This window comes from Aulonocara sp. 'chitande type north' Nkhata Bay, linkage group LG10, assembly GCF_057382095.1.
Source record: "Aulonocara sp. 'chitande type north' Nkhata Bay isolate Kocher_YH1m ecotype deep benthic linkage group LG10, A_spYH_male_GT1.1, whole genome shotgun sequence".
In the NCBI taxonomy this organism is placed as follows: domain Eukaryota; kingdom Metazoa; phylum Chordata; class Actinopteri; order Cichliformes; family Cichlidae; genus Aulonocara; species Aulonocara sp. 'chitande type north' Nkhata Bay.
Window position 1 is genome coordinate 12,304,267 of NC_141353.1, and position 69,987 is coordinate 12,374,253.

A 69,987-nucleotide genomic window follows, 5' to 3' on the forward strand; every position below is an offset into this window, starting at 1 on the left:
GGTTGGAGGACAGAAGAGGAATACAAAAGAGAAAAATAAAACATCCATGCAACTAAAGGCACAGATAACAGGAACAGAACCATTACACCAGGCCATCTGAAAACCAAAAGCACAGACTAAACCTAAAGAACTTCAGAGCAGGAGCACAGAGCAGCATTAAATTACACCAGAGGGAACTTGTATAAGATAAGGGGGGGACAAGACATGTAAACCCTAAGAAATAACACAAAGACAAATATCAAGAACACAGAACCATAATACAGATGTCAAAATAAAAATTAGCAAGTTAGAGAAAATGTAAACATCCTAAAACTCAAAGCCATGGGAACCATGACCTAAACACAGTAATGTTTTTCTTTATTTTAATTTTATTTCTTCTGGAGGGGGTTAAGTGGCAGGTGATTTCAAAAGAAACGAAGAACAAGAAACAAAGATGCACTGCTTGTATCTGCTGTCTTAATTCTTTGTTCACTAGGAACAGTTTAAAGCTTAGGTGAGAGAATAAGAACGTAGGTGGGCTTGTAAATCCACAGTTCTGCCTTGGTGCTCAGCTTTCTCTTTGCCAGAGCAGATCAGCACAGCGTCCACATTACTGCACCAGTTCATCTTTCAAATTCCTGAATTACTCTTGTTACTCTTGTTCCCAAGACCCACAGATATTTCACCTTCTACACTTTGGAGGGACAGCAACTCATCCATAGCCCAGAGTGGGCACTCCACCCTTTTTCAGCTGAGAACCATGGCCTCAGACTTAAAGGTGCTAATTCTGATTCCTGCCGCTTCAGCTTGTGCTGCACACTATTGAGGTATGAGTTGGAGGATATCACTCAATCAAGCCAGAAATGTGCAGACTACTTCCTTGCACCATCCTCTGATCTTTGGCTGTGTCTCCAAATTCTGTCCTCATAAAAATTATGAGCAGAACTGGTGACAAAGTGCAGCTTTGGTGAAGTTCAAAAACAAGTCTGACTTATTACCAGATGCTCTGAGCACAGTCTGAATAGTACATGGTCTGAATAGCATTTAACAAAAGGCTCAATGCCAAATACCCCATACTCTGAAAGCATCTTCCATTGGACACTGCATATGAATATTCCAATACACAAAACACATCATGTAGATGGGAAAACTCCCACATATCATGAAGTCTCCTCAAGAGGGTAAAGAATCTGCAATATTCCCAGACCAGGATCTATCCAATAAGAGGAAAAATGAGAACCAGTAGCAGACATGCAAATTTCTCCTTCTGTTTGTGACAGTGTTGATGAATTGCCTGTTGCTGTGGAAATACCTTCTTAGACAAGGGTAGATTGGAAGAAAAAGTAAACACATTATGACTCACCACCACGCGTTTATAGCGTTATTATTTTCCACAAGCATTAATTATAGTTTCTGAGACATGTTTCCAAAAGCTCTATCACCAAGATTTCAAATAAATACTGTCATGTTCTGGGGGTCTGTAAATAATCAAACCACTGCATTCCTGTTGTCACCCAGGGACCTCCTGCAAATGACTTGTTTTCATTCCCTTCCATCAGCTATCAAAGCACAGAAAGACAGAAAACACAGCAGATGCACACTTTGACTGTTCTCCTGTAGAGAAAGTCAAATGTTACAAAAAAAACCCCAGCAGAACGACTTCTCATCACATTTTTGCACCAACATTTGACAGATAATTAACACGTTTCACAAGTACAATAGAAAAAGATACAAAAACTGACTGTCGTGCATTAAATGAATCAACAACACTGTGCGTGCATGCCAAGTTCTTGCATGTGGAAATACATGCGAGTTTCTGTTCAGTAAAGGAGAAAACAATGAACTGTAGAGCATCTGTGTGGACATTTGATTAAGTATTGTGGAGCTGTAATGAAATCTTCCAATGCACATGCACACTATTTGAATTACCTCAAGTCAATTTTACTGTAACAGTCTTTAATAGTATGTTCTCTGTCTCTGCCTGATGCTCATCGTCTCTGTATTATACCACTTTGTGCTGAGAGCTGCAGCACGGGTGACAAATTGAAATATTGAAATTCATCTTGATGAATTGAAAGACATGCGGTGCGTACACCCAGTAGGATTCTGTCAGATTGGTTTCTGTGTGTCGCTCGGTGGGTGTGTCATGTGGGATGCGATCGCTCGAAGAAGCCTGAAAACACACGGAGGGAAGCTGTCCTCTGCCCCATGTGAAGCGTGACTCTCAGGCCTTGAGTTGCAATATGCAGGTGAAGTCAGTCATGATGCAACAGTGACACCCAGTGCAAGGAAAATACTGGAGGAAACACATCAAGTATTTACTGATCATTGTGGATTATGGAAATTATTGATAATGTTAAAGTTATCTCATGTTTTAAATCATATAGTAATTTAAACATCCAATGCTTGAGCACTTTAAGCATGAGGGGGGGTGACTAGATTTTATAATGAAAATAAAAAGTGGGCCATACCTTTTATCACCATAATGAATCATTGTAGGGTTATTTTAAAGGGCCGGCTAGCAGAGGGGTTACTTATGTTGGGCCGACTAGGTGTTTAATGATATTCAAACAGTAGATCACTGACACTGTGGACAAAGTTAGAAATCGATGTGATCACTTCTAAAACACTTAAAGAAAAGAGAGGACTGCAATATAGCTCTCATTTGCTGTTCCTTTGCATCATGTGTAAAAACAAATACCTTTGAATAGCCAGAGTGCTTATGCTGAAGGCAGATATAATATGATTTAAACTGGGATCAGACTCATAATAATCCAAATACACATGCTGGTTCAATGGGAGAATAAAGGAGGAAATAGTGATATAGAATAGAACGGGAATGAAGTTTTTGACTGTCCCTGACTCAGGAACACACTGTACTCCCACATCTGCATTATATACTAAACTATTCTATATAGTTCACTATACTGCCAAACTGTTAATATTTCATTTCTCAAAAGCAACAAGTATTGAAGTATTGCAATGACCTCATAATTCATCAGCACAAAATCACTTTATTTAGTACTGTTAACTCAAGTGAGGCACATTTTCCCTGACAAGTGCAAAGACTGAATATAAATGTGTAAGATGAGAAATGTTATGCTGGTTATTTTAGTTATGGAGCCTTTAGCCCAGGGGTGGCCAATCTCAGTCCACGAGGGCCGGTGTCCCTGCAGGTTTTAGATGTGTCCTCGAACCAACACAGCTGATTTAAATGGCTAAATTAGCTCCTCAACATGTCCTGAAGTTCTCCAGAGGCCTGGTAACAAACTAATCATGTGATTCAGGTGTGTTGACCCAAGGTGAGATCTAAAACCTGCAGGACACCGGCCCTCGTGGACTGAGATTGCCCACCCCTGCTTTAGACCATGATTGCTGTTGGTGTGTGATATGGTTTTATACAGTTTAGCCTGTATGACATTACAACCACAGATGCATAAGTGCGCTAAACTTGTATTCTCTATGAGGGTCAGTAGGACAAGACGCAGATATCTGTATAACCAGCAACAGGACAGCTGATTGTACGTATACTAAAATGCCTTCCCTGCAATGTGTTAATTGCAATTAGCAATTTTCCTGCTGACATTATGAGCTTATTCGCTAGTCTCAAGTAACATTGAACATAACACATATTCATTTCGTAAATCATGGTACATTTTAAATGTATAAAACCAGGATATGCTCTACTGTGCAACTGACAAGTCACTAGCCTTTGATTGTGCATGCTAGCCTTTCACTATTTCACACCTGCCATGTGGTTGTGATGTCTCTCACTGCCATCATTTACATACAGTCTGTGGTACTTATTAAGTAAATCTGTTCACCGTTTATCTTCCACATGGCTGTGAAATGACAAACTCAGAGGCATCACCAATATTATTTTTGTGGATGCAGATTTATTGTATTTCATGTGTTTTTAGAGTAAAAAAGTCTACAGGAACATAAAAAAAAACTACAATTAGAAAAAAATGATGGCAGTATACTTTTTCAACGGTGGAAAACACCAGAGTGCGCTCTAGCTGACAAGGATTCAAGGTGACCACACTCACGGTGCAGTTTTTCAGCCCGCTGCTAACCTGCTGGGAATATTTAATGTTCAAAAGATCATAAGATTGTAAGTAGAGTATCCCTCATGTTATTTACCATTCATGTTGAAGAGTGAGGAGACTGTGTTGGTAGCTTCCTATTCATTCCAAAAACAAATAAGCTGTAACAACAGAACAGATGAGGACTTAAGTACTTCACTTTCTGCTTCCTCTCTTTACTCTAAGAACAGATGCGTCCCTGTCACAGAATCACAAAGATAAAGACTATAAGGTAAGGATGTTGTTGCTGTTTTTGTCTTCTTCTTCTAGGGGAAAAGAGGTGAACGTCATTTCATTGGAGGCTGTCCAGAGAGCTAACAAAGTGTTCCATGTCTGGATTTGTTTCTCAAGGGCAAAGCATCCAGCGCCGGCCAGCAGGCAGCCTGCTCTGCCGCTTTTATGCCGAAGATTTCATTTGGGAGCTAACACTATTTTGCAGCTGTCGTTCTCTGCACACTGCCACCGCAGAGAGGCTGGGAAAAAAACATAAAATGGAAAAGTTAAAAGGAAATGAATAACACCCTCAGGCACTCCCCACACAACTGGCTTCTGATTTCTATTTGTTTCTCAATCCGAGCCTCTGCTGAGCCGCCCAGCACACTGACCGACAACAGACATTAAAAACAAATGAAAGAAAGCATCATGGCATCTCATTCTTTCATCAAGGTGTGTGTGTGTGTGTGTGTGTGTGTGTGTGTGTGTGTGTGTGTGTGTGTGTGTGTGTGTGTGTGTGTGTGTGTGTGTGTGTGTGTGTGTGTGTGTGTGTGAGGTGGTCTGGGTTGTGTAGCGCATACGCCTGTGTACAGAAGTGTTTTCAATGCACAATTTCACCCGTCATGAATAATGAACTCCAGACAACTTAAATCTCTCCTCAACTTAATTCCCAGTGCTGGCAGCACGTTTGCTTGTCTTGTTGCAGGATGAGTTCATGCTTGGAAAGATATGATACATAATTCACCCCATGTAACCACCGAACTCCAACATGGCATCCCTGTGGAGGGGTGACGGGAGAGGTGTTGCTGTATGGAATCATAGTTCCTCATTTTTGATCATTTATTTATGTGACGTGTGAAAACCACAGCGCACAAAAAACCCCTCATAAATATTTCATCATATCAGTCACTTTGGACAAAAGGTATTAGGATTCTGGAAACCGTGCATAACTTTTGCATTGACTTACCCTGCGTGCTGTTGTGGTTATTGGAGACTAGTCTGAACTGATTCACATGCAGTTTAGTTCAAACATTATTTAAATCACCAAACCAAGCAGAGTCCACTCACTGCTGTTACTGATGAGCCTGGTATGCTGCGTAATCCTGCACCACCACCTTTCCACATGTTAGTCTTCACGATCATAAATACTGATTAGAAGTTTATTTCTGGGAGCTAGGGGAAGAAATTCTGTCATGCTCGTGGGGAATCTGAAAACTCTATCAGGAATGGGGGGAAAAAAACCCCAAAAAGAAAGACAAACTAAGGCAAACTTCCTGGTTCAATAAAAAAAAGCTCATTTTTGTATCTTAGCATTTCCTTAATCTCAATCCTACTTGCACATTGACATCAGTAAGATGAATTTTTTATTTCATTTATTTTTTACTTTTTATTTGTATTTTTTGATGACCCTCGCAGTAACATGCGCATTTCCCCAGCGTGGGATTAAAAGTCTTTGTCTGTTGGTTTATTTACCCATAGTCTAAATCTAATGTATGTATGGAAGTGTGTATGTTGGAATGAATGTAAGACTGTACGTGTGGCTCATGTGTTTTAAAATCCACCCCAACAATATGGGGGGGGGGGACATTGAAGCTCAAGATTTAACAGTGAGGTAATGGAGCAGATAAAAAATGGCCTGGTTAAATGTGTTTTGTTTTACTGAGTGGTAGAAGCAAATAGCAGTGCCTCACAAATCCTGAAAGAAGTCCACTGCCTGTGCAAACCATTGGTGCAAACACAGTCAGTGGACCAAACCACTGTGAGGTACATGAGAGGGGTGCGGTGCCACCCCAGCTGCACTTTTAGCTCCACCCCTGCAAAGATGTAGCTTTTTATATGTTTTTTTTAAACAGATCTACATTTATATACTATGACTTTGACATAGTGGAAGAAGTATCGTCCCCAGCATCCATTTCCAGAATGTTTAACAGTAACAGAAACAGGATCAGCTGATTCAGTTCTGGTTCACAGGGACCCCAGACAGGTCACCAGTCTGCTGCAAGGCCAACACACAGAAACAGACAAGCATTCCCACTCATATAATAATTATAAGTGATGATATTGCTAAATCCACTTGTTTGTCATGCAAATGAAAGTCACCGGTTGTTACCTGTTACCTCTAATGAGGGATTTATGGTCTACTGTTTGTGTCTGTTTGACTAAGCAAACAGAGGAATTGTGGGAATTCAACAAATCTCCAGAGTCCTGACACCCAACAGCTACTGCATGTAGATCTGGCCAAGGCACTACCGCACCAGGACACTGAGAAAGCTCAGAAGAACCAGAGGATCTTCTTCGGGTCACCAGGCGAAATCTTATCAAATATTTTGTACTCCTGAAGCGACTCTAATGATCGCTGCTTAATTAACTGACTGTGTGGATAAATTCAATTCACCGAACTTTCTTCAGTGTATTTAAAACGTAATCATTAAAACAACTCCTTGCTTAGATGGTACTTCTGTTTTGACTCTTTACATTCATGCACTGCTCAGAGGACCAGCTTCTCCAGAGACTGTGATCTGCTCTCCACGCTCTGCATCATCCTTCTGGGTCATTAAAGCCCTCACGTCTCCTCCTCAAATGAAACAGCTTAGCCTCTTTTATGTACTGCTGACCTGGGCTGTAGAACACCTCGCTGGCCTCCTACTTGCAAATGGACAGGTGAATTCCTGAGAGCTAAAATGAGAGCTGCTGATACTGGGAGGTGCTGAAAGGTCTTTGCGGGGCAGTAAATGGTAAACAATGTATTTATCAGCTTATCTAAGAAATGCAAATTTGATTATAACATGTTTAGATGCATTGATGCTGTCTGGGTGTTTGCCACCACCTGGAATAGGCTCCTGTAACCTGTCATAAGATGCATCAGCAGTAAGGTTTATTGATGGATGGATAATGTCATTGATTAGTGTCAAAAATGAATATTGTCTGATATTGTAAAAAATCAAAGATGAATGTTGGTTTCCATCACAAAAACTCAGTATGACTATATTGATAGACTTAAACTAGATGCCTACTTGTTCTAAACTGTAAATAAAATCCAAACATGTATTTCTTGTCTCTCTCTCTCTCTCTGTGTGTGTGTGTGTGTGTGTGTGTGTGTGTGTGTGTGTGTGTGTGTGTGTGTGTGTGTGTACACTGTAAAAAAAGAACATTCAGGTTGTAACCTCAGCTGAGAGAGAATGAAGAGAAAAAAAAGGAGATAAAGCCTGTTGCTGTTTGCTGAAGTCAGTGCTTTTGTGTATGTGTGCTGTGGGACCAAGACAGCCTCCAACCTGAGATTGAGGGCACTTGTCTGCTGAAATTGGGGCCAGCAAATGGCATTTTATTTGAAAATGTACTCAGAACTGCTCAGACCTTATGTGGGCTTTGGAGGGACGGTGACAGGCAAATACACAAACTCACATCACGGACAGGAACATAAAAGCCAATTAGGAACAGCAGAGACCAAGGCTCTGGGCTTCGACAAAACACTGCGACCTTTCGAAAGTACAAATTCCCAATGAGGAAACACTTTGATGTCTCCTCCTGAGCGTCATTTCCAACGCATTCAATTCAATTTATTTTGGAGAATAACAGACATTAATGACGAGCGTGTCTGAGAAATCCAAAAGAAAAAGGCAAGCAATAAATAGATGAACACATGAAAGACACCGCATTCCTTGGGAGCTTTAGATAAGAAAGCAAAGGCAGCGGAGGAGTGGATTCAAGTAGCAAATTGAGGTTGAACAGTTAACAACGAGGCCGAGCTTTATAAAGACACCTGTTGCTACCTGTGAAATCTCATTGTAAACACTGAATATTTTTCCTCCATTCTTCAGACGAGGCTTCCCAGCCAAGCAACTCACTTTCAGCTTATGGATTCCTGCAGCTCTGATAGTGTCTGCGAGTCAGACTCTCACAGAGCTGGCATCGAAGTGAAGGGATGGAAACCAGCAATGCTGGCAGATTTGCTTCAGGGGAGGAGCCGTAGCAACTGCTGTCACCCAAACATGCTTACCACATACAGAGGAGGAAGGCTGTGACAGGGTGACACTTGGGGTCTGTTTTCACCTGGGCATGCACTGCAGGAACTATGAGATTTTCTTGAGGTGCTGTAGGATGCTTTTTCCACACATGCAGCCATTTTGTGGCAGCAGTGGGATGAAAGGCACAGCTGAGGGAGTGTCACTGCTACATCAGAGGCAAATTGCAGTGTTCATGTCAGACGTTGCTGTGGTGTGTGCAAAGCTGTTAAAAGTAAAAAATCCTCTTTTTTTTTTTCTTACATCTGCTCACAAACTTCCAGGAATGTGCAACTTTTAAATTGGCTGCACAGCTGGTTTTCAGCTCTAGATGGCTACAGCACCAACAGATTATTTCTAACAGATGCTGTGGCACAACACTGCCCCCAACAAACACTGTGAAATCTAAAGCAATATATTTGATGTAGAGCTAACTGTTTCATTATAAAGTAATAATTAGAATATTTAATTTATCCTGTTCAGGGTTGTGGGGTTGGTGAGAGCTAAGTACGCTCTGATCAGGTGACCAGCCCAGGGTTAAAACACACACACACACACACACACACACACACACACATTTACACTTAAATTTAGAGTCAGCAGTTAATGTAACATGCATGTCTTTGGACTGTGGGAGGAAACCAAACTTCTCAAAGAGAACCCACTCAGGACCAGAGACAACATGCAAACCCCACACTGAAAGGCAATTTCTATAAAATAATAGAAAATAATTCTATAGAAATGATCATATGTGCATCGCTGACAAGCTTCTGATATTTTGTTTTTAAATGTTATTGTGGCATCCTGCAAAACTGCATTTGTATGTCTCCCAGCAGCAAACCTTTAATTCTAAAACAGAGTTTTTATTTATTATGAGGTTGCAGGTGTGGACGAAAAGAAGGTCAATCAAAAACGCACAAAACTTAGTTTGAAATGCGTGTTCAGCTCAGCACAGTTACAGCCGAAACCAATACGAGCACTGGAGTTGGTACTAGCCCTCAAACTGATGTTGATTTGAATTAGCATTTTAATACAGAATATACATTAAAATATATTATTTGGGATGCATATTTGTCATAAGAACGAGACACAAAAATACTTTTATTTACATAAAATATTTGGGGTTAATCAGGTATTTTAGTAATTTAAACCCTACTGGAATATATCATCAATATGTTTGATGTTATATTGAAACTTCTGACTGTATCAGCCCACATTTCACTGAACTCTTTGACTTTATAAGCAGATGTTGAAGAAGTGGGAATTCTTAATGTGTAATGGCAGGAACTGAAATGTACTCCCCTTCAGTTATATAATACACACTTGTATAAATTCAGCCCTTTCTTTCTACAAAATAAAAAGCTTGTTTTTCCTGATAATACACTTGATTACTTTAGGCAGATTATGAAACATAATAAAAAATAAATAATTTAAGTCTTTTCTTATTTCTGCACGCTAATTGTATTTTTCATAAAAAATATTGTTGTAAAAATAAGGCTCAGAAATTCTCATGTATTTATTTACAGAAAAAAATGATACATACACATAAAAATGGTTACAGTGAGATTGAAATGGTGTCAGATGTCTGCTCTACAGACTGTGGATGATGGTTCGGTTCTTCAGGGACTGGACGTACTCTTTGGCCTGGTCAAAGCTAGTCTTCTTCTCAATTTTGGGTGGTGCGCCCTCCACCAGCTTGACGAAGTAGTGGCAATAAACTTTGTCCATTATGCCAAACATACCCCTGCCGTGGTAACGGATCCGTTTCAGGTACTTCCCTTTGCCAGAATACGACTCGGCTGCAGGAGCAAAGAAAGGATGGGAACAGAGTGAAGTTGAAAGAGGGCAAAAGATTTGGAGGAAGAGAAAGAGAAGGGATAAGTTTTAATTTGGAAGAGTGTCCCGCGACGAAAACAGGCCAAAGTAATGAAGGCTGTGCCGGTGGACTTCAGGCTTCTCTGTAATAATGTTTGCAACTCCACATGAATTACTCTGCACAGCATCTCAACTTAAACAAGGCAACAAGCTACCTGCTTTCCATTACTAAAGGTCATTTGCTCACTTTTAAAGGCATCTTCTTGCCTTTGGTGAGAGTGTGTGAATTGATTTGACATTTTCAAGTAGTTTCAGAAAAAAAAAAATAAATCTTTGAAAAATGTCCCAAAAATAATAATAAAATATTTAAACAATATTGCATCTTTAACTTAAAAGCATGCATATTTAGTGCATGTTTTTATTCTTGACAACTTAATGTTAAGACACAAGAGCCTCATAGAGGTTAGCACACTGCATTTACACAGCAGACCATCTACCTAGAGGCTCTGCTCTGGTACTAATGTGCAGATGTTCACACTCACCTACAAACAGGTTGGATTTGTACTCTACATTGTGATTCTTCACTGCCATCTCCTGAGCTTCAAGAAGGACCTGAAACACACAGGCAAACATTTATTCATAAACTTCAAGCTCATAAAGGATGATGTTAGAATGGTGTGTGAACACAGCTCAAACATCTGTAGCATAAGCAGTGAAACCAGGAACGCTTTAATCCAACAGGAATTTGATTAATCTTCACTCTGAGATTGTGTGCACACAAACACACGGTAACAACCAGTTAAAAGGGTGACCATGCAGCTCCAAACCTCTTTCATTATTTTTGCTCCTTTCTTGTCATTAAACTCCAGCTGTGCAATGGCCTCATCGATGCTCATCCCTCTGATCTGGGAAAAAAAAATTAAAAAGAGGCTGGACTAAATAATCAAATCAAAGTTTCTGAACAGCTGTTAGGACGGCAAGATGCTGGACTGCTTTTTAACTCTGGCATTGAGCTTAAGCCTACAAACCAGAGCAAGTCTATGAGAACATGTGCCACAAACACAGTGGAATGTGTGCACATACACAGTCTAGCGTTTTGAGATAGAACATATTTAAAAGAATCCAATTGTCTTGGACTAATGTGAAGTATGAAGAACAAACTGAATATATGATGATCATGACACAAGAAAAGTGATTTTTCAAAATTACAGTGTTTTAAATAAAGAAGCTGAAATAGCTCCTTGAGCATTTCTGATCAGATGACAACTTTAAAATATGATGCTAACTCTAAGTTCACGTCATTACTTATGGCTGTACACTACAGATCAGGATGGAGCTGTTGAATGATTTGAATATATAGTATGTCTTACCATTTTGGCCAAATACCACATTTTGTCTTTGCTGTACTTAATCTGCCTCCTACTGTGGTGAATCTCCTGTGGGAAGAAAAGACTTCTATCAGCTCCTGTTCAGGACATCTTTTCACTCTGCATCACACACTGGCAGAAAGACTCACTGCTGGTCTGCGAGGCTCATCAGGCAGCTGAGGTGGATACACTTTTAGGTTCCTCCTCTCCCAGGTTTTGGATTCCAGGGATGCGCTGGTGTGGAGACATGAGATCTGCTGGGAGCCACCTAGAATCTGTAACCTGGGAACGTGGAGAAAATGTTTCTGAGGTGGGTTCAGTCCAGTAGTGTGAGGCAGGTGTACACCACATCTGTCCATCTGTTATTTTCCACTTATTTAAAGTCAAGTCATTGTGGCAGCAGGCCAAGCAGGGTAGTCCTGACATCATTCTCCTCAGGAAGAGAGATGAGGAGGATAGGAGGGGGAAGGAACACTCCACTTATCACTTACTCCCCTGGAGGAACTGGAAAGTGATGCTTTGTAATAAAGACTTTCTGGTGTTGTTAATATTGTTTCCACTATTGAGCCGGTAAGAGATGGATCCTGTCTTTGGTGCTTTGGGGTTTTCTTTTATTAAACCTATGTATGCTATTTACTTTTCTCCCCCCCTTTCCTTCCCTTTGGTAACTGCACTCAACTTCACTCAGATCAAATCCCAGTCAGACAATTATGGGAGGCTTAAGAATGGATTTTTTTTTTTTTTTTAAATAAAATAGCCTGCAGTTCATTAGCCTTCACAGTAATTTTTTAACCTCTCCCCGTCTAAGTGCATTATTCCGACATGCTTCAGAAAGACAATAATAGTCCCTGTTCCTAAGAAACCCCAGCCCAGCTGCTTAAATGACTTTTGCCCCATAGCACTGATGTCTGTGGTCATGAAAGGTGCTGAGAAACTGATCATAACTTCCATCACTTCTTCCCTGGCTGCCACTCTGGACCCTCTAAAATATGCGCAGATCTGATGTCAAAGAATGACAAATCTGACTGCCAGGATGAGATTAACCACCTGTTGACTGCTGTAAGGAGAACAATCTCAAGATTAATGCCGGTAAGACCAATGAGATGATAGTGGACATTAGAGCAGGGTGATATAACCAAAAATATTTATCACGATATACATCTGAAAATACTTTACAACTCAACAACTTTATTAGTGCAAAAAAACCCCAAAAAACAAACCCATCAATGTATTTTTACTTAAACTAGCAGCTTTTTTTTTATGTGCATCAAAGTTCTATAAAAATGTAACAGTGCAAATGCAAATTCCTTGCTGACAGTTTAACCAAAAGGCATTTCCAGTGGAAACTGGCCGACACATCCTCAGCATAACCATGTATAATATGCACAAAACTTAAAAAGAGGTTATACACACACAATACGGTAATATTATGTTGAAGCACAGTACGTATCACTCCGCCAGGCTCCTGACTACGATAGCCGTAATGCTCCGACACTCCATCAAGCGGTTCAGCTTTGTAGCTTAGCAAAGTCGTACTAAATATTTGACAGATTTTCGAGCACCGTGTACATAAAATAGTTTCGAGGTCAGTAAACACAACTACAAGTCATACATAAGGCACACGGGATTATACAGGGCACTGTTGATTTTCAGAAAAATCAAAGGATTGATTGTAAGTGTGCCGTATTTTCCAAAAAACACTGTAACGACAACGGCCCGCTAGCATGCTCTACCAAAAATAGTGCTTTGTTGTGTGTCTGACGGACGAAAGCTAAACCAGTTCCACACCACTGAAGTTGCAGCATTTTTACAAACTGGTTCATCCGTTTCATTCAACGATCCACTTTCGCCCTTCTCATTCTCTGTCGCCGCCATGCGTGTATGAAAACAAAGGCACTGCGCATGCGCATTTTACCCATATTCTATCGCAATATTTCATTTTCTTATCGTTGCCCAACATTATACCGGTATTACCGTGAACGGTATGATATGGCCCAGCCCCAGTGGACATTAACATGAAACAGCAGAAAAGTTTCTACCCTCTAAGCATTAAAGGAGCCCTGGTGGATAACTGGATAACTTCAAATACCTTGATGTTTACATGGTAAATGGCCTGCATTTGTATAGCGCTTTTCTAGTCCATAGGACCCCAAAGCGCTTTACACTAGTCATTCACTACATTCACACACACATTCACACACTGGCGATAGCAAGCTACATTGTAGCCACAGCTGCCCTGGGGCGCACTGACAGAGGCGAGGCTGCCGGACACAGGTGCCACCGGGCCCTCTGACCACCACCAGTAGGCAAACACGGGGTTAGTATCTTGCCCAAGGACATTTGGCATGCAGCCAGGATGCAGCCTGGGATCGAACCACCGACCTTCTGATTAGTGGCTGACCTGCTCTGCCACCTGAGCTACAGCCACCCCACATCATCCTAGACACCCCACTGGTAAAGAAAGCCCATCAATGCCTCTACCAACTCAGATGATTAAAGAACTTCAAACTTCCACCCAGGAAAAACTTCAATAGAGAGAATCATTCCCAAGATAGGGAGGTGCACCCAACGGGACATATACATCAAATGCTGCAGATCTGAGCCAATAGGATCTCACCAGATCCCGGCGACCCGAAAAGACTGTCCACTAAACTTGAGATGAGATGCTACCATGTGCTGCTGCCAGGACAGAAGAAACTGAGGTGCTGCTTTAACCCTGAAGCTGAACCATGTTGGGGGGGGGGGTTACCACTATGGAATTCCAAAAAAAAATGCAATAATTTATCTATGACTATCAAATATACAATAAACATAACAACATAAAATATAAAATATTAGAAAATATCAGGAGAAAGTAACAGACCCCTGGAGTTGTGTCACTGGTGTTACACTGTAAGAATTTCCTACAGTTCTATAAGGAATTGCTCGTGAGAAGAACAGAGTCTCTTCATTCATCAGAATTCTTCTTTGTTGTTTCATAATTTCATATGAAGGTTTTAGCTGAACTCGATGGTGTTGCTGTGTGTTTGCCATATTCAGCTTGTTAATAATTTTACATCCATCAAATTTCCAACAAATATTTTAACTGTTAAGCAAATAAATTGTGGCACAAATATCATACAATCACAATTACAACAAACCTGACTGAAAATAATACGTCATAATGAATCCTAATAAAAGATCCTTATTTGTTGCATCATTATTATTATTATTATTATTATTATTAATAAGTCAGCACATGCAGTCTGTAAGCAAATGTACAAAAACATTTTTTTTTTCAAATCATTAAGCTGACATTTTTGAACATATAAATTCAATACGCTAATTAAAGGTTTAAAGGTTATTAAGATTTGTTTTCCATATCCTATAAATCAGACATTTCAGTTTAATGACCCTGTTCCACATTAACTGCATTATATTGCACGCTAGAGTTGACTGGGGAGTAAATAGTAAGGGTGTTGCTGGTTCTGAAGAGCACTGGGATGTCCTATTTGTAGAAAATATTTGTGACTTTCTCTGAGACAAAAACTGGTTTATCTCAACTGTCACACAAGCTAAGCCACATAGTGCATGCAGTACAGCAAGGAGTGCTCAGATCTGCACACAGGAGAAACCCAACAGTCGGTTCACAACAGGACAAGACCCAACTGTACATGTGCACCAAAAGCATGAAGGTCACTCTTTCAGTGATGCCAGTGTTCACATAATAGTCATGGTCTCATGATGGGTGATCAAAAATAGATCAACGACCCTCAGGACTACCTTCAAAGGATATAAACCCACCTAGAAAATTAAATAAGCGGGACTATACATCATTTCTTTTCTTTTTTTTTTTTTTATAAACTGAAGCAACATCTTGGATGAGAGATGAAACGTCTTTACAAACCTAAAGAAATCCAATAGCCTTCTTTTTCCCCCAAGACTAACTATGCTGAGTTTCTTGGTTACCTAAACTTGAAAAAATAGCGGCTGTAAAATTAAGATAACTTCCTACACTGTCTTCAATTGATACCCGGAATTCCCACTCTAATGATGCAGGTCTGGGTAACATAAAAAGCCAATCTGAGCTGGATTTGTCCTTCTGCAGAGAGCGTTAGCGGTACAGCTAACCTGCCACTCGTATTGATGCACTTACCGTGAGAGTAACACCGAAGGTATACTCCTAATAAAAGAGAAACCTGAAAACGAGAAGACATCACTTTACTTAAACTGTAGACGAGGTTTATTATAAATACAACGAAAGTCAACTATTGGCTAATATATCTGCATTTCTCTCACCACGTCCTGTCATTGCAGCCGCCATGTTGGTTTTTTACGACATTCATGCCTTCGCTTTATGGCAGTGTCAATATTAGTTTATTGCGTTTTCACAACGCATGTAATTCCTTTACTTTAGTTATTTATCGTCATTTAAATGTCGTGTTAAAAGGGAAATTAATAAATAGCTTTTGTTTTTGTAACAAAATAAATTTTGGAAATTATTGCTTTTAACTCGACAACCTGGGATTTTAGATTGTCCCAGCTAGGCTTCCGTCGTAAGCACCGGTAGGATTTACGACACCACGCTGTGTGTACGGTCATAAGTGTTGTAGCTACGATAGTGCAGGTAACATGTGAGAAGTTTGGATTAGGTTTCTAGGACTTTATTAAAGAAAAAAAAATATTTTTAAAGTATCCAGGGCGTCATGCGGGAACGGTCGCTTCCCGCCTCTCCCAACTGGTACTGCTCGCGCTGCAGTGATGTCAGCAGCAGCGGTTTGCTGGGCGTCGGGGCCAAAAACATCATCTACTTGATAGATGTGTCTGTATCTTCGTGCAGAGTGGCAGGTGAGTGAGCAGTCACCGCTGGACACCACACATAGCACAGACTTGATCGTGGCATTCATGTTTTAGTCCCCGCAGCCAGAAACACCGCGTTAAACTCAGGTACAACGTATCTACCTGACCAAATCGGAGAGATTAGAGGATCTCGGGCTTTGATGGGCTGCAGTAACCAATGAAAGGATTTTACAACATTCGATGGAAATAAAAATGATGAACTTACCAAAAACACCACAAAAGTCAGTGTGAAAAAATGTAGTGACAGGCTAATCGATTGTGGTAGTTTGTATGGCCCTCATGTGCTTGTATTAATTTCTGAGAATGTCAGGGCATGCTCCTAATGAGACGATGGATATCCTTTGGGATCTTTTCTGTGATCTGTACCAGGAGCTTGTCCTGGTGCTTGTCTGTACACCCAGGTGGCGTCAGGTTGAAGAAAACACAATGGCAAAAATGTGTTTTATTGGATTTAGGTGCGGGCCAGTCAGTGTGGTTTCTTCATTCTCCAGGAACTGCCTGTATACTCTTACCACAAGAGGCCGAGCATTGTGTCCAGCTCTCCTACAGTATCTTTGTGTGTCCTATAATCTCCTCCACGTTCTTGAGACTGTGCTGGGAGACACTACAAACCTCCTGGCAGTGAAACTTAGTGATGTGCCATCCTGGAGAAGTTGGAGTACTTGCCCAGGTTCTATAGGGTCCACTGTTTTCTACTGACACTGACCCCAGCCAAATGCAATGCTAGTAAAAAAAACAACAACCCCAAAACAGTCAAAAAAGATGAAGCGGGAAAAATGTAATTGGCCTCCACTTGTACAACCACTCCTGTTTTGAGTTTGTCTCATTGTTGCCTCACCTTTTGTTGTTGTTAAATGAGGGTGGGCAGGATGATGAAGGACACAGGGTGGTCAGGCAGGCTCAGAATACTGGCTGTTTTTCACCACAAAGCCCTCACTAAAATAGACCTATTGTATATTTTATTTTCTTATTGAAATACCAGTAAAAGTCCTTCATCAAATCATCTATTTGGATCACTTAAATGTGAAGAAAATCAATCTTTTCCACTTCTCCCAGTCACCACTGATTTACGAAAGTGCCTGCACAACTAAATTAAGAAGAAGCCAAAAATAAAGGCACGTGTATGCAGATGGACTGTTTATTTAGATTGGCACTTTAAATCCAGCACAAGTCTGTGCTCTCTTTCTAGCAGTGATACTTTTAGCATGCAGGGGTGAGTCTAAAGGGGGCACAGAGGGCATCACGTTCAGAGCTTTAGTAGCTGTACTCTATTTTATACATTTCTAATGTAAAGTTTGTATCTAGTAAAACCTCATTATTTACTATTATAGATTAAGTTAGAAGCTGAAAGCAAAAAAGTAATAATTATTAGTATATTTTCTCCAGTTTGTCTTGGGTTTATAACTGTTGGAAGCTAAAATCATAATTGAAATTAAACAGATTAATCCTCCAGTCGCAGTGAAATCTGTGTCCTTTTCTGTGTGTTTTTTCAGGTGAGCTCGTGGGCCATAAGGACTTGGTGTCCGGCTTCTCGTTTTGCCAGCATGCAGGGCAGAGTCACATCTGTGTCAGCTCCTCCAGCGATGGCAGTGTCCGTTTCTGGGACTCCAGCAGCAAGACTCTTATTAGGGAGCACACAGCTCATCAGGTGAGTGTCCTGTCCTGTGTCCACTAACACAGAAAGAGGTTTTGTGTCGTGCTTGCGCCCCCTACAGGATGTTGTGTGCTCTACACCAACTTGGAAGCAGCTTGTATGTGTGTTGTGCCGTCTCACGTTGTTTTTTTCACATTTATATGAAATGGTCCAATCTCCTTGATGAGACTGGACCCCTGACCAGGTCTGGAGAAAGAAAGTTAAGCATCAGAGCTCGACAGGACTCAGTGGGATGCGCAGCAAAAACATCGTCTGCAGCAGCTCTGTGATTCTCTCTCGAGGGCATTTTTAAAACAGTCGTCAAGGTTACTGAGGGCATTGCATATTTATTTTCCATTCTTTGCTTGAGCAGATGCCTTAAAGCAGTATTTTGTCTGTGGATTCATCTGAATAATAAACTGCATGTAATGACATGTTGGTTAAATATCATTGGGAAGATGTTTAAACCCAGAAAGGATATTTATTTGACAAATCATGAAACGCATAAAAAAACGTTAGTATATTGATTCATCATGCCAAAATGTTAACAAAGGGTTTTACATTTAGATAATAGTATCTGGTGTTTAGTATTTGCTATAAATGTCTTTGGAAGCAGCTCACTGCCCGTCAGCACACACCTGACTAAGAAGAACTTGTGACACGCACTCACTCGGGTCTCTTTTTGTCCACAGAGCTCCGTATCAGCGCTGCACTGGTCCCCTGTGGATAAAAACCTGGTGGTGTCCGGGGATGAGAAAGGCGTGGTGGTCTGTCACTGGTACCACACGGGTGACACGACCAGCTTCTTCCCTGAGCCCAGAACCATCTTCTGCCTCACCTGCTCTCCTCATACCTGGAACTATGTGGCTGTTGGGTAAGGATACCAAGAAAGACGACCGCTGGACAGATTAGTCTGCTGGATCATGAACATTAAAGCGCTTTGCATGAACGAGGGTAGTTTTTCTGCATTTTACCAAACTGACTGTCAAAGGTTACATTAACATTATAAAGTGAGTGAAGTGGGTCTACTACTAAGTGTTTCAAAGTAGTTTTTATCCATAAAAGAGAGAACTCGCTTTAAATTTTACTCGTGTGAAGGGCAACTTTCTGAGCTCAGGTTTGTTTGAGGAAAAAAATGTCTGAAGAAACATTTTTGATCAGTCGAGCATCTAGATTACAGTTCTTTTAAAGTCTTTCACAAAGCTGTAGGTAACAGACAAAAATCTCAATAAACATGTTTTAATGATCATTTGAAGTCTTGATTGTAAATGAATCAAAATTTAAATTCAGTGAACATGATGTCGGTAACTGTGACAATGCTGCTGTAGGTACAAAGATGGGATGATCGTGCTGATTGATGTGAGTAAGAAAGGCGAGGTGATTCACCGTCTCCGTGGACACGACGATGAGATCCATGCGCTGGCGTGGTCACCTTTGGCCCATGAAGATGCCCTCTACACCAGACCTGAAGACGGTGAAGGTAACGTTGTGTTTCTTTGTATTATTGTCGGGTCTTTAGCTTACAATATAAAGCACCCTGAGGCAACCGCTGTTGTGATTTGGGCAGTATTTAAATTATCCTCTTTATTTTTCTTTTTAAAATATGTTCGTTGTGCACGAAGAAGCCAATTCAACACAAGTATATGAGACTTTTTTTTTTCCTCTCATCTAATAGCAACCAATGGAGTGTCTGGAGGAGGTGGCTGCTATCTCGCATCTGGGAGCAAAGACCAGACTGTAAGGCTCTGGAGTACAGCCAAGGGAAAAGGTGGATTCATGTTCATTTTTAAGATTTATTTTTTAATTGATGCTGCAGAAATCAGCCTTGAAGAAGAAAATGTTTCATTCACTATGAGTGTTTAAAATTTCACTTAAACACGAGGGTTAGAGTTTAGGAAAAAAAGCACAGTGTATACAAATTCTGATCACCTCTGAAGCTCGTGTTAGATTTTATTTCCCTCCCCACACGCAGCATAAAAAGCTTTTTTTTTTTTTTTTTTGATAACTCCATGATATGACAAAGGTTTACCGCAGGTGATTAGATCATACCTGGTGTAAGACGTAATCCTTTTAGCATCTTCACCTTCACCTTGCAGGTGTCATGACTCTGAAGCTGCCCTACCTGAAGAGGAGAGGCACCGCAGTCGACCCCGGGGTGAAAGAGCGTCTCTGGCTCAGCGTTCATTGGCCGAAGGGACGGCCGACGCAGCTCGTGTCCAGTTGCTTCAGGTACAATGTGTGTGCAATCAGTCAAACGGTTTAAAGAAGATTTTTTTGGTTGTTGACTGAGTAACAAAATGATCACGACAAGAAGTGATTGTAAAACTGTGGCCCGTTTTGAATTTTTCCTCATCACTTTAACATTTACATAACTTGCCTGCTTTAATATTTTTTCCTTCAGTATAAAAAACACAGACTTTTTTTTCTCTCTGTTTCAATGAAACTGTGATGTAGCTGCAAGCAGCAGAAATTGAAGATTGTTATTTCAGGATTGTAACAATTGGGAGCAAAATCACTTGTAATTGCTTTTTAGACCTTTTTATTTGGCCTCTAATTTTCAGGATATTGTCTGGAGGTGTATTTGTCGAAAGTCTCTTGGCAAAATGTCAGGAACAAAGCAAAATAGAACATAAAACAGACCCATTAAAATGTAAAACGGTAAAGTGCTTTGTCAATGCTGGATTTAGTTTCCTTTTTTTGGGCTTCTTCATTAGCTGTATCCAAGAGCTTGGCTGATAATTGAGTTGATAGGCTTAATTTGGTGTCTCCCCAGTGGTGAGTTGGTCATGTGGGATTTAACCAAGACAGGGAAGCAGAGGTGGACCCTGTTCGGCACATCCTCAGAGGGTCAGAACCACAGCAGGATCGTCTTTAACATGAGTTCGGTTCACCTGCAGGATGGCAGAGAGCTGCTCATCAGCACCTCCATGGACAGAGAGGTGAGTGACCTTTGAACTTACAGTACATGGCCTGTGCCAGTATGGAATTCAGTACAGGCCAGTGGGTGTTTTTTAACTGTAAAGCTCTTGCGAGGACAGCTGTTGCTGCCAGCCTGTATCCTCCTCTGTGGAAAGTAATCGAGCAACAAAACCCAATTGGCAGTGGGCTCACGCGAATCAGGAGACCTCCTTGGTGGCCAGAGGGAGAACGAAAGCCAAAGGCAACAACCGTCTGACACCACAGTCTGATTAATCTCCCAGCACTAGTTAAGATTCACTCGAAGAAGCTTTTTTAGCCATGAGTGCACTGCTGTGTTCCAGCGTTCATCTGGCCTGTTTTTTAAAGTGGGAATTTTGCATGAAAGCAAATAAGGATTTCTGTCATTTATTATTAAACTGCCTTTAAAGAGGGAAGTTCATTGAAAGCTGGTTCATTCTTCCAGGTTAAGTGCTGGGACCTGGCCTCTCTGGAGTGCTGCTGGACTCTGCCCACCCTGGGCGGTTTCGTCTACGCCCTGACCTTCTCCCCCGTGGGTACTGGATGTCTGGCGCTCGGTGTCGGTGACAACATGATCCGGGTGTGGAACACGCTGACCACTCAGAACAAGTACGACGTCAGGTCCTTCTGGCAGGTGATCAAGTCCAAAGTCACAGCGGTAAGGAGTTTCTTTTTGCAAAGCACAGCTGATTTATGGTTAACTATTAGGGACAATAAGAGACATGATCAGTTTATACCCAGGAAGAATATAAATGGTTTACTTCACTTTAAAGTCTGTGTGTGTGAGGAAGTTTTCTGAAAGACGTTAAAGGATGAGATCTCAGATCAGTAAAGAAACAACTTCTCGGATGAAAAAACAATTTGTCGGCTGTCCGAGTGTCTGCTTTAAAAAATGATCCAGCGGAGCTGCTGATGAGACTTTGAGAGGACATTAAAGTCAGACTTATGTTATCGGCTTTAAGCAGCCTTTAAATTTTATTTTGTTCTTCAAGCTTCCATCATGATAGTGGCTAAATTATTACAAGCTTGTTGCTGTTCGCTGACACAAAAGATGAAGTGCATAAAAAAAGGGTTTCATTTGTTGTAGCTGGCGTGGCATCCGACAAAAGAGGGATCTTTGTCTTTTGGAACAGATGATGGGAAAGTTGGTATCTATGACGTCTTCTCCAACAAGTAAGGTTCATTTCTCTAAGATTAGCTGTCTGACCCCGCCCCATGCTTATTGTGTTTATTGCTTGTGCTTGTTTCATGCTGTTGCCTTGATAGACGATCGGTGACAGCACGTACAGAAGCATATATCAGTGTGTGTCGGTGGTATTCAAAACACTTTCATTGTTTATGAAGAAGCGTATGTGTTAAACTTTGGTGATCCATGCTGTGTTTTTCCACAGAGGATCATTTATGTTCATTTGTAAAATATGATCTTTGCTTGATTCCCTTTTCAAAACATCATTATGTATCTCACTTTCTTTTAATTGGCTGCCCCTCGTCTGGCTTCCACAACCGGAACTGAGGGCTTGTATGGAACACCACCTCCCCTTCCCTTTTCCGAGATTCCCAAAACAAACTTCAAGCCTTTCCTTTGAAAGCAAAACAAAATAAAACTGATACTGTGATCTACAAACTGCATCAGACTTGCCTAATTGTTAATCAAATTTGCACATATTAAAGAGCTTATACTCCTAAGAAGTAATTTCAGAAGTGTTTTGATTTTGGCACTGGTACCAATCTTTGGGGCATCATTTAGTGGATTACAGGGCTTTACCAGTGTCTGAAATGACCATACAGTGAAATCCCATCAACCAAAAGACCCAAAGCATAAGTAAAACACCTATTTAAAATGTGGCAGCTGTAGTTCAGGAGGTACAGCAGGTTGTCTGCTGATCCGAAGGTCAGTCTGGCTCCTCCGACCTGCATCTCAGAGTGTCTGCGGGCAAAAAGCCGAACTCCAAACGTTTCCTGTGATGCATCTCTCCAAGAGCAAGTGCATGAATGCTATGCTTAGAAAAAAGCACCTGTAAAAATGAATGTGAAAGAGGTTTGTGGTGATCTCATTATTTGAATCTGTGGTGTTGCTAACTTTCATCCACCAGTATTATACCAGCATTTGACAGAAAAAAAAGGAAATGCAGAATAAATCAACTTGAAGAAACAAACAGAACTTTAAATAATTTGTAAGAAAATTGCTTTCTTATTTATTTATTTTTATGCAAAACGTCAGAACTGTTGTGATTTCAGTTGGAGTTTGACTTTGTGACTTTCAGAAAACTTTTCAAAGTCCATCTTTTGCTTGTTTTCTGGTGCGAGTCTTGTGGTTTCTTCTTATACTCCCTTGAGGCCTGTTTTCCTGCAGCTATACACATCACACATCCCTAACCGAGCGTTTGTTCTGCTTCATCTCCTCCCAGGCCTCCTCAGATATCGAGCTCCTATCACAGAAAAACGGTGTACACGTTGGCCTGGGGGCCCCCGGTCCCCCCAATGTCATTTGGTAAGTTCTTAATGAACTCTTAGCAACTGCTGTTGTTTGCTCTGAACGCTCTGACCCAGCAAAAAGCCTGGCAGTGGGACACCAAATAAGCAGAGAGTCAGCGAAAAAGCCCGACCATCTCTGCACGCCTTTTCGTAATCGACCCTGTAATTGAGTGAGCTGAGAAAACACTTACTCCTCACCTCCTTCCTCTTGAGCCGCATGTGGGGAAATCAAGACGTAGGAAGTTAATTTTACCAGCTGTCAGCAGATGACATTTTGATTAGCGTATCAGTCACTGGGCTTCAAAGCCATAAATGTAATTGTTGCACTGCCAAAAATTCTGCTGATGGCTCCTAAACAAACAAAAGTAGCTGCTAATTAGTTTACCCACAGCATTGGCACCAGTTCAGCTCCATTCGTGGACTTGTGATTGGTTCAAATTGTCAGGATGACTTACAATAGGTGTGCAGAGTAGATCAGGACCAGCTGCTTCTCAGGGCTGTCAGCCGCCATGCTTCCTTTGCTCTTTACATTAAGGCTTCTACATACCTGGTGTTCACAGATTAGTCTATCTTATCTATATTACCTATAATAATGCCTGTGTATATATTGAATGGGTAGTTATAGTAACCAAGTCTTTAATTCATTTATATCTTTGAGACTTGTGGTCCTTAAAATGTTTAAGTTCAGCTCTCCTGTGTGAAGATTGCAGTCGTGAAGTCATTTCAAGTTAAAGATGCCATTACAAATTTACGATTTGCTCGAATTAATGAGGTGTCCAATTAACTAATCATTTAAGTTCTAGTTAAAAACTAAAAGTATTTACTGTAATGCAGTAAAATGTCTTTAAGTAATTGGCTTTAACACACTGTTATGTAGCGGTAAACGCTATCAAAAAACACTTGAAACCCACAGTTTGTCCACAGTAGACCTCCGTCATGAAGACACTGAGTTTTATGTTCTGTGTGGCGTTCAGGGACAGCAGGAGGAAAACCTTCCTTTAGTCTGTACAGCTGTGCCAGCGAGGGCGTCATACTCCAGCACGATCCATACAAGCTGAACGGAGAGGCGTCGGACATCGACAAGCTCATCAGAGATACTAACGACATCAAGGTGGGAGGGGCTTTGATGTGATGATGATGATGTAATTATGCAGTCCCTTTATCCTCAGATAAATAACTCAGAAGTATTACTCACTGATCCTTTTTGATCCTAACGATTCTTTCTTTAACACGTAGTTACCCATAATGCAGTGGTGGAAACCACTGTCACGCACATGAACGGATCATATTTGTAAGGGGTGGGGTAAAAAAATTGATATAGGATTATGTGGTGATATTGTATGGATCCAGGGATGACAAATACCAATATTTTATTAATTAAATTAAAATATTCTGGAAATATTATGCACATGAGGGCTCATCTCATTCGCCACCTCCCTGAGATAATGCTAGCTTGTAACACTGGTTAACACTGGACACACTTAGAGCTAATTGCAGGATCGTAGCACATTCCTGGTTCTACAAACTTGTTTAATCTGTTTTTATATGCACAACATTGCTCACCTCTCTCTCCTCCACTCTTTGTTGTGTGCTCCCAATACGATGAAATCCTTCACTGACAAACGTGGACGCCCTGTGAAACAAAAACTAGCCTTTCTGCAAAAGCGCCGTTAATTTAACCTCTAGTTTTAAATCAGGATGATAAATCAGGATGATTTAAAACTAGAATTTCCCTCTTTCTTTTTTTTTTTTCTTTTTTTTTTTCATGTTTCGAGAGGATGGTGAATAAGTGCTGCTGAGATTAAAATATAATAAAGCAAATCTTCAGCAATCTATTGCTAATCACTTTGGTGGTCACTGATTCCTGATGTAATTCCCAACAACCTAACTTTGTACTGAAATAAGATCAGTTATCAAACAGGACTCTAGAAATAAAAGCCTCTGTTATAGGCTACATTGCAGATAAAGGCACAAATAACCCAGCCTGACACCCTCCTTACCATCATCTCACTTCCAGCACCAAGCAAAGAGAGCTTTGTGTGCAGTTGGTAAGATGGACAGTAAAGCAGTCACATGTATAGAGACGTGTTTTTGTTGCTTTGTAGTCTGTTAGCAGGACTTTTATCTGTGCAGAGATTTCATTAAGCCCTCAGTGAACCAACAACATGTCAGGCAAAATAAAACCTGACACACTAAGAAAGCTGACAGCACAAGTTCACTCTGCAGGTCCTTCGTGCCTGCAACAGTTTGTTTCATGTCTGCTGCTGAATGTAAATAAAGGAGATTTGAATAAGTTACAAAGGTAAAATTTGCTTCCCAACAGCACAAGCTGTCTCCACACACCGACCTCAGCTGGAAGCCAGATGGGAAAGTTGTTGCCATCGGCAACGAGGATGGGTGAGTGAACGGTCTGGCGTGACCCATTTTGTAACACACCATCAGCAGCCGGCGGGAGTCCTCTGAGGGTCCAACTGTCTGCTGACAGTGTCTGGACTCGAGGCTACAGAATAATGAATTTTGTTCTGTTTGAACTGTTGCCCCCTCTTATCTAGGTCGCTCTCAGGGATTATGATTGGGTGCCACACTGACACATGTAGATGTCTACACTTCCTGAACCAGCCAGGTTCAAAGCAAACCACATTTGATTTATTAGATGCAATAGAAAATGGCTTGCAGCTTGTTTGTTTCACTTTGTGGCTCATCATATGTCTTCACAAGCAAATGGATTCATGAACCTACAGAGTTATTGCACAACTCTGCAAAGTTCTCACAGGTCATTAAAAAGTCCAAAGGATGAGGTCATAAAATGTGTTTTCTGTAGGTGTTAGAATGTATGGATGGTGTGTTTAAGATAATAAAAATTCAGGAGGGCACTCCTGAAGTCAGGAGATGCACTTTAGCATTTTTTCAATAGCTGTAATGTAACTAATAATGGTCAATATTCAGCTGTAAAAATGTAATTTTTTGCAGATATCTTGGCTACGTTGAAGTAGCTGATGTCTAAAAAAGCATATCAACAGCTGGTAAACCCACTGTACACAACCTGCCAATAGATGAAAAGCACAGCTGGTAGCTGGTTGGTGAACAAAGTCAGATATTTCTTCTGTAATCTCATACGTTGCATCCCGTACTGCCTTCTTTGTTTGCTTGTCGTCTCGGGACTACAGTTGCTTTTCATTTCTGCTTGAAGTGTTTTTGTGCTTTTTGCGACCAGCTGACCAGCTGCTCTGTGCTGCAGGTGTATCGACGTATATCAGGCTCCCAGTCTGAAGTTGCTGTGCAGCATCCAGCAGCACCACAAGATCATTAACACGTTACGGTGGCATCACGACCACAGCTCTGCACTTGAGCTGCACTGCCTCCTGGCCTCGGGCTCCAGCAACGCCATCGTTTACGTGCACGATCTCCGCTCTGTTATAGGTGAGTCCTCTTTAACATGTAGTATGTCAACCGAACTGTACTGCAATCCTCATTATGTCAATTTGGAAGAATCTAAACTGTCAGTAAAGAGCGAGTAAAAAGGTAAACGACATATTTAAGGCTTTGATGGCTGTGGTTGTATTTACATCAGTGTTTTGTTTGTTGTGCAGAAAATCCTCCAGAAAGCCCCGTGGTGCTGACGGAGCCCTATCGGAGGTTGTGTGGCCATACGGCTAAAATCACCAGCATGGCCTGGAGTCCGCATCACAACGCTCGGCTCGTCACTGTCTCATATGATGGCACAGCGCAGGTCAGTGGATGGGTGTAAACCTGTAAATGATGGTGGTAGATGCATAAGAATCTCTACCTCAACACGTTGGCTTTTCAGTTGGTAGACGTGTTTTTATGTTGCTCTCAGCATGTCGACACATCTTTGGGTTTTATTGTTGAATATTCTTGTTCTTTAGGTGTGGGATGTTCTGGAGGAAGCAGCTGTCTCTAACTACAGAGGACACGTTGGTTATCTGCTGTGTGTGGACTGGTCCCCTGTGGATCCAGATGTGATCTGGACTGGAGGGAAGGACTTCACCTTGCAGGAGTGGAGCGTCTCCAAACAAGAGTTCACAAAGCCGCCTAAAGGTAACGCCAGAACCGTAACCAGCACAAAACGGCCTTTCTGTCTGACCAGCAGGCCGTGACACGCATATGCTTTCAGGGAAAAAGATGGTCGACCTGAAAGAGAAGATGAAGGCCAATACGAAGCAGAAGAAGAAGAACAAGAAGGCTGGGCCATCGGGGGCTGAGGGAGCTGCACAGCCAGAGGTCAATGGAGCGCCGGTGACAATCGGAGAGAGGGCAGTGACGGGACAAGGGGTGTCAGGTGAAGATGACGAAGATGAAGCCAGCTCAACAAGCAGCCCAGCACCTTCACCAGGTAGCAGTTCAGAAAACAGCAGTTGCCATTTCAAGATTTTCTGCTACTTTTGCGTTGAAGCTCCAAATATTTTCTGTCTTTCAGCCACATTTGAGATGCAGAGAAAATCCTCGGCTGCTGTAAAGAGTAAAGACAAGCCAGGTATGCACAGATGTCCTTTTGAAACGGGTGTTTGGCACATTTCTGTATGTAACCGTGCGTGTGTCTATCTTAAGACTTAACTGGGCTGAAGAAGAAAAAGCCTCGCTCCATGTTGCCTCTCAGTACATCCATGGACCACCGGCCCAAAGACGAGCTGCTGCAGGACTGCATCACTCTGGCTTCTGTCAGACACGACAACAGTAAGACCACCATGCAGTTTATCGTTTTAGACAGTGATTACTGTAAAGACTATACTTTTAATAACGTTTTATTTAAAAATGTAACCCTTTTAACCTTTTTTTTTCTGCTTGCATGAAAGCAAAACGAAGCTGATAAGCAAATATCATCTGGACTGTTCAATGAGCGTGTGCATTTATATTCCAGCACCTCCCACAGGCTGTGTCCCAGGCCAGGGAGATCATATCCATCTGGGCCTGTTTGCTGACAGACAGGCTCTGTACCGCATGTTTGATGCAGAAGGTGCGCTTTAGTTTTTCGTCTGAGTCTTTAAAGTTAAAGTGGTGAATGCGTGTTCAGCTCTCGGAACAAGCTTTAAATGGAGAGGAGTTCTTTTACATGATGTGTTGGATGACTCATCCGTTGTGACGTTGATGTTGCCCTTCAGAGGAGGGCCACGTGGAGGCGGGTCACTTCGACTCCGTAGTGTACCTGCGGCTGTGGAGTGGCGACCTGGAGGGGGCGCTGCAGCTCGCCACAGAGAAAGGAGAGCTGAACGACCACCTGCTCTCCATCGCTCCCATGGGTAAATGCAAGAATATTGACTTAACCTGAGACTGAGCCTTTGCAGAGTGTGTGACACTGGCACAGATGTAGGCAGAGAAAAAAATGTATTGGTCCTCAGGTGTATCATCAAAGTGTTTATACTATATCTGGGACCCATAACGTCGTAACAAAAGGACTAACATATTTTATTATTTTATGTTTGTTCATTTATATATTTTTTAACCTTCTCTATTCTTTTCAACTGTGACCACTTCCACAGTGTCAGTGACTTTGATCAACAGAAGCCCACTAAAAGAAAAATGTTAAAAATGGAGAGTGTCCTCTTCATGCCACCTGCAGCTGGGCCCTCTCTGTGCTGTGTTTTATTTATTTATTTATTTATTTATTTATTTGGGGGGGGGGAGTAATTTTCTTATTTTAGACTCTGAGGAAAGTCTTCATTCTTCATTCCCACCATCGTTTGTTTGCTTTCTTGACTCTGGTAGTTGTTCCCTGGTTCCTCCTTCCTACTGAAGGCTCAGTGACTCGTATGTAGTCTCAGTTATACAACTGATGCTAATATTTATTTCAGTCTTATTTTTCTTTTGTTTTTATTTTTCTGAAGAAACTAAGAAAAAAATTCATTTCAAGTCTGTTTTATTTATATAGCGCCAGTTCACATCAATAGTCACCTCAAGGCGATGTAGTATAATACAGTAATACAGGGCAAACCCAACAATCCAATAACTCTTTATGAGCAAGAACTTGGTGGCAATAGGAAGGAAAAACTCCCTTTTAGCGGGAGAGAAATATAATAATAACTAAAGATTAAAAGCAGAGCGGGGTATAAACACAGAGTGAGTGAAAAGGGTGAGTGCAGAATAAACAGTGCATTATGGGATGCCCCCAGCAGCCTAGACCCTATTGCAGCATAACTAAATGAGAATTCTGGGTCACCTGATCCAGCCCTAACTGTATACTATATTAAAAAGGAAAGTTTTTAAGCCTAATTTTAAAAGTAGAGATGGTGTCTGTCTCCTGAATCCCAGCTGGGAGCTGGTTTCACAGACGAGGGGCCTGAAAGCTGAAGGCTCTGCCTCCCATTCTACTTTTAAATACTCTGGGAACCACAAGTAAACCCGTAGTCTGAGAGCGAAGTGTTCTGTTAGGATCGTACGGTACTATGAGGTCTTTTACATATGACACGGTTTGATTATAAGATTTTGTATGTGAGGAGAAGCATTTGATTTGACATAAATTTGATTGTGACTTCCAGAGGGAGGAAGAGAAGCCAGTGTGGGGGGAAATATGCTTTCTCTTTGTTGTCCCTGTTAACGCACTCGCTGCAGCTTTCTGGATCAGCTGAAGGGTTCGTTTTTGAACATTTAGTCAGTGCAAAATGTATGTAAGCCAAGGGATAAATATCAGCTGCTGACAGGGTAAATGTCATCTTATGGCCATGTCAACAAATGGGGTCGATATTTGCTAAAAATATAAACGGCTCGGTTTCTTTACTCAGCTCTTGATCCACTTTCTCTGCTTTTGGTGTAATGGGAAGTGTTTTATTTGCTCCTCCAGCTGGGTTCGTGGTGTGGAGCCGGACAGTGGAGGCCTTCGTCAAGCAGCTGTGTCTGCAGGAGCAGTACCTGAAAGCGGCGTCCCACCTGCTGTCCATCAACAAACTCTACGAGGCAGTCGACTTGCTGCGCTCCCACAAGCTTTACAGGTTTGCTTTATTTACTGTTGCTTTGTTTTGTTCCTCTAAATAAAAAAGTTCTGTTCCAGGTTTGTTTGCTACATATTCTGGTGATATGTTTTGTTCATTTGTTATTATCAGGGAGGCCATAGCGCTGGTTAAAGCCCGGCTGCCAGCAGACGAACCTCTCCTGAAGGAGCTGTACACGTGTTGGGCTGCAGTGCTGGAGAAAGATGGGCATTTTTCTGCAGCAGCTAAGTGGTGAGAAGTGTTTAGAAAGTTTAAAGTTGCTCTTAATGATTATTTAAATTGCTTTGCAAACATTGTTAAATGGGTCCTCTCTCATTGGTTTGACATCATCTCCCAGCTACCTCGCTGCCAATGCCAGCTTTGACGCCGCCAAGGTCATCGCCAGGAAGAATGACGTCTTGTCACTGAGGACCGCGGCCAGTCTAGCAAGAATCTCAGGAGACTCCTCTCTGGCTCAGTCTCTGTCGCTGAGATGTGCCAAAGATCTGGCAGCTGCTAGAGACTGGGTCGGAGCACAGGAGGTTCTGAGTTTGCAAGACAGCCTCCTGGTTAGTAGTCGGAGTGTGAATTTGGGTTTAGAAGATGAACTGAAAGTCTGTGAAACCTGTTCCAATCCTCTGCAGGTCCACAGGCTGCATCTCTGTGTGGCTGAGCTGCTCTCTGAGATGCTGGGAGACTCTGAAGTTAGTCCTGCAGCATCCTGCGCCTCCCGTCACCCGTGGGCGTCACCGGGTGAGCGTCACATTAGCATCATGGATCGAGTGAGAGATGTGTGGGAGGAGCAGTTTGCTGTTTCACATCAGAGCGTTGGGGCTCTTCTGCAGGAGCTCAAGTCTGCAGAGAGCCCAATGCCCACTGCTAACAGTCCTCTCAGACAGGTACAGACACAAACTAGGTACATAATTGATGATACGGCTGGAAACAAATGTATTATGTATAGAAGAACTGAAGCATGCACAACAGAAGATATAAAAAACAGCTTAAATATGACGTAGAAGCATATTTGAAGCAGAGAACTGAAAGAAAACTAAAGGAAGTCTTTTAATGAATTTAGACTAAAATCTTGTCCATGTGCCTTTCCATGTGCAGGTCCTGCTGCATTCATCCCTCCACCTGACCTGTGCTGTGCTCAGCTGGTTACTGGCTGATGATGATCAGCTGGTGACAGAGCTGTGGCATGCAGTGGCTTGGCCGAGAGAGGCCGGACACTTCTGTGTCTCTGCAGAGCTCTGCAGGCTGCTGTTCCCAGATGGTACGTCCTATTAACAGAACAGTGAAGTCATCTGTCCATCAGGGTACATCATATCAATCCTAAATGTGGTGGCTGCACTACTGAGACAGAATAAGGGCAAACTGACATTTTAGCCAGAAGATGAGCATTTCTTAAGTTCTGTCGCAGTCGTTTTGGCGACACCTTGTGGTGATAAGTGTTGTAACATCTGAGCTTAGATTCATGAGACTTTTATGCATGAATTTAAATGTTAGGACAATGTAAAATAACTGTGTTTGACAGGCATTAGCAGCTTTACCTTGCAGTGTCTCTCACAGGAGTAGACTGTATTTTTGGTGGTAGCAGAGGGAGGAGCCTCTGTATATATGTGAACAGGGTGACCACACTGAGCTCAGCGGCCTTTCTGGGCATGTAGCAGTGGTAGCCTTTTGCATTGCTCTGTAGCTGTTGCAGATACTGCAAAGCCACCCAGTTCAATTTTATTTATATAGCACTAAATCGTAGCAGTCACCTCAGGGCACTTAAATATTGTAATGTTAAAAGACCCTGAAAGAATACAGAGAAACAATCAGACGAGCCCCTGTGAGCAGTTTGTATGTTGTACTCTTTTCTGCTTTTAAGTAAATAAATAAATAAAAGGAATAAACAGGTTAATCTGCATTAATAATGAATACATTTCCTGAAAATTGCTTTTCTCTCTGTTGGTCAGGCGATGTCAGTGTTAGTTTTCGGAAACATCCCAAAGTGCTTCATCACACGGAAGAAGCAGCCAAAGCTGCTGCCAGCAGTCTTCAGGCTTTTGTCCTTTACCACCGCCTGTATGAATGCTGGTGGAGGACCTCGGGAGGCAGCCAGGAGATCCAGAACGGCCTCTCCCTGTCGTTGGCTGACTCGTCTCCTGAAGATGAAATGAAGGATGAGGTGTCAAACGGAGGGCTGTTGGAGTCGGCAGAGACCCACCGTCCTGTGAGTGGGAGTTTTCATAAACTGGGCTTAGATCCATCACTCCTTCTGTGTGAGCCTCACGCTGCCTGCCAGGCCACACAGAGAGCTGTGAGACAGATCCAGCAGCAGCTCGCCGCCATGGTGCAGCAGCACAGCCAGACCCAGGGAGGGCAGCTCGACTCTGGGGAGAAACGGGATGACAGCCCTGCAGTGATTTCCACCACCAGGGAATCCTCAGACAGTCAGGACTCTGCTGAGGCTGAGCAGGGGTGAGAGCTTTGTGCCAGCTTCTTATGTTTTTATTGTTTATATGTGATTATCAGACCCATGATCATAGCACTATAGCCATGATTATAAAACTAGTTTTACTGCGCATCACTTTTTCTTTGAAATCTGGCAGGGCCATGTCTAAAACTAACCTCATTCCCATCAGTCTCAGCCATCTCGTGGTCTTATTTTCTTTGTGATTAACTTTGATTGCTGAATCAGGCGGCTGTTTCTTCCCCCCAGTTCTGAGGACCCGGAGACTCTGCTGTCATTATCCTCGAAGATGTCCAAGCATCAGAAAGAGCTGGCTGAGCTGCCAAACACACTCAAGGTACAACCAAAGCTTACAAGAGAGAGTCGTCTCTCCCAAAGTATCCTGAAGGCAGTCGTGGAAGTAAACCTTTCAGAGAGGATGTTAATGTTGATTCTGTGCGTGCAGTATTTGTCATTTCAACATGACAGTCAAGTAGTAAGATATACCAAGGACCTTTGTGCTCCCTCTATGATCTCCCACCTACAGAGAGAGATCACAGAGAGAGAGGGGAGCAGTTTCATGTGTCAGTTTTGACCTGTTTCTCTGCTCACAGCTCTACCCTCAGGGTACCTGCTGGCTATCCCATCATGCTCCTTGTTTTTTTTCCATTTCTGATTAGCACAACCAGACAGTTTGACATCTTAACAGCAAGAAGTGCTTAGTATGAAGAGTTTAAGTTGCACAAATAGTTCACTATGTTGCAGATTTCTCTTCACATGTCACAGGAACTCTTTATTGTGATGTAAGATGCTCTTCAGTTTTTAGATGTATTATTATATTTGCAATTTAATATATTATTAGGATGAAACACTGATCCCCAGGGCTACAGAATGAATGTTTTTGTCTTTCAGGTGTACCCTCACCCAGATGTTGTGGAATGCTGTCTGGTTCTTCTGCATCTCAGCAAATCTTCAATGTCTTTCTCGGACTCGCTCCTACAAGAAGCTAAAGATCTGCTTCGTAAATATGGGACAAGTCCCTCTGTCCTGAAAGCCTCGCAGCGATTCCTCATCTGATTCATTTGCTGGCAGTTTGGGGACCCGTCTGATGGTCTGACTTCATGTCTCCGCTGCTACACTGACTGTTTACCTGCATCCACACAAAGCATGCTCAGATGTGTTCAGTCAGACACCTCAAAAAGCACGTGGTTCCAAACTGCAGACTTTACACACTCTGATATGTTTCTTTGAGTTTTCTGATACACTCAAAGCAGCATTTCTGCAGTTTTTTTCTACAATAAAAACAAACTTAATAAAAAGTCCTGAGTCAGCTTGATTCCACATTTAAAAGTGCCTGAAGGAGTCTCACCAATTCTGAAGCCGGACAAGGTCAAATTATTTCTATAATAGTTACAATCACAGATTGATGGATCTACTGTATATTGATAAGAACTGGGCTGGATGGAGTAATATCTATTACCTTTGAAAGCATAAGAACATAAATGTCCAGCCGGACTGAACAAGAGCCCTGAGTTTAAACCCAGTGGAGAATTCACCAAAAGAGATGATGGCAGAGGTGACTGTGTGGGGAAAGTTTTTAAAGCCTTATTTTGGAGCAAAATAACCAAACACTGTTTTCAGTTTCACTGGTGTTTCTACATATTTAGTCCTAACTGTAAAAACCGATGCATAAAATATCTGCCGCTTCTAGAGACTGAAGTCTTAAAAAAAGAAACTGATTTAAAATGATCATGAAAAGCTTTTAGAACTGTGTGTGCATCAGAAGGTAGTGAAGGTGGTCTCTCACTACACAGCTTCCCTTAGAAAAACTCATACTAATGGTCGTCTTAGCACACCTTTGATATACACACTGACATGTCAAATTTCGTTTTCAATGAACATCTTCAAAAGAACATCACAGAAGTCTTTGTTGTATCGTACAGGCTGCTTGGACGTATTTCTTAATTTTGCCTGTAAAATTAAAGCTCACCTTTCAAAAACCATCAGAATTTTCTCTGTAGCACCAAATGGTTTAGGAGTTGAAGCAAAATTTAGGAGGAGATGATTTTCCTGTTTTCAGAAAGCTGTACATTTGTGCAAAATGCTCATCTTCTCTCTCCAAAATTATCAGAATTTTCTCTATGAGCACAAACTGTGATGGAGTCCATCTATATATCATTAACCCTTCTACACACAGACACACACTGTGTTTCTGTAAATCTACTTAAGAAAAGAGCAAATGCTTTTTGCTTGCATTGAAAATACAAAACAATTTAATGTACAACTGTTTAAAACAATGAAGAATGTAAAAAAAGAAAAGTGACCACAACACCTGCACAAGTGACCGTGGACAGTTTGATCTGAGGGTGAATGTACAGAAGGACAGCAGTTTGGCCAATGAAGCATGTGAGTACCCAAGCACAATTATACACTCCAACTCCCACTGTTAAAAGTTTCTCAAAGTGGAAAAGAGCTAAAACATTTATTTGCATCAAAATTATACATTTTAATTTACAGGCCCTTCCAGCATTAACTTAAAAAGAAAGAAGGAAAGAAAAAAAATCCCTGCAACAAGAGAAGAGTCCGGCTGATGAAAAAGACCCGACCTTTCGTGTCAATGTTTGGTCTAAAAATCACAGTAAGATCGAGCAGCTGGTCCCATGCTGTAAAGAAAGATGTCACTGATGCTGTGAGAGAGAAGAAAACAAAAAAAGCTTTTTTAAAAAAGTCTTATGAATATATGGCCATATACTCATAAAAGTGACTAAAAAGAAAGCGGTGAAGGAGCCACTGTCACTTGGCAGGGCGACGCTCAAACAAATATGCATTTAGTAAAGTCTTGCCGAGGGACGTCTGAGAGCATGTGGTGGGGGGTCTGCTGGTTGGGTTTTAAAACAAGTGCATGTTCCACTTGGAGGGTCGAGCGCTCAGTCAGTGCTTGTTGTTGGTCTCCTCCTGGCCCGAGCTGGAGATGGCGTTCTGGGGTTGGGTGGAGCCCGAGCCCAGGCCGTACAATCTCCCACAATACTTTGCGTCGTCGATGTTGTCTTCGAAGAAAAGCTGCAGACAAAATATAAAGTTTCACTGACATGACTCAAACACTGTCTCAGGTGTGCAAACAGGAATGTTGTTTGATCAAAACTTGCTTAATTTGTATCTGATTTCCATTAGTTTAAATTCATATTTATTTTCAAAGAAAGGACGTTTGGATTCACAAACATGCTAAATAAGTCCAGTTTGAGTTTAGTGAATAACATTAAATATTTAAAGTGGTAAATTACATTAAACTACTGTAATATCTGATCTTTTGACTCAGATCTCCAAAGTAACTCAAAGTTCGGATAAAGAGCAAACATGAGCATTTAATAATGCTGCAGATGCCATCGTGAGTTCTACCAGAGATCAAACCGGTATCTGTGAGAGCGTACCTCCTTCATCCTGAAGAACGCCATGCCTGTAAGCAGTGAGTCGGACCCAGCCTGATGTTGCCGTCCAATCCTCTTCAGCTCCAGTTGGTCTGCCACTTCCTGTAGCCCTCCCTGCAAACACACCACGGTCAGATATCTGTCAAAACTCATCCTGATCTGATCTGACAGATGTCTTCTATTTAAAAGCGAAGCCATTAACAGCTTCAAGTCTAGCCGAAGCACCAACTCAGATGTAGTGACTCAATTATCCAGGTTTACCTTCAGGTTCTTGCAGCTTTTCATCAAGTACTTGACGTCATAGATCGCTGGGAAAAACAAGTTGAGGATCTGAAAGAAGTCGTGCTCCTCCTCGGGAAGGCGTGCATCCGTCAGGAGCTTCACCAAGTAGCCAAAGTCATACCCACTGAGGACCAAAGGACAAGAGGACAGCTGGGTTACACTGATGATGTCTAAAGAATTACTTACAGTCTTCTCTGCAGGAACGAGACTTATTTAAAATTATTTCCCGAAATGAAATTGAGAAATTAGGTGGACTGTGTCTTGGAGAATGTAACAGATGTCTAAACTGATCAGGTTCAGCCTTTTCATTTCCACCAGTATCCACAACTTTTAGTCCCAGGAGCTTTAAAGGAAGTCAAATGTTCCCTTCTTTCAGCTTATTGCTTCTTTGGGACACTAAAATTATTTCTCAGAGTTTAATTTAGATCCCGGTGACCATGGAATCCATTTCCTTCAAACCTCCTACTCTTTGGTTAAAGTTCCTGGGATAGAAACAACGCTAAAAGAAACAGAGATTCAGAAACTCGTTGAACACCTCACAGATGCAGAAATATCACAGAAATACCTCTAAGAAAACGGTTCAGTTTGCTTTAACACTACACATGCTGAGCTTCATTCATGGTTTTAGAAAGGTCTGCAGAGAGCAACGTTACACCATTTATTTATTGTTAAAATCATTTTTTTATTGTATACAACTAAAAGGTGGTGTAGGGTGCAAACACATGACTGACCTGTGGAAGGAGAGCCACTTGACGTTTTCACACAGCACCAGGCCGGACGTCATGAGGAGCTCAGCAAAGTAGAGCGTGTCGATTCCCTCCTCTTCGTGTTTTTTAAACTGGAGGCCAGAGTTCTGAAGCAGGTCTATGGAGTCTTGCGAGTACATGTCTTCTCTGGAAGGAGAACCGGAGAAAAACACATTTAGTAAATTCACACTGTTTAAAAAAGCTTCACGCTTTGAAATGTGCCTTTTTAAACAGCCAGCAGGTGGCGAATCCCGCAGCTGCAAAAAGACCTGCGGTTGTATAGACATCTACGGGGAAAAAAACAACCCTTTGGCTCTTTTGATCTCATCAGGAAGTCACAGAGCAAATTGTCAGTTACTATTTCAAAACTTACCAAATATGACATAATACTCATTTTGTATTGTCAAAGAGGGCAGCAAAGCAGGGTATGTCTGAAACTGTCAGTGTGCAGTTTGACCCTTAACTACAGGACTTTAACCAGAAGGTGCTGTAAAAGCCAGCTGTGTCCATCTTTTACATACAGTCTGAGTGCAACAATCAATTTACAATTGCTCTAACATGATTTCAACTTAGTTCCAAAGACATGTAGGCATATGGTGGAGATGAAGTTATAATGCAGCAGGTGGTTAAGTCAACCCTTCTTCTCTACATTCAGTCACAGTCAGTACACTAAAACGTTCAGATGGTTGCAACACAATGAAAAGAACGAGGATTTAAAGAGAGTCCACTCACGTAAGGTTAAACTTGAAGTTAAACTGCCACGTTGTTGTGCCAGGGGGATAATCTCCTTCCTCATTCATGAACGTGAGCCCAAGCTGGATGATCTTCAGGAGGTCGACATTGCACCTCAGCAGCTGGTACTGGTAATCCACTGTGCTCCGAAACTCTCCAATCGGTCTGACAACAACTCCGGGGAACTCTGTGTCCTGGTGAACAATATCAACAAGTGTTTGTTTACAGTTTTTCTTCACTCAGAAATCTGTCATTACTCACTGAAATAAGAGCCTGAGAGCAGTGAAAGCTAAGGAAATGAGTAGCCATGAGTCTTTTAAGGACATTTAGGTAAATTTTACGATTAAATATGAAAATAATATTTGAGATCAACTGCCCCCCCCCCACAGAAAACATCAATAAACAGAGATTTTAAAAATAAATAAATGGGAGCAGGAAAAAAAGATACCAATAGGGCAGGTATCTAGAGACAAATGTCATTTGTAAAACCACAGCTACTAAATTAAAAAAAGACTATATCACAAAATTCACCTCAAATTCAACTGTGTAAAAACATTGGACAAAGAAATTAGGCCATCACGCCAGAGACTCACCATTGCAATGTAATTGTAGCTTTGAATAATCTGCCGAATCTTCCTCATTTCGTCCTCAACATTGCTCGCCCAGACCTCACAGATTATCTGACTGGAATCTGTAAGTGCGGCTGGCATGTTGGCAGGTCAGGTGAAAAAAGCCCAACAAAAGCACTCGTTACCGAGGCGGCGGGCGGCAGTACACCGAAAAAGGAAAAAAAAAAGAAAAAAGAAAAAAAACACAACTCTGGGGGAAGATGAAAAGAAAACTGGTATCAGAAGAGAAGGCCAATTAATGCTTGTAACACGAGAAAAGAACACACACATATGGGAATACTTTTCATTTTCACATTAATAGAGAGGTTTGCAGTCAAGTCACTTAATTATCTGTATTCTGGTAAATTTTATTCATCAATTTGTACATCAGTTCATGATCGTAGGGTTGCCAGACAGTCAGACACCTGAGGTCGGTCTTATAAAGCAGGATTGGGTCTTATTAACACAACTTCAGGGTTAACTCTTTCCAGTGTTATGAGGCTAGTCCAGTGCTAAAGAACTCACGGCCAAATTTGTTCAACAGGGTATGTTTGAGATATGAAATCCACACCTACTGACAGTTCAACCAATTCAATCAATTCTCTGGAAAAATCTTTGGGAAAACCAAAATAAACAAACAGAAAAAAAAGGTTTAAAGATCCACCAGACCTCAGTGCATGAAGAGTCAAGTTTTTGTGTTTCCGTGATGAGAAATTTGGGTTCTCTTGATTTTTCCTTGACAGCTATGCAAAATTTTGACACAACTTTATTGCAAATTACAAATTTGCACATAGGTTTAAGTCTACGTGTGAACTCTGTTTTCATAATTATCATTTACCTATAAAAACCAGAAGTGAAACAATGAAACTGTCGCTTTCAGCTTGTAGTAAGTTTTTACGGTGTTCACATTTTCTAATAGTATAGTTATGACCTCCACTGGAAAATTAGTTGTTCTCTTGCTTATTCATCAGTATGATTGGTTATATGCTGCCTCCACCAGCTTTTTTATGTAAACATGCTTTTAACTAGATAGAGAAACCCTGGGTAAACTTGTCGGGTTGATAACTACCTCCGACCACTTACCGTAATTGTCGGGCTATAAGCCGCTACTTTTTGCACAAGCTTTGAACCCTGCGGCTTTTAGTCAGGTGCGGCTTTTCTATGGATTATCCATGATTTTTGTCATATCGTAAGACGATTTGTTTTGTTTGTTCCGCTGTTGTACGGCACTACGTTGCCTGGCGGAAGGGCATGTGATCAGACACACAGTATCGGGGTTCAAGAGTGGTGTGTTGGTCACGTGTCCATCCGCCAGACAACATAGTGCCGTACAAGTAGCGCGAAAAACAAACTTCAAAGTAGCGCTACACGTTCAGCGGGAGTCGTGGATGATGTGCGGCGATAAACTTGCGAAAAGCAAGTTATGCTCAACTCCACCGGTGGATTCTGACAGCGTGGAAAAGTGTGAAAACATCAATGATCACCAACGGATTTCGAAGGGCTGGACTGCTGCATGATGGAGAGGAGGACCCCGCCACGGCCCTTCTGAGGGTGTTCGACTCTGACACTGACAACGAGGATTTCTTTGGTTTTGAAAGTGACAACGAAGGAAAGAAGCTGAGAGTGGATGATGAAGCCACCCTGAGCCTGTTCGTATCCGACACTGGAGAAGAGGACTTTGGTGGTTTTAGTGGGCAGGAAGATGGTGGTGAATGACTGACTTTTCTTCTTGTTAAAGCCGTGTCACTGCACCTGAGCCTAAAAGGTAGTCTGAATCTATTTTTCTGGTGTGCTGTAGGTTATTGTTATGTACTACATTTGTTACTCATTTATGAAGCACAGTACATGTTTCCTACTTGTAATTACTGCTACTTGTACATATACCTAAAAGGTTATGCAAATATGTACTCATAACTTGTTTTTCAAAATATTAATAAAAGGGGTGTCTCCAAACAGCCATCTCTTTCCTGACAATTCCCTTTGTGCATATTCTCTTACATATGATAAGTCAACATTGAAACACCTGCGGCTTTTAGTCAGGTGCGGCTAATGTATGTACAAAACAGGATTTTCCCCTGATTTTAGCTTGTGCGGCTAATATTCAGGTGCGCTTTGTAGTCCGGGAAATACGGTAGTTAGATTGCTTATATTAGATAAATTAATCCACACAAAAGAGATAAAATGGGTACGATGGTTATACCATATCCGATGAAGCCAGTACAAATTTTTGTGTGATAAAAACATTGTGACATCAAGCACAGGATGATCCCATGCGTTTAGTGCGCATACGCTGTTGTATACAACCAGGATATGAAGGTACATGAGAGAAACTAGCAGCTGGAAATGTGTGACCCAAAAATAAACAAATGACTTCTTCATCAAGCACAGCTTGAGCTCTCCGTAGTAACAATCCATATGACAGGAAGAGCAAACAGTGGATGGAAATTAGTGATACGGTTGCATGGTGACAGAGGGGCACCTATTCCTCTATTTTTCAAGTTGCAAGTGGATCTCTAAAAACATTGTGCAACTCCTGAAAAAATATGGTTACTTTACTTTAGTAAAAAACTGTTCAGCAGTTATACTTCCTCTTACAATTTAAATAGTGAAATAAATACTATAAACGGTGCTTCAGCTAGTCATATGTCATCACAAACTTCGTTTTGAAATATGTAAAACGTTAGTAAATTAAACCCACTTTTAAAAAAAAATGTTTAAAATCAGTGGGGGTTTTTTGTTTGTTTGTTTGTAGCAAATTCCTGGTCAAAATCTCACTGGTGGACATAAAGAGAATAAATACATACATATATAGATAAGTACGTAAATAAAATCCTGAACTTTACTACAAAGACTACGGTATACAACGTAACGTAAAAAAATTAATATAACCACTAAAAACAGTAATCAGTACTATAGTCATATGGGTGTGAAACACGAAAAAACAACCGAGGATGTGCCGTTTAAACACGCAGCACTAAGAACAAATCAAAGGTATTTTAATTGAAGGCTCTTTCAGCCTTCTACCCGTTTTAAGTGTGGGTTATTCTACACATCCAGTTTTTAGAAGTATCGAGCTCATGAACTTAGACAATGCTCCAAAATAACTACCCATATAAGTACCCTGTGCTGACCACCGAGCGGCGACACTTTGTTCTTGAAGGACTTTAACCTGTTACTGAAAGGTGTCCCATTATAGTGATGCCTGCTGTTACAGTGACAGGTATAAAGCGCCTTTGTGTTACCATGACATCATGAAGAACTCACATTGGCTTTTGTTTACGATACTAGACTAGCTAACCCAAATGCTAAATGCTAAAATGAAAAAAGCACAAGGGTCTTTTTTGGGGGGAAATTGTTGCTAAAAGTTTGAGAGCTTTTAATAACGTGCAGCTTAATTTTTTTTTTAATAAAACTGACGACACTGCAAAAAAAAATATTGAAGCTAGCACGGCGTTTAGCACGAATGGCTAACGTTTACGAGCTAAGCCTCGCGTTGTCGGGAAAGCTACCATCACGGAAACGGAGATTACATAAAAGCAGCTCTGCTTTTCTACATCTCATAGTCTCACTATAGTTGAACGCACTTCAACTACACCACAGCGCTGCTGTGGAAGAATAAAGAAAATAATTTACCTGAAAATTTCTTCAACGTACCCTTCCAAGCTAGGTGATAGCACCCCTATCTTCTTCTTCGCTTTCTTTCTGCTGTTGCTGCTTCTTCCTCTTTGCGTTTATTAGGTGAGAACCTTCAAATGGGCACTGCGCCACCCATCGAACCGGAGAATATAAAGTGATAAGATGACATGCTGGGGTACATTTGTTTCCATTTTTGGATATTTTCATCTTTATTTATTTTTTGCTTTCAAATATATTTTTACTTTGAATTCCCTAACGTCTAGATGGTTTCACTTCAGACACTTCAGGATTACCTTTAAATTTTTTTGTTGCGCTTTAACTCAGATATTCATATATCTACTTCTTATAACATATACATTAATAAATTTCACTGGTAATCTAATTGTAATGTTGTAAACTGTGAAAGAGGTGCTTTTACATTGATCTGGATAATCCCTCCACCATAAGAACTATTTTCTACCAAAGACACAACCACAGTGAAAACAGTCAATTAGCCAGACTGAAAAATTGAAATGATAATTTCTATAAAGGATTAACAAAAAACATGTCTGGTTTCTCATCAGACCAAGGATTCTGTCACGAGATTAATTTAGTCACGAGAAGCCAAAGAAAGTATGTGCGCACACAAAAAGTCAAAAACCACTGACAACATGTAACCCTGCAATTTAAACACAAAAAGCTTGAAGGAAGCACATTTATTTGAATCTCATCTCAGTAATATGCCATAGCGTACAGTATATTGCTCCATATTACTCCGAAACCATAAATTTACATGCCCACAACACTCAGCTGTTAGCAGTCCTCTATCTTCTTGGCAGACAGAAGTTTTCATGTTGGATAGATGACAAAAGGGGAAAGCAGGCTTATAACACTGACACTTACAATCATCATGTTTGTATACCTCACTAATGAGTTTTATTTTGCTGTGCACTGCTTTTTTATTTCATTGATGGAAAAATTGATGAAACAATGGTTTTCTACATGGTACCTACAGGCTTTGGGGATGGACAGTAAGGACAAAGCAGACATGGAGTAAATTATAAGCTGTGGCAGGACAGGATGTTCAAACTTTTTTGATTGTCAACATTTGAGCTTGTACATTTTTGTACAAGAGGTAACCAATCAATATAAAGTTGGTTCAACGGGAGTTTCAAGTTAAATGATAAACTGTACAGTATAAGAAAAATGAGGTTCATTTTGAATTTGTGAACAAAGCTGCTTAAAAAGAGACCAAAAGTATAGAGCAGGAAATGAAAATAATACGTCCCTTTCAAGATTTATTATTCTATTTCTCCTAAACAAACTGAAACTCTGAATCTCAACTCAGCATCGCTTAAACATTTAGACGATTTCTTAAAGGTTTATTTAAAATGCTCTTACAGAATGCAAGGGCATTAATGTAAACTATTGAAGCTATGTGACCAGCTTGTTGGTCTTTTTTTTTTTTTAAATGCTCCACGACTTTTCTATCAAATCTAGTAAAAGTGGTGCAGTCGTAAAAGAAATGTTGGCTCAAAGTCTTCTTTAAATCTGAGGCTGTCTATAGAGAAAAAGAGACGTTGGCTAGAACGAGTGCTGACATGCGATGGTGCAAAATTTAAAATTGATATTGGATGTAAACCTAGAAGGATGTGGGTTTAAAACAAAGGGAAAGAAAACTCCAAATATCATCCTTCAGTTAGCCAAAAAGCAACAGAACTGTAGGCTTATCACATTCAGTCTGCCCCTGATTTAAGGACAAGTTGCCAAAAACTAAAATTATTGTGTCTTGAAGATTTTAGCAAACACACTTAGAGTCCAGCTGCTCCAGGACCAGCAATGATTTGCTTTGCAGTAAGAGTGAAGCCTCATGTCTACATCTTACCATTTATTTTGTTAAGATGTTCTTTTGGAAACAAGTTATCACTGGTTGGTATCCTGTATGAGATGCCTGAACTAAGTGAATGAATAACACCCAAGAAAAGGTAGTGTATTTTGTGCAATGAAAGTAAAAATTGTTCTGCGTTCATTATAAATCCACACTGTTCTTCTTCTTCTGTACACCAATGACTTCATATAACATACAGTCCAAATAAACCAGCAATGCGCAGAAAGGTAACACTGTTTGACAAGAAAACATTTTCTCTCCTAATCTCAAAGTAGATTTTGTCTTGAGCTGAAAAACCAGACAACTTAAACATTTTAAAGATATGTCAGTTCTCTGCTGAGACTCTGAGCCCCAGCTTAGTGGCTGTAGTGGAGTGCAGAGGTCAGGTTAGCGGGTCACTGCTGCGTAAGCTGAACTCTCCTCTCGATGTGAGATATCTCCAGTATTGGCATAAGGAGCTGGAAGGCATCCTGGATGTAAGATGCACTGTTGGATGCCTGTGTGGGATTTAAAAAACAAAGAACACGTTAGTATGAAATATCAATCTCCAAATGTCCATACTAATGTCTGTTAATCTATATGGGGTTTTAAAACTCAAACTTCTACAAGCAGAGATCCTGATGAAGCAGGATGAAGTGGTGTGGAGGAACTAGCCAACCAATTTTAAATCAGCTTTTGCTTTTGGTCACACTTTGTATAAAACACCATAAAATCAAGTCTCAGCACAGTTTTCTCTGACTATTAGAACGTAGCTTTCGTGTTGAATAGCTGTAAATCTTCTCCTGACATCTAGTCATGTTTCAGTCATGAGCTGAAATAATATTTCTTTGACAAAAGTCTTAATTTACTCTAATATCATTGTAGCACAGTCCTTGTCAAGACAACCAAAAGTTAAAGTGCTCTGAGCAGCAGATAAATAAATTGTTTTGTTTATTTTAGCTATAGTAAATATTTTTGATATACTTTTCTTGCAATTAAGTAACAACGACAGTCAGATAACTGATTCTGTTCTGTTCTTCTGCTGAAGCAATGAGCTGATACGACTTCTTAGTTTTAAATTACAGGAAATGATTATATTGAGGTTTCTCCAGAACCCTACTGGCTGGAAAAATCAGACATCTAAAGTAAGTCATCAGGAATTTTACAGACAACACAACTAAGGAAATACAGACTAAATGAAGAAGGTTCGAGAATTGACCCCTGTGGGACACCAAATCAAATTTAAAAGGAAAGACGAGAACGCTTCTTGTTTTACACGAACGGACCTTTAACTGACATACTGAACTGCGAAGAATCCCAAAAGATGAGGATCTCTATAAAGTAGACAGTGCCAGAACCCCTGGTGTGTTGTATGTATTCGAAAAACAAAAACATTTTGGACAATTCCTTAATGAACATATGTTGGCTGCAGTAATATGACAAACCTCTAAAAATACTCCTGTTATCAGGGGGTTGAGGACTTCTCCCTTCTCGTTTGACTGTAAAACAGAAAAAAATTAAATTCAAATGATCTCTCTGTGGAACAAAGAATTAGTGGTTTGGAAGAGAAAACACTGCAAAGAGAAGCATAAATTAGGGTTTGACATAAAAACAGAAAAATGTGGATGGAAACAAAATGATGAAGTTTGTGGCTAATGCAGATCTCCTTCTAAAATGATATTTATAATATAATAACTGTGAGACATCAGCTGAACTGCTTACTATGATTCCTTATCAACAGTGTGATAATATGAAGAAATAATAAACACGTGGAGGTCAGATTAACAATAAATGACATCAGTGGAAAATAAAACATCTGTTACTTTTAAGACTTTAAATTTACATAGTAAATATGAAAATCTAAGTGTGGTGGGACAAATGCTTTACAAGCATCAGGTATCAGTGACGCCCTGACGTTAAAACAGATGGATAGGATCTTGAAACTTACCCCTGCTGCTGTCAGGCAGGAAGTAAACTTCTTGGACAGCAGTGAGATTTCTTTACACAGGACAACAGTTAACCTGAGAACAGACAGCATGACAAAAGGTATACAGTTAATTAAAGTGCACAGAAAAAGTGAAATATCCCCACCCCTGAGTCCCCCGCTCATGCTGTCTTACTGTGACAGGACGCTGGCCTCTGCACTGCCATTGGAGAAAAGGATCATCTCAGCCAGTTTGTGGAAAAGCTCGATGGATCTGGCCGTCAGCTCGGCCAGACTCCTGATAGCTGCAGCATGAACCTCCTGACAAGATTCAACACACACACCATTGCTACTTGGTCAAATCCTGCAGTCAAGTATTACCCTCAAACGTCCAATACTTGCAATGTTGGACACTGAAAAAATATATATATGTTGATGATGTCAGTAAGACATACCTCCACACTATGCTTCTTCACATCCTCCTCATTTACATCTGTTTCCACATGCTGTTTGGTCAGCTCACTAATCAGGCTGGCGGAGCTCTTACAGGCCTGTTGGATGTTAGCAATCATACTTTAACAGGAAATTGGCGAGTTGAGAATTAGCAGTTACTGTAAATCAGAAAGAGACCAGTCTAATAGATTTAAAAGCTATGAGTGTATCTGACATATTTCTGTTACTTTTCCCATCAAATTAACGACAAGGGAGACAAGTTAAGGTCCTTGTAACATTTCGAATAATGAGTCAGAAACTGGCAGGAATATGATTCTGCACAGTGAATTGTTTGAGCTGTACCTTGCTCAGTTTGTCTGCAGTTGCAGAAACACTGAGGCCCTCCATGGCCTCCTTTAACTCCCTCTCAAACTCTAATCCGTCTTCATCTGCAATTAGAAATGCACCATCATTTATTTCAGGTTCTTCTTGCAGCTGTGAAACTTTTATAGCTGATTTAAAAGACATTACCTTTACTCTCATCAACTTCCTCATCATCGAACTCCACCAGGGAGAAGGAGCTTTTGATTTGGTCGAGCTCATCTCTGAGCTCAACCAGCTCGTCTCCTGATAGAGTCAAGAGCACCGACTTCACCTACAGCACACACAAGAGAAAATACTTTACTAGATTCCCCAGAAATGTAAAGCATAGAAACAGTGTCTTTGTATGTTTTTAGCTACAGCAGAAGTGATATTTTGGCAGAGACTTTCATTGTACCTTTGACTCACTCTCTCGAGATAGAATCTCCAGAGCTTCAAGGTGTGACAGACCCTGAAATTCATCAAACAGCATCCCGTAGTGAGCGACCACCTTCTTGTCTGAATTTGCCGAGTCTTTGTCTGCTGACTGCAGCTCCTCTCGCTCCTTCGCCTCCCTCAGCACCTGAGAAACAAAGAGTGACAGAGTTGAGAGAGTGTGACACATGATAAGGGACACGGCTCCAGAAATCTATGCCATCCACTAAGCTTTAAAGTCTTCATATATATATGTTCCCTCTTGTCCATTAAGTTTGAGTGAGATTTTAGGATTTTAGCTTGGTTTTGTATTTACTACCTACCTGAGAGAGAGTGGCGTTCCGTCTCATCAGTCCTTTGGTCTTTTTAAAGCCAGGATCACCTTCTGCTATCACGTCCATCGTCTTCTTCCCAATGAACTCAAGAGCATCTAGACCTCCTGTTATCACGGTCTTACCCTGCGAGGAAGCCCAGTTTAAACTTTTCTTTAAAATATGAGCTAAAATAAATTCCTAACTTTTGTCAAGTGAGAACAGTCGCACCAACACACAAGTGCTCTCTAGTTTTAAGCATCAGCTTACCGTGCTCTGGACGACGCTACTGAGTGACGACAACATTCCCATCGCACTTCCCACTGCTGACGATTCATCTACTGCTTTGTCGGGCTCCATGCTGGTGCCATCTACAGGAGAAGACACTAACGACATAAAAATCAATGTCCAAGGATTACACGAGAGAAAAAAATAATAATTTAAATGGGTCAATTCAATTAATTTCATTTTCATTTGGACAAATCTTTCCTTCACAAAGCTATGGGACTTGAAGGAACTCAGTAGCCTAAAGATGTTTAAATCAAAATGAAAGTAAAACTCTATTAATTTGCTGCTGTAACATCAGAAACGGAGTACTAAAGCAAATATATCCACTTAGCAATCTACAGGATCAACAATTTTCTGCCACACTCTGCCAGCTCCCGTCTTATCTGAAGTACCGGTGTTGCATTTTGCTTTTATATTAATTTTGAATTCTTGGCAGATCTCCATCAGCCAGTCCTCTCTGACTGAAGTGATCAACATCTGATTGGTTCATTAGCAGCAGATGAAAAGTCAAATCAAATGTGCCCATTAAAGTGTTTTGATACATCTTGATCATCTTGACTGGAGAGCCTGGCTTTATTGATCCTCCAGGTTCTAACAAACATTTTTCATATTCACAATAATGCGGCCTTACCCTTCTGTTTCTCTTCTTCCTCCACCTGAGCTGACAGTTCGGTTGGACTGGGGATTCCCAGTGATGTCTCAGCCTTCTCGATCACCTGAGTGATACCTTGGCCTAAACAGACAGAAGACATCAGTACATATAGCAGAGAAGCTTTAACAGTAACAGAATGAAAAAGGCCAAAGCAAGACTACGTTTAAACAACAAATGACTTGGTGTTGTACTATTTTTCAGAGGAGCCAACTGTGTACTTGTAAAGACTGAGTGATGTGTTGGATACTCACCCACAGTGGTCACAGTAGCTGTTGCTGTGGATAAGATGGATTTGCCCCAGCTGCCCCAGTAACCCCAGCCACCCTGAGACACGGTCGACTGATTGGATGTCTGAGAATGAGGACAGAAGGAGAAAGAAGAAAAGACACAAAACAGATGTTGTGAATGAGTAAAACAGAAAGATGACTTCAACAAGTGCCTTTTAGTGGTTTCACAGAAAACCATTAAAGATTATGACAAACGCAGCTTGTTTAAAACTCACATTTCACACAAGAATAACTATCCAACACATCAGACCATTTAGTCTAAGCCCATTAGGTTGTTAAATCATCCAATAGATAATTAGATGACATCGCACATCAGCAGGGTCATTAAGAATCTCATGTGAAAGTGTTATTGCACCCACGCTCATCAGGTATCACACTTCCCTGTGAGATAGCTTTACAGTGTCAACGACCAAACACACAAGCTTCTTTTGAAGATGTTTATGTGACATGATATGTTGCAGGATGAAAAAGAAGTCATGATGGAAATTATGGCTTCAGCTCTTCTCTTTTTGCAATCATCTTTAGTTCTTCGAGTATGAGCAGTACTTCAATTTCTACTACCTCTGCTGGCTGCTCATCCTCTTTTGGAGTCTCCTGAACTTTGGCCGCAGGCTGGGTTTCTGGCCTCCTCCTGGCTTTTCTCGTCGGAGCTACATCAGTGGAGATGTCAGGTGTGGATGGAGAGGAGCTGTCAGGGGTTCGAGCGGGAGAGACATTCTGCTTTTCCGGCGCTGCCTCTGCACCCTTGGCTGCTGCACAAGAAGCTTCACTGTCTGACATGTTACCAAATGTCTCAGTGCATACCTGGAAAGAAAGAGGAGGAAAAAAAGGCACTGCATAAACTCTGGCAATAAACAAAATGATTTGCTTGTTGCTTTGGATACTAGCGGAAATGCCAGGTACTGGTTTGTAGTTAACTCTCTTGTGCACTTCTCACCTCATCACGTGTCAGTCGACCTTTCAACTGAGTCAGTCAACTTCACTTGTGAGTTTAATTTTTTTGTTTAATTATTATTATTATTATTATTATTATTATTATTATTATTATTATTATTATTATTAATAGTAGTAGTAGTGATAGCAGTAGTAGTATTCAGTTTCAATCATGAGTAAATTCAGTTCACCTCCCAGAGGAGTCCGGGTTCCTTTTTTTTTTTTCCACACTAACACACATTAAAAAAGTACTGAAAATTTTACCTTCATATTATGAATATTTTCAAATTAAAAGTCCCTTGATGTACATGGGCTGGGATTTCAATTTGTGTTACTTTTTCAGAATTTTTAAACCTTCATAACTTTATAAGTACATTTATAACTTTATAAGTTTTTACAGTTAAAAAGAAAAAAACAAAACAAAAAACCCAACGACACTTAAACTTGGATAAGATCTGCAATCGAAACATTTCAACAAAATCACAGCTTCAAAATCAGGATTTTATCAAAATGTACGTACAAAAGAAATGAAAAAAGAAAAGAAAGGTAGAAAAAAAAGAGACCTTTTATATGAAATTAACTGTTTTAAGGGGGGGGGGGGGGGGTGATACATTCTAATGTCAGGGAGATAATCACTAATTTCAAAAGACTTAGTCTTGAAACAGTGACTCCAGTAAATCAAACTTGTGAGGGAATCTCTGCGTCTTTTCATAAAAACAGAAATATTTTGACCGGGGCTTCACAAGAGGAAGAAACACTACATAATGCACTGTTCATAAGCTGTTCTACTCATAAAAACGAGGTGCACTAAATGTTTCTTTAGCTTGGCCCTTAACCAAGGCTTTAACCAACTCTAAGGAGATGTATTTTCTTATGGGTTTGAAGCAGAAGCTTTTCACATCTCCAAGCGTTAAATCGTGGAGCTGTCAGGACAAATCTAATTATTCTTACAATATGAGATTAATGCATTAATCCGACTTTGCATTGCTTTTAGCTATCCATGGGAGCTGGAGGTAGTGATGCTGAATCATATTTAAGTACATAGAAAGTCCAAAGTGACAAAGAAAACAATCATCACACAGAAGAAAAAGTAGGAGTTTGTACAAGTATAAAGATAATCCATAAAAATGTGTGTGTCACGTTTTCTTGTAGTCCGTGGTAATAGTTTAGCGCTGGGATCAATACGTACTGGATGTTTACTGGATTTACTGTTAAGTTCTCCCTTTCAAAACGCTTGCTAACAGTTTAGGAGAACATCGAGTTCGTGTCTTGCAAGTATCCTTTACACGAGCGTCAGCTGTTTTTCTAGCATCGACTGCTGGTTCAACTATAATAAACTAATAATTTAATGAGAAAAAACAAGCTAACTTAAGTTCCTTGCTATTAACTCACCTTTTCTCCTGCTCAGCTGTCAAAGTCGTAATGTTAGCAGGTGACGTTAGCTCAATCAGCTAATAGTTGTAGTAGTTTCCGCTTCCAAATTAAAAATAAGATCCGCCTTTTATTGTTTCGGTTTGCACTTTAGTATCTACACCTTTAGCAACTTCTAGTTTTCTGACAAACACTTTAATGGCTCAGATTTTCGTGCTGTGGTTTTTCCACCCGGATTAGCCACGTCATATTTTGTTTTCAAAGTCTAGCTGTTAGTCACAATGAAAAACACGAATTCCTGTTATTCTCTTCAAAATAAAAGTATGTAGCACATTGATGCTCACAAATTGACTGTAACGTCAAACGTATTAATCTTTATAGAAGAGAAAAAAACAAATGTGCTCAAAGTTTAATTTACAAAAAGTACAAACTCGAACCGAAAAGTTAGGTTAGTAGTTTAGGGTTCAGTTTTTGCAATATTATTTTGAAATGAATCAGTCCCATTAGGGGGGTCTGTCGTCCTGGATTAAAAAAAGAAAACAAGACTTCCGGAAACGTCAAAATAAAATGCGCTTAGTTAATGTATTGCTACTTTAATAATAATAATAATAATAATAATAATAATAATAATAATAATAATAATAATAATAATGTTTAATTCTAACAACAATATACAAATACAAATGACTATTATATCCCTTGTTATTACTTATTGAAAAAAAATAGAGAAACACGATTAAAGATAAAAACTGCTAATGAATCATTGAATAAATAACAAAACGTTCAGTACATAAACTGTTTGACTTAGATTATTTCTTATAAATCGTGTAAAAATGTAAAATAAATAAATAGGCGACAGTGACGTGATCTCACCTACCTGCATGGAAGAGTTGACAGAAAACCACGCCCATTCACTCATACCTGTACTAGGAAGTGAATGGATCGGATGGATTGTGCTTCCTTGGCTGGCACACTCAAGGTAAATTACTAAAATAATTGTAAAACTTCACACTGCAGGCGAAAGCGCATCAAATCCGACTTTTTTGACCCTATGCGACCCATATCCGATCATGGTATGACGGTGTGAACAGCACAAATCCGACATCCGAACTGGGTCACTTTCGTACGTGGTACTGAATCCTATACATATCTGATGTTTTTTGCCACTTGCTGATGGTGGATTTGGCTGCCTTGGTTTCTGTGGGCAACAGGTGGGGATTTGAATGGTTTTAGTTCGAAAACCATTATCGTGCCTGGGACGCTAGTGCGGTAACAAGAACCAGTTTGTTATTTAATCAAGCTGTGTCTGACCTATGTTATATTTCTGTTTAAAACTCGGTGTATTATAGCACCACAGTACCTTTTACTGATACTTTCAGTCTGTAAACGAATTAAGGAATTGCCCACTTTTCCGATAATTTATTCTGAATTGTTAGTTTAGCGCACTCATTAAGCATCACTGTAAATGTGCCTCACGCCTGTCCCGTTCGCCGTATACTTAATGTTATAACCGAGATTTCTTTTCAGTACACTTACACAGGGTTCAGAAAAGATAGATTAAAAAAATGAGCTAAAAGTGACTTCAGAGCAAAATTATAATGTTATTCAAATAAAAGGGTGATGATTTTGTAACTTAAATGTTGGGACATGGAGAAAAATGAGATCAAGAATTCAACAAAGTGCTCTGAAAAAAAAAAAAGATTAAAAAACAAACAAACAAGCAAAAAAAAAAAAACCTCACTGGAAGAAGAGCTTAAACACAACATTTAAACTCAAGTGATTTCCTTTTAATTAAAATTGTCCTGTAAAGGTTTTATGTCCTGATGATTACTGCATAAAATACTAATATACTAAACATTCAAATTTGTGAAATGCAGACGTACATATTATAAAGACACTAAAGAGCTAAGGGCCTGTTGTCATATGACGCTACATCAGATTTGACCGTTGACTTTTCCTGTTTTGCAGGTTTGTCTCGTCCCAATGTGAGCTGAACCTGTGGCTCTTTTCAACATGTTTTTGCCTCATAATCCTCACCTCTCTCACTGGCTCGCCACATTCTTACTGCTCAATTGCTGGAAAGCAGGTGGAGCTCACAATGGGTCAGAGGTGGTGACCTCAATGCAGCGGGCTAGCATCCCACCCATCGTGGTGAAGGAGGGGTCGAGCATGCTGATTACGTGTAACGTGACCGGGACCTATGATAACATCAGCTGGTACAACTCTAAAGGACCCCTGCAGGGTGACGACGCAGGTAGGACGAGGAAATGAAGCAGCGAGATTTTGATCAGCTTCGAGTTCTTTTCGTCCTGCATGGCTTTTTTTTTTAAATCTGAAAGCAATCAAATGAACTGAAAAACATACTTTCAGAGTTAGTGCTCGTGCTGATATTTCAGTGGCATTTAATTCTGAAAGTGACAAAAAGGTTTTATGTAAAGTAAGACACATAAGCACTGCCTTTCAACCAGCATATCAATCACTTAGTCAATCATTGTTACTGTTTTTACCATGAATAATACTTTAGTCACAAACAGTATGTGGAAAAAGGAAGTATGCTTCATTTCATATATAAAATTTTGTGTGTTCAGACACTGAAAACTACGGAAGAGGATTAGGGCCACTGGAAAAAAAATCTGAGATTAAAGTCAGAATTCTGACTTTTTTCTCAGAATTCAGGAAAAGAAGAAAAAAAAAGACGTACCCACTTAGTGGCCCTAATCCTCTTCCGTAGAAAACCCCCTGCTGGCCTACACTATGTGACACACTGCATCATTATTTATCTAACACAAACTGCAGAAGCAGTGTGTGATGAATTAAGTACATCTCATGATTCAGTAGTTTGCTGAACCACCTTTAACAGAAATAAATTGAAGGTCCGTTCATAGCAGTTTAGTCCGGTTGAGGTCCGGACTTTGGCTGGGCCTGTGCAACTTGTGGATTTGCTGCTGTGCTTAGGATCATTGTCCTGTTGCATGAGCCAGTTTTGGCCTAGTTTTAGCTGTCAAACAGTTGGCCTTTAGCAAACAGTTAGTGTGAGGTGTTTAACAAAAATCAAATACAGCTTATCAGCACAAACATGATGCTGGGTATTATTGCCAAACACATCCACGTTGGCCTTGTCTGTCTAAAGGACATTGTTCCCGAAGTCTTTGAGTCTGTTCAGATGTAACTTTGCAAACCTAACTCGTGCTGCCATTTTAATAATTGGACTTCTATGAATTTTAACATAACATCCCGATGTGCTATAATGTGTTACACGATGTTGTATTTAAATAATTGTAGACCCAGGACACTGGCATTGAATAAAACCACCTTCTGTATTTGTACACTTGTTACCATGTCACCAAAAGGTCTCTGTAGGTATTTTAATTTTCAAATACTAAAGAAATCCAGAAATTGTCATTCTGGTTGACTTGCTGAACTATTTGTCAGCAGGTGACAGAGATGTGTACTGATTAGAGTTTGGAGAAAAAGAATGACTGCCTTCTATTTCTTGTCTTTGACAAATTGCCTTAGGTAATGCTGCTGATTAAGGAGATGAAGGAGATTTGAACGTTTTAATGAGAAACTTTGTGGTAAAAGTAAAAATATGTTGTGCGTTATTGCCGCAGGTGGAAGGTGGCAGATTCAAGAGGAAGGCATCCTGAACATCACCGAGGTCTTGTTTGAGGACCGCGGCAGCTACACCTGCGTTGCCTCGAGCGCCAGCGGCGGCACCCAAAACTACACGGTGACTCTTCGCGTTGCCTACTCTGACAGTGGCTTGGGGCTGCATTTCGTCGTTGTGTGCCTGGTGGCCTTCACCATCACCATGATCCTCAACGTGGCCCGCCTGTGCATGGTCAGCAGCCACCTCAAGGAGATGGAGAGGGTCATCAATGAGTTCTTCCGGACAGAGGGCACAGAGAAGCTGCAGAAGGCATTCGAGGTTGCCAAGAGCATCCCCATTGTCACTTCAGCCAAGACGGTGGAGCTCGCCAAGGTCACGCAGTTCAAAACTATGGAGTTTGCCCGTCACATCGAGGAGCTGGCCCGCAGCGTGCCTTTGCCGCCACTCATCCTAAACTGCCGGGCGGTGGTAGAGGAGACGGGGGAGACCGGGAACCCTGCGTCAGAACACATAGAGTCGACTGTGGCGAGAGGGAACAGACAGATTACTGCCCCCCCCAACCCCGACAAGGATGCAGAGGAGCAGGCACTGCTTTCAAGCAAAGGGCAAAGGAATGATGGAGGTGGTGACTACGTCAAAGTGTCTGTCCATACAACTTCTGAGAAGACCGTCAGTGAGGATAGAGGACCCGCTCATGTGCTCCCACCAGGCACACGAACATCTGTGTGATATAAGTAATGTGAATCCCATCAAAAACTAATTTCTGATTGCAAATTAGTGATCAAGAAATTGTTAAATTGTGCAGCTGATTATTAGATAACATTCTTATCTCCTCCCTTTCTTATTTAATTGTGTCACCAAGTCTTGTATTGAAACATCTTGTTTATGATAAGTTATGAATTCATCTGTGGACATTAAAATACTGTTTTCCTTCCTGCTTAAAACTGAATTTCCTTCATTTTGCACATCTATTCCTACGTTATGCTTGCAGTAATCTCCCTTTTTGCACATAATGCAACACACACAAACACACACTAACGTTTGTTTAATTAGTGATGATGAGGAAAGTGCAAAAGGTCCAGCTTTGTTCTCAAGAATCAAAAGCTGTTCCCTAACAGTTCCTCGGTCTCATTTTGCCTCAGTTTGATACAGCAGAGAATAGTAATTTTTTTTCCTCCTTTACCCTCTTGAATATATTGTATTCCTATTTTTTTTTTTTTTTTTTTCAACCCTGCGTGTTGGCTCACCTTTAACTTTGCCTTCTTTGAGTTTTTCTGCACACAGCCGATGAAGCAGCAAGCGCTCATTATCCTCTTTCAGATATCATTTGCTACTCTTCACTTGCGTTCGCTTTGACAGTCAGTGAGCTTCCACAGAGCAAAATGCTGCAATGAAATGTTCTCGTATCGCCGTGTCGATTGTTTTCATGTCAGCGCTTCCTGTCACTCACTTGAAACTCGAAGGCAGATGTAAAAGCCGGAGAAATAATCATCCCAAGACTTATTCCTGTGTCACATATGTGTTTGTGTAGTCATTTGTGAGTAAGGATAGCGGCTAATTGCAGGTTGGGTTTTTTTCAAAATTGAATAAGTAATATGAAGCATTAAAGGGAAAGTAGCATAAATGTGATTCTTTAAATAAGCTGCAAATCTAGGATGCAATCATCGTGGCTGTGATGAAAAATTCCTGATTGTTTAATGGTCATATATATAAATCATTTCCCGATCTCTCTCTATGCCAGCAAAAACATTTTTATTATGAAGTCAGTTTATATTTATTATAACTTTCTGTGGCATAGTGACATTCAGCATCTGCAGAGTCATTTATTTCATTGTGAAACTTCAGATTAATCAAGTATAGAAGGGAAGCACTGATATGTCTGGTACAAGATGTTCACTGACATACATAGCCCGTGTATGTAGAAATATGTATATATTTTTTCCATTTGAAAAACAATTTAACTTAAGGATGTTTTCAGTATTTTAGCCTTTTCCATAGAATCTGTTTTATAGTTCTGAGATTTCACACCCTGAAACTAAATCAGCTGTTAAGAAAATGTTGAAAACCCTTCACATAGAGCTTCTTACATGTCTGTAACACACGTCTGTGTCGTGTGAGTAAATAGTGAGTCATAGTGGCACCCATACTGATTTAAGGAGTGTGACATGTTGACAGATTAATGAAGTACAAAAGGTAAATAATGACTCCTGGCACAATTCATTGTTTTCATTAAAACTTTATTAACAGCACAGAAATGTGTTTGGCAGTGTGCCTCCAACACCAGTATTGGTATTTGTTTCCATGGTATCTGTGAAAATATTTACAGCTTTGCAGGCTTCTTTACTGCGCATGTTAAAAAAAAAAAAGGAAATAAAAGCCTGTATTATATAGTATGAATCAGCACTGAGTCAGTGGCAGAACCTGAATTGTGTTTGCACATAATTCTACTGCAGTTCATAAAGGGAAAGCAAAAGCCTGTAATTCACAATTAAAATGTGTAAATGTCTGGTAGTTATTTACAGGCAATGCTCCAAATGAGCCACACAGTGGAGCTGTTGGGTTAAGCATCTCCAACCCTGCTACTTTCACAAGCTGTAACACTCCTGAAGGAAGCTTGTGCTTGCTAACAGATGTCAATGAAGACTTGATACCAGCAGAGAGAGATTTAGTGCTGGTAGCTGAACTGTCACATCTCATGGGCAAAGTGTTGATTTGAGGCCCATATGTCAGTGTCTTGCTTGGATTAAACACCGGATCCAGTTTAGAAAGCTGTTGTTCTTGTTGCAGACGCTGTCATTTTGCAGGAACTTTAGGTGAAAGTCTTTACATCTGGGTGAAGCTGGAAGATCTGGTAAAATCATCCAGACACATGTAAATTAATAAGGCTGGATTGTTATCCATTTTTATTTAAATGGAGCTGATCTGGTGTGTTAGCTTGACTTAAGGCCTTGAATTCAAATGTTCCCCAGGCAGTGATGCCTACTTTAATCTCACTATTTTAAAATCTTTAGAATAACTGGAATATCCTCAGACTTTGAAATAAATGAGACTGTACAGGGGTGTGCAGGTTAACAAGGGAAGACGTATGAACATTTATCCATGCTCGTTTTTGAAATCCACCCAGATACATCATGGACAGATGAATGGATCTGTAAAACATGGTGGAGGCCCTGTCATCAGCTGGATTTCAGCCAGTGGTCTTGGGATCTTTCAAAATTGTAATAATTTTGAATACAGAAAAAGTACCATAACTTTTTTATGAACCATCTGGAAAGCATCTGATTGGCAACAGCTTCATTTTTCAGCATCACAATGATCCCGAACACACTCCCAATGCAGTAAAATAATGCCAGAATGGAAGTGCTATCAAATGGCCTGTATTTATATAGCACTTTACTAGTCCCTAAGGACCCCAAAGCGCTTTACATATCCAGTCATCCACAGTCATCCTATCAGCCGTGGACTGGCCTCTCCAGAGCCCACACCTCAACATTACTGAGGCGATGTGGGAGTATTGTTACAGAGTACTGACTTTCAAGTTCACTAGAACTACACAAACTCTGTTTTTGCTTCATATGCTGTATTTCCATGTTTCATGTTCCTAGCAACATATAAAGAAATAATGGATGGCTCAAAACTTTTGCATTGAACTCTATATTTTGTGGAGGTGCACAGTCAAGTACAGTTTTAAAGCAATTATCACAGCTTATATAAAAGACTAACATATATGTGGGTAAAGGGGAAGTAAAGAAATATGTTTTTTTGCCATATAAAGTACTTTTGCAAATTATTTGAATAAACTTTTTATTCTTTTAAGAACAAATGTGTATAAAGATAAAGGTGTAGGTGTTCTCAGGTCACATAAAAACACAATGACACCCCTACGTTAATCAAATCCTCACAAACACATAATTAGAATGGGTCTGGTAATGACAACTTTTCTAGGACAGACAGGCCACTGAATTCAGAGAGTGGCCTGAAAACAAAAAAGCCATCAGAGGATCTGCAGATTCTTCAGGTACAAAGAGATCTGACATACATTTGACCTGCATGAGCTGCAGGTCCAGGAAAAAGCTTTAGAATTCCAGAAAGAACATTTAAAGAAAACTAAGGTTGGCCAGTTTCGTGACAGTTGTTTGACCACAATAACAGCAGGCATATTTGGCACCTACCAAAGACAGCTTTTCGGGAAATGAACCTCACACCGGCCATGAAGCATGACAGGGGAAATGCTGCCTGAGGGACTGGGCAGCTTACAGTCACTGATTCAGCTATGAGTTCTGTCTCATATCAAAAAACCTGATTGAAGGAAATGTGAGGCCATCTGTCCAAAGGTTGCATTTGAACCATAGGTTTGTGTTTTCAATAGTAAAATGATGATGATGATGATGATGATGATGAAGCATATCTACCGATGAATGGCTCAGGAAAACAATTTGCAGGAAAACCTAACTTTTTGCAGTAACTTTGGAAAAGTGGTTAAAGGTTTTGGAAAGCCAACATCAGAGTGGACAGTTGTGAAAATTAAAGATTGTTAAGACAAAGACAACACCAAGTCTATTCTTTTAGATCCGCCATCCGGTTATCACAGAAAAGCAAACGACATTTTTCTGCACCTCGATCATCTTTGTGAGACTCCTCAAGCTCGTACAGTTACCAAGTCCGCCCTACCCGTGAAATATCAGTTTGGCGGACATCCCAAATAACAATAACCTTGGGCCTCCGTGTTGAATAACTCAAAAAAATCCATCCTTCTTCCTTTTCCTGTCCTATCTGGAGGCGAGCTTATCTAAATAGAATTGATTGGCCCGAGCGATCATTCATCATGTCGGACCAAAGCAGACGTTTAAGGAGGGGGGAAGGAAGATTTTAAGGACAGGATATTTCCAGCAGGCTCCGGTGTCATTGAGGTAAACTAAATGAATCGATTGGACCAAAAAGGATGGCACTTTCTGCGTGTGCGCGTGTGTGTGAGGGAAATACAAAAGAAAAAAAAAATCCTCCACATACTTGAGCATGTGTGTTTGATTATGTATACATACTTAAACGAATGAAGCCGGTGCATGCAGTAAATCTGGGTCTCTTGAAATTAAATTGCTCATTAAATCGGGTTAGAAGAAAATGATTGCTAATTCTATTTTATTTGCAATCAGCCTGAAGGAGCTTGACAGAAAAAAGGAGCGCAGGACAATAGCTGATAAATTAGATGACACAATGAGAGAAGTGCTTGTTATATCTGTTCATTAGATGCAGCAGGCATGATTATCTCTACTATTTGCTCTGTGTATGTGTGCTTTCCCTTCATCTTGCATCCTCTCAGATTTGAGCTGCTTGTACACTGAAGGACAAAGGATACTTAAAACTTTTTTGCTCTGCTGTACTTTTATAACAGCATGTTAAGGATATCTGCCATTCCAGATCTGGCTCAATCAAAGCTTCACTACCTGCATTACACCCGTTAATATTAATGGCTGGTGAGGTAAGGGTTCTGTGGATCCCAGTCAAGTTAATTGTTACCAACATGGATAAAAAAAAAATTTGTAATGCTTCATGCTGTGAGGATATCGCCGTGTTTAAAAGCTCTGTTCTCTAAAATGTCACCGTGTGCTTTTGCATTTGTGTTTTTCAGCAGATTAGATGGAGTAGAACAGACCTTTAAAAGCAAAATATTAACCACATTTGTGTGGTCTATAGCATCGTTTTTGGCCATGTGGTGCTAATTTATAGTAGCTGGTATAAATGATCTATTATATATCTGTATATTATTATAAAAAATGTGACCTCATTGACCTGAAAATGAGAGCGTAAAGCAAAATCCAGAGATTTCTTTTTAAAGTTTTATTAAACATGAGCAGATGATCTTTGTAGATTATCTGCAGTATAGTGGCACACTGTTGGGTGGTTCTAATAAACATAGTCAAAGTTTTAAATGATGAGGTAAACATATGAAAAAGTGATCCTTGTGTAGCAAAGATGTGGCTTCAGAGTGTTCTGAATGTAAGACAGAAACAGTTTTTCCAATGAATGGATGGATAATGAACACAGCAGGATGCTGGGCTGGAAAGACAGAGAAATGTAAGCCAGGAACACTGTAGGAGTCTCTCTCCAGTTTGCACATTTGGTAAATACTGCACATTTGTGGAAATAAATGTGGCTTCTCTATTGTTACTAAGGTGATGCTACCACGGTATTTGTAATTAATTCATGTGGCAGAGATTCAATAAGGTGCTGGAAACATTCCTCACAGTTTTTGGTGTGTATTGGCATGACAGTATCACACAGTTGTAGATTTACTGGCTGCACATCTATGATTTAACTCACTTGTTCTATCACATCCCAAAAGTGAACTCCTTGCCATGTTGAAGAAACCAGCTTTGAGATCTCTTAATGCTGTTCTCATTAAGAGATGGACAACAGAACTAGAGCAGGCTGTGGTGTTTGAACGATGCCCAGTTGGTACTAAAGGAGCCCAAAGTGTGCCAAGAAGCATCCCCTACATGATCACACCCCCACCAACTATTGACACAAGGCAGGATGGATCCATGTTTTCATGTTGTTTACACCAAGTCCTAGGCAACGTTTTTCTAGTCTTCTATTTCCCAATTTTAGCTGTCTGGAGTGGCAGCATGTGTAGTATTCTGATGCCCATCTGCTTCAAGCCTTGACCTGTTGTGTGTTTAGAGATGCTCTTGTGCATACCTTGGTTGTATTGAGTGGTTTTTTCAGTTACAGTTGAATTCCTATCAGCTCGAAGAAGTCTGGCTATTCTCTGCTGACCTCTGGCATCAACAAAGCCTTTTCTCCCAGGGAACAGCTGCTCATTGGATGTTTTTCTTTTTCTTTTTTGTCCCATCCTTTGTAAACCCTAGAGATGTGTGGGAAATTCCCAGTAGACCAGCAGTTTATAATACCCAGAATAGCCTACTGCTAAAAAAACACAACATGTTAAAAGTCACTAAAATCACCTTTGTCCCCCTTTCTGATGCTCGGCTTGAACTTCAGCAGGTCATCCTGACCTTTTCTAAATGACTAAATCCAACAAACCCCTGCCAATCGGATTGGCTGATTAGATATTTGAACGGGTGCAACTACATGTATAAAGTTTTACTGTGTAAATTTTGAACAACAAAGGTTGCTAACAATTTATGAACATTTGCATTTTATTGAATTTCTGACCACAGTGATTCAAGATCATTCAACAGACATGAATGGCAACAAAATTAAATAAGACCCCAACATATCATGTCAATGCCTAAATCAATCAATCAAACAAACAAACAACACTGTCAGCTAAACTTAAATGTCTTTCTCCCTATAACATCATCATTTCCAATACCAATGTTAGCTGCATGATGATGTTATAGGGAGAAAGACATTTAAGTTTGGTTATTTGGTGAGTTTCCAAATAACCAAACATGCCATAAGATTATTATTCAAACACTATTCCAATTCCAGTCCATTTACCTCCTACCATTGCTTTGGTGGCACCTTGCATGACCAATGAGGGTGAGAAGTGTGCATCACTCCACACTCAGACTGTTTTGCACCATGGAGAAAGCTATTTCTTGTACTTTCTGTCAGTCCTGCTTTTTTATTTATTTATTTTAACAAAGGGCTGCATAAAGGAAGCTTTTATACTTAGGCTACTTTTAAACTGTATTTCTGTTTTTGCATTTACACAAAGCATCCCAAATGCAGGTTAGACATCCTTATTTTCAGATAATAATAATAAAAAAAAAAGCCAGCGTGTCGAAGCCTGGCAATGGAGCCAAGCAAACGTGGTAACAAAGTGAAGGGGAACTGATATCTGACCCGAATCTCTGCAGGGTCTCACTGCAACAAACCACACAGCTGTCAAGGGCTAATGGGAAATAATGGCAGAAGCAACATCATAGCAGCTCAATGGGGACTGGGGTGAAGGTATTGGGGTCACGTCTTCCAATGTCTCCTTGTATTCTTTGACAGATACAATCTGCAGAAAGTGAAAACATCTCGAGGGAAAACATGAAAGTGGCGAGTGATGACGTTGGCCAAATGAAGGTCACACTGAGAGAAGTCAGTGGGAGTGATTGTGTGCGCATGAAACTTTTAGGGAGTTGTAGGTCAGTCTGGGCTACACACACTGCGCCTTAAGACTGTCACAGTAGAAACTTCTGGGCTTGTCCGAGAGGTCATTTCTCTGATATTTTTCCTTCCTTGATCCAAAACTAAATGTCCCAAGGAATGGATAGAAAGTAGCGCACCTTTATTTGAGCTATAATTTCCAAAGCATTTTCTAGAAACTTGCAAAAAGAATGAAAGAAACAAATACAATCACCCACTTTCGTAATGAGGGGTTGTATATAAGTACACTTGCTAAACATTGTATCCATTTTCTCTGTTTGAAGTACAAAACTTTATCAAATGGTTGGTGCATAAGGAAATGATGCAAAAAGAAAACCAAACATATATTCTGACCTCACTTGTGCTTTTTAGGTATTAATAATGACACATACTGTAACTTGAAAAAGAGCAATGAAAAAAACTAAACAGAACAAAAGCCAAGAAATTTGCTTGTTTTCTTCCGCTCCTTTTGCACCGAGAGCAATTTGATTCCCAAAAGTAGCAAACATGGCTGCTTGCAGGCTATAATTTCTTGCATTATGTGAGTTTTACCAACTCAATACTTAAGAGCATTAAATCACAGCTCTGGTGTAGAGAAATCACCACAGAGGCCCGTTCCTTTCCATTATCATTCTTCAAATCAGCAAAGGTAATTTTAGTAATTTTTGTAACGTCTGTTCAAGCCTACAATTTAAAGCCTAAAAGCAGCCAACGGCGATACTTTATGCATCATGTGGCTATTTTTGCATTCATCCAGCAGGCAAAAATCAACAGGCTTCACGTCCACAAAGTTGCAGTTTTAAGTGTATTCATATTTCATACTTATTCGATCTTTGCTTCCATTCACGTCGACATTATTTTTCTTTTTTGAATGAAAAAAATCCCAATAAAATTCCAGATTGTTTAGAAATGCAAAGACGTTGTTTCAGCACAAATACATTTTATTGTAGTACAGTGGTTGTAGAGTTAGCCATCAGTGAGCTGTCACTGTTGGAGAACACATGTTTGTTATGTATTTTTTTCTTTTTGAGTACTCTTGACCCAAAACAAAAAAGACCTGGATTAGGTTTAGTCTGTCACATACCAGTCCTTCATTTCCTGGAAAATCACCCACCAAATGGGCTTCTATGTTGTTTTTCATGCTTTTATCATCACACACACAAATGTATATATGTGTGAACGGTGTCTGACACATAAACTGAATTTCACAAGACATTTCGACATTTTCACACAGACATTACATAGCTTTTTAAAATTCTTTAGTAGTAAATTCTAGTTTTGAATAACTTTGTACTGATAACTGACATGTGTAGCCGACTGAGACGAACTATTGTCCTTCAAGTGACAGCTGTGATGTTAATGGCTAGATTTTTATTTTAGTTTCATTTAGCAAACAACCTCTGGCGTGTAATTTGGAATTTAGACAGTCGGTTTTGTGTTGCAGCTTTTGTTGTTGCTTTTGCACATATTGTGCTCTCACATACAAACTTCACACCACACTAGCTCAGCTAACAACATTCTGGCCTTGTAGTTATCAGGCCTGCAGTGACGACTCTCTGGGCTTCACTTGGCAGGGCAGGTAAATTAGATGACTCGGTCTTCCTCGCTCCGCACGTCTCGACTATGTGGCTGATGGGCTAAAGATCGTTCCTCGGCACAGACTCAGGCAGATTTACTGAGTGCCACACACTCTATAAATATGCAATAATGAAACTTATGAAATATTTATTGACCATCTTTTTGTCAGACAGGTGGGATATGCTCCTCTGTGAAATAAGACTCTGGAATCTACTGGATAACATTACTGTAATGACTGCAAGTTACTATTCAAGCCACTGTTCAAATGGAGGGTTTTAGCTTGGGTTATATTAGCATAAATCAGCCTAAACCAAGCCTTCAGAGGCAGTCTCAGGCTGCAGAGTGTTCATTCAGGGCTTGCCAACATGGGCTCCATATGAGCTGCATGGCAATATCGTTCTGTCATATTTAGGTCATAATAAATGGCAAGTCAATTATACAGCCTGTGCTCAGTCTTCAAAGACATCACACATTACTATTACAATATACGGTGTGATGTTTCATGATTTCAGTAGGCTCTAAGGGAGTGATGGAGAAGTAAAGTCAGTAAAGTTTTTGAACAGTAATGTGTTTTGTTTCCTTTCTGTAATGTAGAGAAGTCTATCATATATTATTACACAATTTAAACTGACCAAAACAATGAAAAAAACAAATGCATTTATGCTTTGATTTCATTTGCCTTTATTTTAGTTACATTATATATTATAGTTACTCTTTCTCTTTTATTCTCTTTAGTTACTTTCTCCCTGTATTCTTTTTAAACTTTGCATTTCCCCACTATGATCTTTCACTAAACTTTTCTTTATGCATTTCTATTCTATGCAGTCTGTCATTCACAGCGTGTCAGGGTGAAATTAATGTGGATAAAGACAAAGGCAAACTGATTTGAATTAATTCATTTCTCCCTTTATTTTATTTATTTTTTAAATAAATTGTATTTTTCTTGTAGTTTCAGTGCTCCACAGTACTGCAGCATATTACAGTTTAAAATAAACAATAGCTTTGAGATTTAAGGGGGTGATTTTGTGTTTTAGTTTGCTTTGATTTAGATAAACTGTGATTAAAAAATATCCTAAACATACAGACTAGGCAAATAGTGGGACTTGGTTTCCTGGCCAAATAAGTCACATGATCGTAATCGCATCACGTGTTTCATGGCAACAGACCAAACTGAAGGCGGAGCCAGTGAAACAAGCACAACACATGAATATGCCTGTTACAACAAGCCTGATGGAGCTACAGCAGGGAAGATATTCTGTGTCTGCTGATATGTGTGTGTCACTGAATTCACATGTTGACTACAAAAGATCTCACACTGAAGCTCTACATTTATAATTTCATCAGCAACTGTTTTTTCTTTGTCTCTTATGCTTTGGTCCCCTGTGGCTGTTTACTACATTTCTACTCAGGTCATATTTGCTCAGGTACATCTGAGCTGAACATAAACAAATAAATTGCAGCTAATGGTCAACACATAATTACTTTCATTTTGTTGTAATCTGAAGGGCTGTGGGGGCTTAAACGAGACAAAAATGTCAAAAATAATCACAACTATAATTACTACCACATGTGTGAAATTAAATCATACTTAGTTTAAGAAATCTTGAGTTATGGCAAAAAAACCCAAGTGTTGGGAAGTTTTTAACATCTAAAATCTAATCAGTCCATCATGCACTTCTATCCTTGGCTTTTGCTTAATCTTTGAAATCTTTGCTCTGAAGGATTTAAGCCATTTCTGAAGTTTGTAGTTTTTATGCTTTCTTTTTATGAATCCTTTTTTCTCCGGTTTCCTTCTTTGTTGTTTATTTGGCCTTGGGTTTTCAGACAGACAGCAAACAGAAACATGGAGAGTTTACTTCCTGTCTGAAAAGCCAGGCTTCACTGACTGACTGGTCAGGCTGATAATGACAGTGATTGATTTCTCCTGCATATAGCAGTTTTGTCCCTTTCCTCTCTGTAGCGCCATAATGAGATGCACCAGAGAAAGGCTGCTGATACTAAGGCCAACTTGTGTTTTGTACTCTGACGATGAGAAACAGCCATGTCTTTTGTTTTGTGAAAAAAATGCAAAGAGAGGGGTATCTGATGAATTTCATTGTATCTAAACACTGGATCTAAGGGACCGACACTAGTCTAGTCCATTTCCATTAAACATAAAAAATATGCCATTTCCCCCAAAACCTTGCGTTGCAGAAATCTGTCAAAGAAATCTCTTTCTTTATAAAGGAAAGGCTTTCTGTAGCCTTTCAGGACCATTAGAGTGGATTCATGCAGTGAAGATGGCTGCAGATGAGGAGGAAACGAAGGTTGAGTTTTTAGGATTAAAGGAGCGTGCCCTTGCGTCATTCAGCGAGCACAAAGAAAGCCGTCTTGTCCTCGTCATTCCCACGAGAAGTCCTATCGCTTTAATGGCCCATTTCTCCACCCTCCACAGCCTCATGCTTATTTCTCTGATGTTCTTATTAAGCTCCCCTGAGTGGCTGCTCTTGTATGACACTGACAATTTATGTAACGTCTTATTTCATGTCCAACTGCAAACCTAGGAGGCCACTGTCTGTTAGTGTCAATTAATTTATGTGGCAGAAGTCAGAACTGATTCACATGAATCATGCTGAAAAGACCAGAACCGCTCGCTTGTGCAGAAAAATATCAGCCCATTTTTCTTTCACGCAGCGTGTCGGATTTCTAGCAGTTAGGACGTCATTTTTTTTCTCGAGGTTTTCGTGTGACTCAGAGCTCCATTGACTCCCCGAATGAGGAAAAATCATACCCTCAAAACTCAAATGGATCTTGGCAAGGATGGAACGACCATCTCATCTGCTGTAATGGTTTTATTTTATCGTTTTGCGTCTCGCAGCTGAATGGTGCCGCAGACAAATGCTGTCAGTGTGTGTTTGTTCATTTGGCAGCACTTTTAACACATTGAGTTTTTCAGGAAGCTTTTATACGAGAAGAAACGCCACATGGGAGCAACAGCTTGTGTAAACAAAATCTTAAGCAAAACTACCCACCCGTAAACAACAGACAGCCTCAAACTCATTCACATGCACACACACACACACACACACAAACCCATGCATATTCCCAACACAAACACGTCTCCTTTGCCCTCCACCTCCCACGGCGCTTCACAAGAAAAGCACTTTCTTAAAAAAACCCTCCTACAGGAGGTCTCTTGCATCTTCACACCACAGGTTTCGATATCATTAACAGACGACTAAGCTGCTGAGACAGGAAAACCAATTAGGAGTCTGGATATGCCAGTGTAATGGAGAGACAAGACAAGTTACTTCAAGCTGTGAAAGCCTGGTGATAGTAGAGTGGAGTAATTTTAACAGTAACACCTAGAGAAATCTGCCACCACAAAAAGGTGCACAGAGATACTGACGTATCTTAATGCTGTAGACATCCAAGACAACTTTGTATAGTTAGTTGAGGAAGATTTCTGACATTTGAAAAATGACATAAAAGCTGCACTTTAAGTGTGAATAGTAGGTATTTTACAAACTGATAAAAAGGCGGCTCATGGGCACATGAGGCTGCCCTTAGAAATGAATTCATCCCTACAGATGAGTTGTTAAACTGTCCAACTACAAACAAAAAGCTGTCTTTGTCACTTTAGTCATTTTCTTTATTTGTGAAAACTGTCCAAGGTTGATTTTTTTCTTTAATAAGATAAGATAAGATAAGATAACCTTTATTAGTCCCACACGTGGGAAATTTGTTTTGTCACAGCAGGAAGTGGACAGTGCAAAAGTTATGAGGCAAAAATTAGAATACAATAAGAATAAATACAGTACACAACTGTACAGAATAGAATAAAATACTATATACAGTAGAATAAAATAAAATAAATATACAATAAGATAAAAATAGAATACAAATACAAATACTATATACAACTGAGTAAAAATACAACGATGACAGAAAGGATTATTGCACTTAGTATTATTGCATATGTATGGATGTGTGTGCTTGATCAGTTAAAGTCTCAGTTAATAACAAGCATATTTAAATTTGAATTAAGACTTAAAGTAATTTTTAGGGGTGTGCCAGGTGTTTAAAACTGCCAGCTGTTCCTTAAAAAAAAGCTCCATCTTTGATTACCGACACTTGCATTTTATTTGTATGTTACTTGGCACTGATTGTTAAGTATCTGTCTCTGCTGGATCAGGTGATAACTTGTCTGCCCTCTGAATATGGTCACTTCTGATACCAGGTAAATGCTTTACAACAGCAGTGGCTAGATCCATCTTTTTAATACCTTCTATGATATTTTAGTACATTTTCCTCTGAAAAAGCTTTGTTTCAACTGAATGCAGCTCCTGCTCTCACAGGAAGACACTTTTTGTCTGTATATTGTGATAACACATGCTGAAAAGATTGGTTTGCTGGTCAAAAGTTTAAACAGTGAAACTGATTCAGGTTCATTGTTTTCTCTGTGCCAGCCTGTCCTCTGTGCTTCTGCCTAACTTCCATTCATCCAATCACAGCATGCGACTCCTCGCTGAGGCAGGCTCAGACGCTCTCCTGCAGGGATCTCGGCTCCTGCGTCATTCATGTGTCCATGGGCTCTAAAGCAGGGGTGTCAAACTCATATACACAGTGGGCCAAAATTCAAAACTGGAACAAAGTCGCAGGCTAACATTAATATTTATTGAAAAAAAGTCTTCCTTCAGATATAAGAATCAATCTTTTCTTATGGACTCAAACAAGTTTTGCTGAAAAACTGAATATGGAAGAACAAGCAAAGCTTAATACTAAACGATAATATATATATATATATATATATATATATATATATATATATATATATATAAATAAAAACACACAGCTCGCCCCTGCGGACGGTTTATCCTCTACCAGAGGCCTGGGAGCTTGAGGGTCCTGCGCAGTATCTTAGCTGTTCCCAGGACTGCGCTCTTCTGGACAGAGATCTCCGATGTTATTCCCGGGATCTGCTGGAGCCACTCGCCTAGTTTGGGAGTCACCGCACCTAGTGCTCCGATTACCACGGGGACCACCGTTACCTTCACCCTCCACATCCTCTCGAGCTCTTCTCTGAGCCCTTGGTATTTCTCCAGCTTCTCGTGTTCCTTCTTCCTGATATTGCTGTCATTCGGAACCGCTACATCGATCACTACGGCCGTCTTCTTCTGTTTGTCTACCACCACTATGTCCGGTTGGTTAGCCACCACCATTTTGTCCGTCTGTATCTGGAGGTCCCACAGGATCTTAGCTCGGTCATTCTTCACCACCATTGGGGGCGTCTCAGCATTTTGACCTCGGAACTTCCAGGTTATACTCGGCACAGATGTTTCTGTATACTATGCCGGCCACTTGGTTATGGCGTTCCATGTATGCCCTGCCTGCTACCATCTTGCACCCTGCCTTCCTCCACTTTCTTGGGTTTCTGCTGCCTGAGGTATTCACTGAGCACTCGGTCAGTTGGGGCCATCTTCCTAATGTATTCGTGGATGTTCGTTGTCTCATCCTGGACTGTGGTGCTGACACTCACCAGTCCCCGGCCCCCTTCCTTCCACTTAGCGTACAGCCTCAGGGTGCTGGACTTGGGGTGAAACCCTCCATGCATGGTAAGGAGCTTTCTTGTCTTGATGTCAGTGGCTTCTATCTCCTCCTTTGGCCAGCCTATTACCCCAGCAGGGTACCTGATCACGGGCAGGGCATAGGTGTTGATAGCCCGGATCTCGTTCTTACCATTCA

The 69,987-nt window shown here is 40.4% G+C and overlaps 5 protein-coding genes across 8 annotated transcripts; 2 read left to right on the top strand and 3 right to left on the bottom strand.

Moving 5' to 3' along the window:
• Positions 1-9,770: 9,770 nt before the first annotated feature.
• mrpl22 (mitochondrial ribosomal protein L22) lies at positions 9,771-15,818 on the bottom strand. The gene is made up of 7 exons (XM_086308260.1): positions 15,739-15,818; positions 15,596-15,638; positions 11,610-11,742; positions 11,464-11,529; positions 10,921-10,998; positions 10,636-10,705; positions 9,771-10,077 (listed from the first exon to the last, which is right to left on the bottom strand). The coding sequence occupies exons 1-7, from the start codon at positions 15,761-15,763 to the stop codon at positions 9,869-9,871; spliced, it is 624 nt and encodes a 207-aa protein (XP_086164386.1). The 5' UTR covers positions 15,764-15,818; the 3' UTR covers positions 9,771-9,868.
• Positions 15,819-15,852: 34 nt separating this feature from the next.
• On the top strand, positions 15,853-34,581 carry gemin5 (gem (nuclear organelle) associated protein 5). 2 transcript variants are annotated; one of them, XM_086308257.1, is made up of 28 exons: positions 15,855-16,287; positions 17,793-17,947; positions 18,625-18,806; positions 19,261-19,412; positions 19,608-19,700; positions 20,029-20,161; positions 20,706-20,871; positions 21,315-21,527; positions 21,957-22,042; positions 23,278-23,360; positions 24,319-24,455; positions 25,668-25,741; positions 26,583-26,764; positions 26,935-27,074; positions 27,232-27,403; positions 27,480-27,698; positions 27,783-27,839; positions 27,914-28,039; positions 28,224-28,319; positions 28,465-28,602; positions 30,141-30,288; positions 30,400-30,519; positions 30,626-30,836; positions 30,912-31,166; positions 31,378-31,540; positions 32,229-32,733; positions 32,975-33,062; positions 33,617-34,578. In XM_086308257.1, exons 1-28 carry the CDS (start codon positions 16,146-16,148, stop codon positions 33,779-33,781), a joined length of 4,401 nt encoding a protein of 1,466 aa, XP_086164383.1. In that variant the 5' UTR covers positions 15,855-16,145; the 3' UTR covers positions 33,782-34,578. The 2 variants fall into 2 exon arrangements, with proteins under 2 accessions (XP_086164382.1, XP_086164383.1); XM_086308256.1 differs by having other exon boundaries at positions 15,853-16,287; positions 30,626-31,166; positions 33,617-34,581.
• Positions 34,582-34,947: 366 nt separating this feature from the next.
• On the bottom strand, positions 34,948-42,250 carry cnot8 (CCR4-NOT transcription complex, subunit 8). 2 transcript variants are annotated; one of them, XM_086308258.1, is made up of 7 exons: positions 42,131-42,250; positions 38,483-38,708; positions 37,890-38,083; positions 37,143-37,304; positions 36,391-36,535; positions 36,133-36,243; positions 34,948-35,764 (listed from the first exon to the last, which is right to left on the bottom strand). In XM_086308258.1, the coding sequence occupies exons 2-7, from the start codon at positions 38,597-38,599 to the stop codon at positions 35,636-35,638; spliced, it is 858 nt and encodes a 285-aa protein (XP_086164384.1). In that variant the 5' UTR covers positions 38,600-38,708; positions 42,131-42,250; the 3' UTR covers positions 34,948-35,635. The 2 variants fall into 2 exon arrangements, with proteins under 2 accessions (XP_086164384.1, XP_086164385.1); XM_086308259.1 differs by having other exon boundaries at positions 42,152-42,203.
• A 523-nt stretch (positions 42,251-42,773) lies between these two features.
• On the bottom strand, positions 42,774-51,267 carry fam114a2 (family with sequence similarity 114 member A2). 2 transcript variants are annotated; one of them, XM_086308261.1, is made up of 14 exons: positions 50,994-51,267; positions 49,230-49,472; positions 48,633-48,732; positions 48,361-48,462; positions 47,712-47,827; positions 47,454-47,588; positions 47,114-47,278; positions 46,867-46,990; positions 46,699-46,784; positions 46,359-46,454; positions 46,100-46,224; positions 45,928-46,000; positions 45,425-45,478; positions 42,774-44,497 (listed from the first exon to the last, which is right to left on the bottom strand). In XM_086308261.1, exons 2-14 carry the CDS (start codon positions 49,446-49,448, stop codon positions 44,396-44,398), a joined length of 1,497 nt encoding a protein of 498 aa, XP_086164387.1. In that variant the 5' UTR covers positions 49,449-49,472; positions 50,994-51,267; the 3' UTR covers positions 42,774-44,395. The 2 variants fall into 2 exon arrangements, with proteins under 2 accessions (XP_086164387.1, XP_086164388.1); XM_086308262.1 differs by having other exon boundaries at positions 42,775-44,497; positions 47,712-47,812.
• A 569-nt stretch (positions 51,268-51,836) lies between these two features.
• Positions 51,837-55,785, top strand: LOC147320351 (microfibrillar-associated protein 3-like). The gene is made up of 3 exons (XM_086308263.1): positions 51,837-51,951; positions 52,941-53,226; positions 54,584-55,785. Exons 2-3 carry the CDS (start codon positions 52,986-52,988, stop codon positions 55,309-55,311), a joined length of 969 nt encoding a protein of 322 aa, XP_086164389.1. The 5' UTR covers positions 51,837-51,951; positions 52,941-52,985; the 3' UTR covers positions 55,312-55,785.
• Positions 55,786-69,987: the final 14,202 nt, after the last annotated feature.

What these genes read in the sequence shown, in the direction of transcription:
- mrpl22 (XM_086308260.1), bottom strand. Translation starts at nt 15,763, where the DNA reads ATGGCGGCTGCAATGACAGGACGTG. An exon ending in GGCTGCAATGACAGGACGTG is followed by an intron (nt 15,639 to 15,738) that starts GTGAGAGAAATG and finishes TCTCGTTTTCAG; the next exon opens with GTTTCTCTTTTATTAGGAGT. An exon ending in GAGCAAAAATAATGAAAGAG is followed by an intron (nt 10,706 to 10,920) that starts GTTTGGAGCTGC and finishes TGTGTGTTTCAG; the next exon opens with GTCCTTCTTGAAGCTCAGGA.
- gemin5 (XM_086308256.1), top strand. Translation starts at nt 16,146, where the DNA reads ATGCGGGAACGGTCGCTTCCCGCCTCTCCCAACTGGTACTGCTCGCGC. An exon ending in TCAAGTCCAAAGTCACAGCG is followed by an intron (nt 21,528 to 21,956) that starts GTAAGGAGTTTC and finishes CATTTGTTGTAG; the next exon opens with CTGGCGTGGCATCCGACAAA. An exon ending in GAGATACTAACGACATCAAG is followed by an intron (nt 24,456 to 25,667) that starts GTGGGAGGGGCT and finishes GCTTCCCAACAG; the next exon opens with CACAAGCTGTCTCCACACAC.
- cnot8 (XM_086308258.1), bottom strand. Translation starts at nt 38,599, where the DNA reads ATGCCAGCCGCACTTACAGATTCCAGTCAGATAATCTGTGAGGTCTGG. An exon ending in AACTTCAAGTTTAACCTTAC is followed by an intron (nt 37,305 to 37,889) that starts GTGAGTGGACTC and finishes TTCTCCTTCCAG; the next exon opens with AGAAGACATGTACTCGCAAG. An exon ending in AAAGCTGCAAGAACCTGAAG is followed by an intron (nt 36,244 to 36,390) that starts GTAAACCTGGAT and finishes GTGTGTTTGCAG; the next exon opens with GGAGGGCTACAGGAAGTGGC.
- fam114a2 (XM_086308261.1), bottom strand. Translation starts at nt 49,448, where the DNA reads ATGTCAGACAGTGAAGCTTCTTGTGCAGCAGCCAAGGGTGCAGAGGCA. An exon ending in GGAACGCCACTCTCTCTCAG is followed by an intron (nt 47,279 to 47,453) that starts GTAGGTAGTAAA and finishes TTTGTTTCTCAG; the next exon opens with GTGCTGAGGGAGGCGAAGGA. An exon ending in GGAAGTTGATGAGAGTAAAG is followed by an intron (nt 46,785 to 46,866) that starts GTAATGTCTTTT and finishes TTCTAATTGCAG; the next exon opens with ATGAAGACGGATTAGAGTTT.
- LOC147320351 (XM_086308263.1), top strand. Translation starts at nt 52,986, where the DNA reads ATGTTTTTGCCTCATAATCCTCACCTCTCTCACTGGCTCGCCACATTC. An exon ending in CCTGCAGGGTGACGACGCAG is followed by an intron (nt 53,227 to 54,583) that starts GTAGGACGAGGA and finishes TTATTGCCGCAG; the next exon opens with GTGGAAGGTGGCAGATTCAA.